The sequence below is a fragment of the Hesperophylax consimilis genome, chromosome 18 (genome assembly GCF_061612785.1).
Source record: "Hesperophylax consimilis isolate HC1 chromosome 18, BYU_Hcon_1.0, whole genome shotgun sequence".
NCBI classification, from domain to species: Eukaryota; Metazoa; Arthropoda; class Insecta; order Trichoptera; family Limnephilidae; genus Hesperophylax; species Hesperophylax consimilis.
The window spans coordinates 22515086-22587174 of NC_142853.1; the positions used below are offsets into that span (position 1 = coordinate 22515086).

The 72089-nt window shown below is 35.6% G+C and overlaps 4 protein-coding genes across 4 annotated transcripts in view; 2 read left to right on the forward strand and 2 right to left on the reverse strand.

The window, feature by feature from the left end:
* The window catches only part of Gnmt (Glycine N-methyltransferase), a 9513-nt gene extending 9505 nt beyond the window's left edge, over nt 1-8 (reverse strand). The window contains exon 1 of the mRNA XM_089642697.1: nt 1-8. This exon is cut by the window's left edge and continues 276 nt beyond it. The gene's annotated coding sequence lies outside the window, so the exon portion shown is untranslated.
* A 3389-nt stretch (nt 9-3397) lies between these two features.
* Nucleotides 3398-14183, forward strand: LOC149415524 (glycine N-methyltransferase-like). The gene is made up of 6 exons (XM_089642700.1): nt 3398-3582; nt 7983-8513; nt 10322-10449; nt 11175-11431; nt 11962-12089; nt 13920-14183. The coding sequence occupies exons 2-6, from the start codon at nt 8314-8316 to the stop codon at nt 14083-14085; spliced, it is 879 nt and encodes a 292-aa protein (XP_089498826.1). The 5' UTR covers nt 3398-3582; nt 7983-8313; the 3' UTR covers nt 14086-14183.
* Nucleotides 14184-15077: 894 nt separating this feature from the next.
* Nucleotides 15078-44369, reverse strand: LOC149415525 (uncharacterized). The gene is made up of 15 exons (XM_089642698.1): nt 43781-44369; nt 42181-42382; nt 37394-37584; nt 36676-36893; nt 35099-35242; nt 32235-32341; nt 31991-32109; nt 25021-25212; nt 24580-24748; nt 22009-22138; nt 21394-21525; nt 20525-20566; nt 20056-20237; nt 19223-19643; nt 15078-15855 (listed from the first exon to the last, which is right to left on the reverse strand). Exons 1-15 carry the CDS (start codon nt 44189-44191, stop codon nt 15090-15092), a joined length of 3426 nt encoding a protein of 1141 aa, XP_089498824.1. The 5' UTR covers nt 44192-44369; the 3' UTR covers nt 15078-15089.
* Nucleotides 44370-45426: 1057 nt separating this feature from the next.
* On the forward strand, nt 45427-50799 carry LOC149415526 (protein FAM177B). Its single transcript, XM_089642445.1, has 2 exons — nt 45427-45750; nt 46751-50799. Exons 1-2 carry the CDS (start codon nt 45553-45555, stop codon nt 47030-47032), a joined length of 480 nt encoding a protein of 159 aa, XP_089498571.1. The 5' UTR covers nt 45427-45552; the 3' UTR covers nt 47033-50799.
* Nucleotides 50800-72089: the final 21290 nt, after the last annotated feature.

The following is a 72089-nucleotide window of genomic DNA, read 5'->3' on the forward strand; positions in this document are numbered from 1 at the left end:
GAAGATGGATGGAGAAGAACCACCTTAAATATGCATGGAATTACATCAGCCTTGTCTACAAAAAATGTATGTTTTTTTTTGATAATATGTAATATTATATATGATAATAAAATATGAAGCAATGATTAAGACTAATATTTCTGAGAAAGTCAGTGGTGGCGAGTAACGTCAAAAAACTATCTAGTTTCACGTTTTAAAAAACCTTTTATGATAACGTTATGAGTTAAAAATCGATCTTCTTTAAAGAAATAATTTATTATTATGTTACGCTATGTTGTGTTGTTTATAGAATTGATAGTCGCGTAACAACTATGAAGTTAATATTTTACTGTGGAATTACCTTGTGCAATTGACTTATTTATATGGGTGATTGTAATTGCCATCGTGTATTCGCAAGGCGTAACTATTTGTGTCGGTAAAACCGATAATTAATTACTCACGTATTCTGAGAAAAACGCATAATTTAAATGAAATGTAACACTATTAACGCAAAACAAAACAAAAACTGCAACTCTGTTTTGGGTAATAAAAACTAGATTTGAACACCGTCGTGTTGATATTATGATGACTTGATCGGATTTTTCAATAATGTATGGTATCTATGATCATTTTCAGAAGAGTATCTTTAAATACATACTTGTGTAGTTTTTTCACTCTGAATGAACGGCGAATGCTCATCGCTAGCAATAACAGCACCAACCGAGGATATGTACCCAAATCTATCGAAGTGAGTTCACACCCCAACGTTCCTCTGCTTCATCTTCTTCCTTTTCCACACTACCGTCAGCCTCACAATGTAACCCATTGGGAATGGCAAAATGGCACTGGCTCCGGACAGCTGGAAACAGTTGGGACTCTTAACTCTTATATGGCTTGTGAACTTGCGACAGTGAATACACCATAACTGTTTCAATTCTGATTACATACACCTAGAATTCCATAATTCTAGATAATAGAAACAACGGAATCGGTCATGAGTTATTAGTGGTGAGAAATCAAGCGCGCAACGCGTATCGCCAACATTGCACATCTACGCACAGAGAACGGTGTCCCGTCTTGGTGTCACCAATCGCACCATTGTCATGAAACGCATAACTTTCATTGAATAGCCGCTTTGATAGTCTGTGCAATTTGGTCGTGGTTCGGTGACAGACAGCCCGCTTCCAAGCAATATCTCCATTTCATTTCTATTATCTGTGGAAATTTACGTTGAACTGTCACAAATAGTAATAAAAATTACTTATATCATTGATGTCGCTACTCAAAATTCCTGTAATATTCAAAAAACTGTTAGTGAAAAAAATAAGAAAATACACAGATTTAGGAAATGAGATAAAAAGAATTTGGCATTCTCAGACTATAAAAATATTACCATTTGTTATTTCGGCTACTGACATTATACCTAGCTCTCTCATTCAAAATTTAGGCTTATTAGATCTGTCAAGGAATTTATATATAAAAATGCAAAAATCACTCATTTTAAATACATGTAGAATTACGAAAGATTTTTTAAATATTTATGTTGAGGGATCAGTAGGATTTATAGGCCCTGTTAGGAGTTCTACCGAGCCGAACCCTCTGATATGAAAATATCTGGAGTCGTTGAATTATTTTCCCATTTGATCTCTGGTGATTTGACGTGTTATTCTTGTATTGTTTTGTATTTATTATGCTTATATAATGCACTTGCACAATGTGGATTGACTAGATGATCATTTTTGGAAAAGTATGTGGAAGGTTTAGTTTTTCCTGTGGGGAAGATTTAACCCGGACATAAAGTCGAAAGATAATATATTACTATCATAATATATATGATAATATATTTTGCTCTTCTGCAAAAGTGATTTCCTTTAATTTTTAAAATCATGATTCGACACTCTTTAACAGTTACCGCAAATCATATATTTGAATAAAAAAAGGTACATAATATTTTATCTGAAAAGTCTTACAAACGAAATAATAGTTTTGATTGTGTGATTTGTGAAGTATGACGAACAAGGCTAAAGCCATTTCAAGCAACATTTCGACTCTGAATGTCGGTCCTTCACCGGTCGTCACTGGTTCAATCGTGTGAATGTGTTTTTTGAAGAGTGCCGGAGTTTTGGGTCAGAGCGATAAACAAGTTCACTAACGAAGAAAAGCAAAGCCAGTCATAGGAATCCCATGACAACGCTCATACTACTTGCGATATTTCTATTAAATTATTATGATTTCTCTTGTTACCGATGCTACGGAAACGTGACAGTGATTGATAAAATTGTGTGTTTAATCATCAATCAACAATCAATTTAATAATACGCGTAATCAATCAATCAATAATCAATTTAATACGCATAAACATTATTGAATGTTTACGCGTATTAAATTGAATGTTGATTGCAACAATCAATTTAATACGCGTAATCATTCAATCAATAATATATTTAATACGCGTAATCATTCAATCAATAATATATTTAATACGCGTAATCAATCAATCAATCGATAATCAATTTAATAAGCATAAACATTCAATCAACAATCATTTCAATATGCGTAATCAATCAATCAATACTTACGTAATGATTGAATAATTACGCGTAATTATTCAATCAATAATCAATTTAATACGGGTGATTATTGAATTAATATTCAATTTAGTACGAGAAATAAATCAATCAATAATAAATTTATCTAAACAATCAATTAATAATCATAAATAGAAACATTCGATAGTCAAATTAATACCTAATCAATCATTGAGTAATAAATTAATAGGAGTATCCAATTAATAATGGAGTTATTATGAAATTAACAATACACAAATAAATACGTACAATCAACATTTAGAATTGGACATCGATGTATCTAGTGATGGAATTTTAAATATTGTGAAAACTTACAAAAATCAAGTTTAAGGGTAAACGTGTCATACATTATAATCTACGCATGGCGATAATTTAGTTATTTTAGGAAAATACACTATTTACAAGTTTTGCTTTTTAATGCGTCCGTATTGAACGATTCAACCCAATATTGTATTTGTATGCCTTTCTTGAAAGAATTGAGTTTTTTTACGGACAAAATTATTCATTCGTATTCATAATACCTATATACGGGCGCAAACAAATAATTTGCATTATTATTTTAAAGCATAACTTGTAAAAATTTAACTTTAATACAATAATAAAATGAACGCATAGATTGTAATGTAAGTTTCGTTTGACCTTAAAGACGCACGAAATTAAGTTACGATACGAAGGTTTTGTAAAGGACAAAAATGAAATAAGTTAATTTATTGATCAAGTTAATCAATGATTTACGGAATGGGGTTACTAGCAGGCGTCGTTGGTTCAATTATTTTGTTCAAGTTCTTTATCATTGCACAACCAACATTTTTCCCGCTTTTAATGATAGAAGTAGGAGTTTTAATCATGTTTTGAGGTTATGTATAACTCTGGAATGTTTGTCTTTCATAAAAAAACGTAATGCAACCACGCATCGTTGAATATATATTACCTCATTTATCATTTTTCCTTGAAATTCATCTGTGAAAAGGTATATCGCAAGATCAAGTTCAGAAACGAATTGAGCGGAGTTCAAGTAAGTTCCTGCATATACATTTTAGATAATTAACTGGGACGTCATTATCTTATCAGTGTCATTAATTCAAAACAATTATTATACATACGCTTATTATGACGAAAACAAGATGCTTGTTTTCGAGAAATTAAATTAATTTTCTTCTAAAAAACATCATTTATTTGATTAGTCCTTCTGCCACCATGACCTTAGCATGATAAAGCATTATTTATTCCCGTGATGACGAAAGGGACAAGAAATATTATAATAAAGTTAAATTATCATCTCTTATCAATTTATATGTTAAATATCCCACGGTAAAAATATGAATTATGTAGGTAGGTACTGACAAAACATGTTTTTTTTATTGTGGAAATCTTGTCTTTACGGAAAGTCAGTAGGTTTTCTTGAGGGCTCAGTTTTTCAGAGAAGTCGTTCGTTTAGCGGAAGATTTCAGAGTAGTAGAGGTTGAGGATTTGTGATTGTTAATTACTTATACTGTTTTCTTGTTATATACATAACCCCTTACTAATAAACGTGTTTAAATTTATTACACAACTGATAAACAACCATATCTGCTTGGAAAACGGTTGTCTATTAGTTGTGTAAAATTTTAAATGAATACAGGGTATATATAATCTAAATACAGGGTTTTCCAATAAGAGGTGTTATTTTGATATTCAATCGTAAAAGATCAATGGTTTCGTTGCTTGTGTGGCACGTAGCGCCGTCTTGTTGAAAGTAAACGTTGTCCAGATCAATATCATCCAATTCCGGCCACAAAAAAATCATTAATCATCTCACGATAGCGCAATCCATTCACCGTAACTATTGCTCCAGCCTCATTTTAGAAAAAGTATGGTCCAATGACTCCGCCGGACCATAAACCGCACCAAACAGCTACACGTTGAGGATAAAGAGGCTTTTCAACAATAACTCTTGGGTTATCCGAGCCCCAGATGCGACAATTTGCTTGTTGACGAAGCCACCGAGGTGGAAATGGGCCTCATCACTCAAGATGATTTGCATTTGATTCACTCAAGTGAATTTTAATAATTTCAATGCGTTGTTGAAGCGTGTATCGTTCCATTTGTATTAATGGCGTAGTTTCTACTTGTCAAATGTTAAAAAATGACATCTCCAAAAGTAACATCTACCGAAATAACGGGCTATTCAAAATAACACATCTTATTGGAAAATCCTGTAGTATACATATAATAAAGTCGATCTCCGCGTCTGTCTGTTTGTGCGCTTGGTTCTTCTAAGCTACATAACGGATTTTGATAGAAATTTCTCTATCATTTAGAGAATTTCTTCCGGAACGTTTATATAAATAATAAACAGTATTATATTTATAGAAAGTGTTGTAAAGTCGATGTTTTGAAATCGAGTCATTACAAAAATATTTTCAGGCTCTTACATTGCTAACGCAGGCTAAACCTTTTAAAATATATTCAAAATAATGCACTACGGAATTGTATATCTTAAAGAGTCCAATAGAAAATTCCACGATGGTATATATATCTATCTTTTAGGGATAACCCCCCAGCAACGCCTAATGGACGTCAGCTAGTATAAATATTATCACTTTTTTGGAATGGATGAATTTTATTTTCAGTTAGCAACACAACGTGAACAAATAGCATACGACTACATCCCATTATTTGATTTGAATTCCGCCAAAGAGTCCCAAATGCCCCCAATTATCCGAAGTCAGTGAGACCATGACATCCCCTATTGGGGTACGTTGTGAGGGGATGCAGATCGCCAACATGCCTTAAGCCATTTCAAGGTGATCTTTCACTAGGGTGACACTATCACTTTAGTATAAATTTGCTATTTAATTGTTTATTATCACAAATATGCACGTTATTAGTCGTAAATCTCTAGTTTAAGCCGTAGTCGTAAGTCGTATTATAGCGGTATTGTGTAAATACTCACTCGGTCATAAAAATATGTATACATAGTTTTAAGTCATTAGTTAAGGCGATGCACTACGTAGTAATTTAAAATCATGTGTTTTTGGTTTGAAAATTTGGTCGTCTAGAAATGTTTCAGATGCTTTAATTAAATACTGCGAGTAGAATACATCTTGGCCTTTGAAATAATCGAATATTTTTTAGATAAGTCTTTTTATAAGCCCAGAAAAAAATAATTTATAGGCCTATAAAAACTGCTTTAAAGTTCAAAATCTCCTACTTACGAACCAATTTTTTGTTATGTTTTTATTGTATAGTGTGGCAAATTAAGTTATTTATAAAATGATCGAAAAACATTTAAATATTTGTGCCTGAACATCCACAAAATAATATAAAGGGCACTTTTTGGCCATGTTTTTTCTTGCATAAATCAAAACAGGTGGATGGTGTGAAGCGGGAATTTAAGCCTTATCGCCATTTACGTAAGGTGTGTTATTGATAGCGGCTCGATTCAAAATATTACACGACGTAGTGCATCGCCTTAAAAGTCTTAGTTGTAAATCACTCGACATTAATCTTAGTTATAAGCCACTAGTTATAAGTATCTAGCTATGAAACTTAGTTATAAGCTAAAAGGAATTAGTTATAAGTCTAAGTATGGGAATAAATTAATAATTGTTAAGCGCCCTCGAGGTGATTTTCTCACGAAAATGGCGAAAATAATCCAATCATTTATTTATTTCTTTATTTACTACCTACCATTCTTCATTATTAATTTTATTATGAATATGGTTTTTTTTTGCTTTTTCCGTACAAATAATTTTAGTCAAAATTCATTATAATTTGTATTTATTTCTTTTTCCTTATAATCAAACAATGCCTGTATTTATCAACGTAATATGTCAAATCATCACATCCACCTGGCGTATATTTATATACCTACCCACCAGGGGCGGATCTAAGACTCAAAAGGCAGCCAGCAAACGTTTTCAAGGGGCCCTTGGCAGAGGCAAAAATATCCAACAAAACTTTTTGTTTTAAATCGAAAGGTATAGGCGTAGATAAATCACTCACTAGATCGATATCTTCGGGTATTTTGTGTAAAACAAATTGGTCCTAAACAAATCATAGATATGCCAATATATAGACAGTACCTACAATTCTCATTCGGAGCCTACTTACACCAATGAAAAACTCTGAAAGTTTATTCCACAGACTTTCAGAGTTTTCTTTTGGTGGATATAGTTAGGCAACAATAAAACGTCACAATATTCACGGTTCCAATTTTCGATCGGAGTTATATAGTGCTTGCAAATGGACTGTGTCGTCGTCACGCATTTTGTTATACACGCATTGCATGTTATGTAATTCATCAATGTTGGGTATTCTAGAAAATATCCTATCGGCAGCCAAGTTTATGGGCCGGTGCTCGTGCCCGCTAGATCTATTGCTAGCCACTATTTAATTGAATACATTCTTGGATACGGAGTTAGTTTTTTGCATCAAAGATAGATATAAATATAGATAGTTTTGGTCAGAATCTTTATGAATTATATTTAGTCTGTAAGAGAGATATTTTATGTATTTGAAAATTTGTATAGAAAGATATAGATTTTAATAGAAAGCAATGTGGCCACTGACTTAGTGCCTTTTAGTTCTAGCACATTTAGCACACGCTCTGTCACTTTCACACTCGCCTGACATCGTATATCAACTTCCCTTTTTAATTTAATAATGATGGTTAAACACAGTTCCGCAAATTATGAAATCTAGGCAGAGAATCGTCAGACTTTTCAGAGGAAAACCCCCTTACAAAAATGTAACCAATAGTAAGTTAATGAAATTCTAAAAGGAACTAAATACACGTAAAAGTAAGTAGGTATTACCGAACTCTACCTGCCAGACTTCTAGCTAAGTGTCCTACCCAACGGGATATTGACCACCTTTAAGGCGATGCACTACGTCGTGTAATATTTTGAATCGAACCGCTATCAATAACACACCTTACGTAGATGGCGATAAGGCTTAAATTCCCGCTTCACACCATCCACCTGTTTTGATTTATGCAAGAAAAAAACATGGCCAAAAAGTTCCTTTTATTTTATTTTGTGGATGTTCAGGCGCAAATATTTAAATGTTTTTCGATCATTTTATAAATAACTTAATTTGCCACATTATACAATAAAACCATAACAGAAAATGGGTTCGTAAGTAGGAGATTTTGAACTTTAAAGCAGTTTTCATAGGCCTATACATTATTTTTTTCTGGGCTTATAAAAAGACTTATCTAAAAAATACTCGATTATTTCAAAGGTTAGGATGTATTCTACTCGCAGTATTTAATTAAAGCATCTGAAATATTTCTAGGCGACCAAATTTTCAAACCAAAAACATATGATTTTAAATTAGTACGTAGTGCATCGCCTTAAAATAAGTTTGAAGAGTAAGGTGGTTAAATGAAAAAAAATTAAAAAAATAACTATACCTATACGTCGTACGCAGGTTTCAGTGCGTTTATCAGCATCACAATATTATGAATAAACTTGTTATTTATTTTTTGAAATTACCATCAATTAACATAAATTACATTAAATCATTTGTCACGGTGATATTATCATTTACTGATTGAGTCTTACGTAATTTTACATCATCTCAACGTCTTAACATTTAATAATTACTGAATTAACCGAACTAACAAAGTCAATATAAAAAAGGATATCGTTTGGGTATATATAATGAAAAAAGTAAAAATATCGCTCAAACGTGATTCGGAATTCGAAGCGTGCAGTAGAAATAGTGTACAGTGCCTTAATAGTTAAGTTAAGTGATTGAGATGACTGACACAGAGAATGAAGTAAGTAACGGCACAGCTTCTGGAGCGGCAGATCAATATGCTGATGGAAAGGCAGCCAAGATCTGGAACACTGTCGTTGGAGATAAAGATACCAGAATTCAGCGTTATAAGGACTTCATGTTGAAACATCTGAAAGAAAAGGGCTGCCACAGGATTCTTGATAGTGCTGCTGGCACGGGGTGAGTCATTTTAAGTACATATTTCATATTATATGAAGGTTGTCTGTGTAGCTCTTTTAAGTACCAGTGGTGTACAGTCCGTAAAGGCTGAAAAGCTGTACCTACCCAAACTAGTAGTTCTGTGAACAGTACAACTTGCGTCCAAAAAGTATCTTTCTAATGTTCTCATATTTATTAAATCATAACCAAAAATTTCCTATGAAATCATAAGATTTGTAAGTAGTTAAACCTACTTAAATTTTATGTAACATTTTTTTCTTTTTGAAATAAATAATTACACACTTTATCCAAAGAAGCGTCCAATATCTCAATGACAATTAGGATGGGTTGTTTCACAGATTTTGAACAATTCATCAAATTTTAAAGTTGATTTTGAAGTTCTGTGAAGGTTCTATTCGAGTTCTGTTATTATTTTAGTTTTGTTAAACAATTGGCAAATATTGATATAATAACCGAACTTGAATAGAACCTTCACAAAACTTGATAATCAAATTTCAACGTTCATTTTCGGGTTCTGTGAAAGTCCTATTCACCTTCAATTATTACACCATTATAGGCTAGTTGCTTGACAGAACTGAAATAATAACAAAACTTGAACAAATCTTTCATAGAACTTTTTTAAAATTTTCTTCATGCAGGAGGTGGGTATCATAAGAAAAAAAAGCAAATAAGTAAGTCAAAATAATCACGACTATTTCATATTTAAAAAAAACCTTTCTGAACCATTAAAACGGCCACCATCTTGAACCGGAAACGGAAGGTCCAAACAAATTTACAGGCAAATGAAATGCAAAACGTTTGAGTTAAAACAGGACTTCTCTACACTCAGTCAACAAAACAAACTCAAAACGATATTTAAAAAATAAACAAATTTCATTTCAATTTGGAAATAAACTTGTACGCTCATTTATTCAGTTGGCTGCAACATTGGATATTTTCAAATACAAAATTCACAATTATTATTATTATTATTCAGGGCCTTAAAGAGTCGGCGATGTGTGAATGTGGTGTGGTGCAGACTACCGAACATGTGGTCAACGAATGCCTGCTCCATTCATTCCCCGGCGGGATTGATGAGGTCCACATGGCGACGCCTGAGGCCCTAAAATGGCTCGCAGATCTAGATGTCCCCCTCTGACCCCCCACCATACGAAAGAAGAAGAACAATTATTATTCATAACTGAACTTCATGGATTAATACATTAGTTAATGTGTAATCACTTTGTATTAACCACTTATTTTAAAGATATAGCTTACTAGTTTTAGGCATAGACATAGCATTGACGGCCGGCATAGTCCAGTGGTAACGCATTGGACTGCCATTCCGAAGGTCGCGGGTTCGAACCCGGCGTGCGCAAATAAATTTTATTTGATTAATTTGTGTTATTTCACAATTAATTAATTAAAATAATATATAGTATATTTGCGGCACGTTCCAGAGTGGAAGATACTACCAGTATCGCCCTGGTGTAAGACCACCATTCAGAATTGAAACGTTGCTCCAAATGGCTTTAGCCGTGTTTAGTGACTAGATCTGAATAGCCAGGTACTTCCCCACCTTCCTCTTTCCCTTCCTCACTTACCTTCAGCCTCACAACATCCCCCGATTGGGGATGCCATAGTCTCACTGGCTCCAGACGGGAGCAGTTGGGACTCTTGTGAGGTATTCACTATAAAAAAAAAAAAAAAAAAAAAAAAAAAAAGTAACCACAAGTAGAAATCAGTATTGAAAAATTCCATGGTTCATAAATAAATATTAGTAGATTTATGTTCATTCATATATAGCAATTCACATCCTTGATTTTCAGAGTTGATTCCATAATGCTATTGGAGGAAGGGTTTGATGTCACTTCTGTGGATGCTTCAGGTCTGATGTTACAACACGCGTTCAAGACGAGATGGGACCGAAGAAAGGAACCACAATTTGATAAATGGGGTAGACACAGAATGTAACATAAATGTACAATTTTTAAGATATTTCAAAAAAGAAAGACAAACATTCCTGGGTTACAAATAACCTGATATTAGAAAAAATTCTATGACCGGAAAATTTGGTTGTGTAATGACGGAGGAATTAGCTATTAGACGAATTTAAATCACGACGCTTGGGTATGGCAACCCGGCGCATTTGGCAAATCAGCTCGTCTAAATATACAAATACATTTTTTTTCAATAATTGAAAAATCACTTTGCGTCATCATTTAAAAAAAACTTTATAAAAACCACTATTTAATCAAAAAGGATTGACATGTTTCAAAACCGATGGTTTCTTCATCAGGTAAATTATATTCGTTATACATTTATGTAGCTCAGTCTGTCTGTGCAGAAAGATAAACAATAGCGTGTGTTGCTTTACGTCCAACAGATGGCACTGTTTTAAAAAAAAACATGTTTTTACCTGTCACAGGTGACATCTAAATAATATAGGTATGTAAAAACACACGCATATTCCAATCCAACATTGTGTCAAAATTTCAAAGCAATCAATGAAGATTTTGCTATTAGAACAATGTTTTCTGGTGGAAAAATTCAAATAATATTTTAGATAATTACCCAAATTTTGGTGCTCGCAACCAAATATTAGGCCATCAAATTACCACTGTTTTATTGCTTACTTAAATACAAACAAGGCAAAAAAAATCATAAGTCAATATTTCTTAGTTATCCAGGAAGCAAACTGGATAACGCTTTACGACGATATCGAGCCCCTTTTGGATGAAGGATTCGACGCAGTCTTCTGCCTGGGAAACTCCTTCGCCCATCTCTTGGACACGTATGGAGACCATAGGGAGCAGCGTCAGGCATTTGCCAACTTCAATAAATGTATCAAGCCAGGAGGTCTCCTCATCATAGACCACAGGAACTTCGATTCCATTACTGAAAGTGGCTCCTCTCCAAATATAAGCCTTTATTACACAGTATGTATAATTATTGAACATAGTTAATAAACCTTACTTAGAATCGATTTGTTTTCGAAATTTCTAATAGAATGTTCTTGGGCTTTAGTGGGGGAATTAGATATTGATTGTTACTTTACATTGAGTTATATGCATTTGCACAGCGTACATAAAGCATCAGTCTTCAAAAATAAGCTGTTTATTAGACATGGTCGATATTACTGCCTCCGTTACTCTGTTCCGGTGACTTAGCCCATGAACTGTTTTGCCATTTCGGTACCTTCGTAACACATGTTATTACTGTCTCCGTTACTCTGTTCCGGTGACTTAGCCCATGAACTGTTTTGCCATTTCGGTACCTTCGTAACACATGTTATTACTGTCTCCGTTACTCTGTTCCGGTGACTTAGCCCATGAACTGTTTTGCCATTTCAGTACCTTCGTAACACATGTTATTACTGTCTCCGTTACTCTGTTCCGGTGACTTAGCCCATGAACTGTTTTGCCATTTCGGTACCTTCGTAACACATGTGCTTTATATCTGTTTTCAGAATAATTTGAAAATTAAAACATCTCTACTAATAGTAGACGGAGTGAAGCAAAAAGTGACTTTAGACTACCGTATCTTTGAAGGTGAAGCCAATGAAAATAGCGACGAATCCGCCAAGAAAACCGCTGGGTAAATAAATTAGATTAAAATTTATAAAAAATCATCAAAGAATGAATGCATATATTCCAGGGGGATTTGGTATCCTCCAATGGCTCCGGACTTTAGCCATTCGCCACCAGTCCTCAGGCCTCCCCAACCTACATCCTGCTACAATCCTTTTCCATAGGGATACGCAAGTATCCGACACTTATTTGTGTACCCACATCACAAGCAACTTGTCACACACATTCCATAAACGTCGCCACCAATCATTTATGAATTCTCAAATTGTCAAAACTTTCATAACCTAACTCACAGGCAAACAGTTGTTATGGCTGTCATTCTTTGTCGGCTGTTTTGTTCCTAGCATTGATTTAAAGCACAAGCATTGTTACAAAATGTCTGACAGGAGTTACGCCGTGTTTAAAGTCTCGACGACGTGAGTCGGGACGACCTCACCCGGCGGGTTGTGGAAGACTGGCGTCGCTGATGAGTTTAGAAAATGTTGGCACTGTGTGCAAACCTCTGTGCAGATGTATGGCAGTATTTTTGCCGAGATACTTGAATCGCCGAGTTTCAGATATTTTATTATAAAATATTTTGGTTCATCATACAAAAGACTAAGAGGCCAACACCTCACATAATCACAAACCCAGAACAAATCAAATAGGCAAGCTAAATGTACATAAGTGTAATGCTACCTTATAGAAGTTACTGAAAAAAACCCTGCCCAAACCATGAGTTGTTCCGTAAAAGTCGTTGAAAACCCTCTATCCAAAACTTAGGACCGGTTGTTTCGGAAAATTTGAACAATTCATCAAATTTCAACGTTAATTTGTGAGTTCTGTGAAAGTCCTATTCAAGTTCTGATATTATATCATTATAGGCTAGTTGCTTGACAGAACTGAAATAATAACAGAACTAGAAAATATCTTTCACAGAACTCGCAAATTAACGTTGAAATTTGAATAATTGTTCAAATTCTCCGAAACAACCCGTCCTTAGTCACCTTCAGCACAACATCTCCTAGTGAGGAGGACTAAGAACATATTGTATTTTTCTTTTAAATTTATATTTCATATTTACCTTCAAAATCAAAAAAAGTAAAAATTACAAAGTAATTAAATACTTGCCCAGTGGAAGAAAGCCGAAAGACACTGAAATTGTCAGCAGTGCATTTCAATAGTGCACGGGATGAGTTATATATCTGCACTGCTCCAACACATGATTTGCCATTATGAGCTTGCTCTGTCTCGCTCATCTCACCATTTCAGCAGGGTGAACTGTCTCGATGCTGTAAAGTTTTGTGCACAACGAATTATGCACAACTCATTTGCGCTTGCGCGGGAGACTTGTACTAAAAGATAGCTCAAATAATGTCCTGGCGGCAATTTTGATTGGAGCGTAATTTTGTATATCAATGACGATGTTGTTGTAAGCTATATGAAGACTGAAGACAAGACAGTGCAATGCACAAATGCACGTACCATAGAACCGTCTCTGGAAGAAAGGCCCTCCTCGACCTGCCTCTGGGTTATCATTTTATGTGTTCTGTCATTTTTTCACATGTTCAGTTCCATGATAACTCAACACAACGACAATTCAACACATCTTTAAAAAGTTATATAAAGTCGTTGAAAGCGACGAAAAAAAACTAACCTAACCTTTCACGACTTTTTATAGGTGAGTTGAATTGTCACTGTGTTGAGTTGCCGGTTGCTGTCCAACCCATCTTAAACTTTAGGACATAAAGAATCTTAGGATGGTCTCATGCTCAATTAGATTTTTGAGTTTGTGATTAATTTATATTTAAAATTCTTAAACCTCATTTTCTAATATATATGTAATACATTATTTCAGTACATTTACAATGTCTTACTACCCCCACGAAGTCAACAACTTCAAAAGGATGCTTTATGAGGCTTTTGGAGAAGAAGCAGACATCAAGACATATGCAGATTTCAAAGAACTGAAGGATGTAGCAAACCCCACAATCTATATACATGTTGTACAAAAACCTCTTTAAATAGACAACTTTTATGAGATAAGATGAAATAAGACAGATGATGGAATTATTTTATTTTTATTAAAAAAATAATAGTTACACAAAAAGAATTTACCAATTATAAATTGAATAAGCTTGAAACATGTTAAAACCGAATTAGTGCAGTACAATATCACTAATCCGCCACCCCATAAACTGGGCAAGTGTTCAATTAGAAAAAGTGACAAAATATGCTAAAAATGAAAACAGGTATTTAGTAAATACAACCAAACACCCATATCACGCGAAGACTCCATTTTGTAATGAACGAACGAAAGAACGACACAAACAAAAAGTTGCTAGAATACACCGAACTAGGTCTAACAGAAATGTCCTAAATAACGATAATAAATCTTGTTGACTGGCAAAATGGATGGCCAGTGTACAAAGGTTGGCGCTCGAGTCTAGGCACGCGGTGTACTGTTTAATTTGACGTACAAATTATACAGCTTGATTTAGTGCTTTCAACTAGTAAAACTAACGGCAGATTATAATAGTAGTTGTGGGATAATCAAGCGGCGGATTACCAAGGGAGTACTGCACTTGAAAGTGTCAACTGTCTATTTGATATTACTGAAAAGGTTAGTTACATCAAGCAAAGTTTAATAACATAACAATTGTAAGGTGCAATGATACAATGACAGTATATATTATAATCAAAATGATTGTTTAAAAACTACACCATGGTTCCAAATTATCTTACTATGATTTAAAAGATCAATTATAAATAATGTAAATAGATTTTAAAGTATTCAGAAATGACACATTAATCTAGTTGCGGAACACTTAAAATTTTCCCTTTTATCATAAGTCACTACATAAAATTATGTAGTGACTCATGATAAAAATGATTAGTATTAAATAGAAGATACAACTAAGAACATAATAATGAAGTTTATAGATACAGTAAAACCCTGTTACAAAGTTCTGGCATTAAGAGGTTTGTTTTAGAGAGTTTCACCGTACGAGACTTTATTACTTAAATCTTAAAATCCGCTGGCTCCAATGTCTTCAGCATCGATACCCAGCATAGCCAGATCTTCCTGTTCGTGGTGTCCTTTGGAACTAAGGGCGTTATTGGAAGGTTGTTGAGACATGGTGTCATACAGTCCTGTTTGAGGGTACATCCCACCTGAATAGTCCCATCCCATCATCCCCATGTGTCCCGATTGAGGCATTCCCATCATGTTCATCCCGGGCGGAGGGGGGCCCATGGGTCCCATGCTATTAGGACCCATAGGTCCCATGTTATTAGGACCCATCGGTCCCATGTTGTTAGGACCCATCGGTCCCATGTTATTAGGACCGCTCATTGGCCCCATAGGTCCCATAGGCCCCATGGGTCCCATTGGTCCCATAGGTCCCATATTGGGTCCCATCGGCCCCATTGATCCCATGTTGGGGCCCATCGGTCCCATGTTATTAGGTCCCATCTGCCCCATGTTGGGTCCCATCTGCCCCATGCCATAATTTTGCTGCATCATTTGCGGATAACCCTGACCCATTGAAGGGGGTGGTATATTGGTGAGGTGGCTCATATCAGAATCCATGGGACTGTGACTGTTGCTATTGGTTTGGGTCTGCTCCCTCTTGGGTGGATTTCCCGATGGAAATATGATGTCCAGAGCATCCTGGAAGTCCTTGTGGAGGGATTCGTTCTTGGAAGCAGATTGCGGGGCAGCCTTGATGTCTGCTTTAGCTGCTATGACAGGCGGAGGTGGATCAGGGGTGATGGTCGGTGCCTTCTGGATCCTGAAAGACAACAAAACATTAATGACAAGAAGAATGAGATGATAAGCAATATTAAATGGAAATAAATAATTTTGTATTGTATGTCCGTCAAAATATGTAGCAAATAGTTAAGATGATAAAAATCACCAGACGATAGTTACATCAAACAAATTAATATCGCTGCGTCCAAAGCAAAGCCTGAAAAATAATTCAATTTATAGTTTTCGACGGAATTGACAATGTATTAACCAAATATATGTAGCTTCTAATGCCGGGAAATTTTATGTGTGGTTGGTCTAAAGAATTTATGCAAAGAATTATTTCTGAAAAGAACTAAGTAAAATATTGCAAAAATCAAATGTAAATTCATAGTTAAGGTTAAACGCGACGCTCCTTATATTCTACGAGTTCATAGATGGCGTTAATTAATTTATTTTATTAAAATATGCTATTTACAAGGTATTGCTTTACATTATTTATACAAATTATTTGTTTGCGCATGTACATACTCAATATGTTAATATAAATAAATAGTTTTGTCTGTAAAAAAACTCAATTCTATATCGAGAAAGGCATACAAATACAATAATGGATTGGGTTCCATGATAACTCAACACAGTGACAATTCAACACACTTTTAAAAGGTGATATAAAGTCATTAGAAACGATGAAAAAAAATAAAAAATTTTAACCTAACCTAACATACTTAACCCAGTTTATAATGTTTTTTTGTTATTTGTTTTTGGGGTATTATGCCGTGTTGCGCTAACTCCTTCTTTAGCCATAAAGAAGGAGTTAGCGCAACACGGCATAATACCCCAAAAACAAATAACAAAAATACTTTTGGCCGTGAAAATCTTAAATCAGTTTATAATGTTTTTGTTTCATCACTTTCCATGACTTTATATAACTTTTTAAAGATGTGATGATTTATCCGGTCACCAATGGATTGAATCATCGGTATAAGGCCGATGGACAAGGAGAAGGCATTTCTTGTGTTTTCTTTATTCTATAGCTCTTAACGTGTGAATAAAGAAACTGCTGGAATTGTAAATGGGCTAATAAATCTAAAAGGTTGAAAAAATATAATTGTTAACATACTTAAAGCATTGAATGAGTAACGCTGATTAGTTCTAAATCATTGCAAGCATGAGGAGCTTTACTTGTCAATAGAATCTTCTTAAGATTTTCAATGGTAAATTTTCTAATGCATGAAAAATAGTGATTTAGTCATGTAGAATGAAGAGGTGCTCTACATGAGAACATGACAAATATGACATGAAAAACATAAATGCATAATAAAAACGACAAAGACATAAAAACATAATACACACAGAGGGAGATATGGCATGGAAGTGTGCTGACTGTCTCCGAGCCGAGCCGAAGACCAAAGTGGCGGAACCAACAAAAGTTATGCATTTGGTGTGCAGGTTGAAATAATAGCAAGGTGCCAATTGCAGTAGTGTGGGTGAACAATGTTGGAGTCACTTGCTTGCGCACAGTTTCATACTAATATCAAGGTGCCAATTGCAGTAGTGTGGGTGAACAATGTTGGAGTCACTTGCTTGCGCACAGTTTCATACTAATATCAAGGTGCCAATTGCAGTAGTGTGGGTGAACAATGTTGGAGTCACTTGCTTGCGCACAGTTTCATACTACATAATATCAAGGTGCCAATTGCAGTAGTGTGGGTGAACAATGTTAAAGTCACTTGCTAGCGCACAGTTTCATACTAATATCAAGGTGCCAATTGCAGTAATGTGGGTGAACAATGTTGGAGTCACTTGCTTGCGCACAGTTTCATACTAATAACAAGGTGCCAATTGCAGTAGTGTGGGTGAACAATGTTGGAGTCACTTGCTTGCGCACAGTTTCATACTAATAACAAGGTGCCAATTGCAGTAGTGTGGGTGAACAATGTTGTAGTCACTTGCTTGCGCACAGTTTCATACTAAAGGTGGAAACACATTATGAAAACCCGACGCGACCCGATGAAACGCGATGCGTGTTGAGTCGAATCAAATGTATTGTTTTCTATAGACCAGAATCACACTATGAACATCTGACGCGACGCCATGCGCGCACACGCCACCCGATCCAGACGTGCCAGGTCGGTGTGTTGCCCATGGTGGGGGAAAACACGCCACCCGACGCGGCCTGCGCAATGCGCAGTATGTTTCTAGACAACACCCGACGCCACGCGTCAGTCGTTCGAGAACTGTCACAGAGCATATACGGAATTTATGCCAATTTAATATTATTTAGCGAAATGACCGACGAACAATTAATTGAGTTGGTAAAATGATATCCTGTTCTATATGACATAATATAATGTCAAATCCAATTTCCACTCAATATAGAAATTACGATAATTCACTATCAGTTCAATATGAAGTTCCACAAGTACTCATAGACTCTGAACAATCGCAGGAAGAAAATTTAAATTTGAAAGAATTTTATAACAATGTTGGTCACAATGATATTCTATAGTTATAATAATTGTTTTTTTTCTATTAGGTACTTACCTAAGACAAATAGCAAGTCTTTCTTTACTGCTAATGGCTTTGCGAAATGTCGTGTCTTTCTTGTGTATGTCACTTTGAATAAATTTGTGTATTTCTTCAAATTGTGTTTTAGTAACCCGAAAATAACTATGAAATCTTTCATTATCTTGAAGTAAGTCTGGATACAGAGTATGATATTCACCACACATACTTCTTTTTTGATTTATTTCATGAACCCAGTAACGCCTAGTTATTGTCTTTTTCTTGAGTCGTTTAAGTATCATATATGTACCCATAATTTGCATCAAATGTTCTTCAAAGTCTTCATCTGACTCGTTATTCATTAAATCCATAGTACAAAACCATTCACTTCCACTGCTGTTAGCTAACTGTATTCAGAAATTGCTAGTATGTCGTGGCGTCGCGTGTTGGTTACGTGCACGGTGCATAACGGGTGTCGAGACGTGGCATCGCGTCGCGTTTTAATAATGTGTTTCCTCCTTTATAACAAGGTGCCAATTGCAGTAGTGTGGGTGAACAATGTTGGAGTCACTTGCTTGCGCACAGTTTCATACTAATATCAAGGTGCCAATTGCAGTAGTGTGGGTGAACAATGTTGGAATCACTTGCTTGCGCACAGTTTCATACTAATATCAAGGTGCCAATTGCAGTAGTGTGGGTGAACAATGTTGGAGTCACTTGCTTGCGCACAGTTTCATACTAATATCAAGGTGCCTATTGCAGTAGTGTGGGTGAACAATGTTGGAGTCACTTGCTTGGGCACAGTTTCATACTAATAACAAGCATTCAAAAATAGGTATGTGGTGTGAAAAATCACAAAACTGTGTGACATAAATTGAATGTAATGAATTTAAAGAACTTACTTGTGAATAGTTTGCGGGTAAGCTGATAGCGGTGGTACTCTGTTACTGGCTGGGAGCTCACTGATGACGGGAGGGGGAAGGGGCCCGGCGAGGCTGGTGGGCAGGGCCAGGCCGGGGGCGGGCAGGGCCAGGCCGGGGGCGGGCAGGGCCAGGCCGGGGGCGGGCAGAGCCAGGCCGGGGGAAGGCAGAGCCAGGCCGGGGTCGGGCAGAGCCAGGCCGGGGGCGGGCAGGTTGGAGTCAGACGGGGTCTTCAGCTTGGCAACCAGGGCAGACCTGACCTTCATCTTCATTTCCTCGATCTGAGCGTTGATCTCGTCACGTTTCTTCTTTGCAGCCTCAACGCACTTTTGAGGGTCCACCGGTTTGGCTTCGTCTGATTTGACGGGCTTGTTGGAGAGCGATTTGAAGAGCGGCATTTTACCTGATGGTAAAATGTTTATAATAAGCACCTTTTTATTCAATAAGAAGGAACCACACTCAATATCGTAATTTAATACCATAAACCTCAATATCGTAATTTAATACCATAAGACTCAATATCGAAATTCAATGCCATAAAACTCAATATCATAAAACTTTACCCCATATTATTTTTGACAATAGTCACATGTATGCAAAGGTTTGAACGACTATCCCCAATTGTGTAATCTATGTAATTCTATACGATCCTGCACAATATTACTACTAGCGGCAGTTAAAATACGGCAACCATATTTTGAAATTCGCCTGTATTATGGTTGCAGGGGATTCTGTAATTATTAAAATTAATTCATTTATGAAGTAACGAAGAGGTTGATAAAAATATGGTTTTAATATTATAATGGTGTAATTACCGATGAATGGCATCTTCTTGGAATCAGACGCGGAAGTTCCCTGCTTCCTCAACTTTTCGGCAACCTGTTTATCAAACCTCTCCTCATTCTGGTCCTGTTTCTCTCTTCGGCCCGGGTAAGGCTTGAAGTCCTGGTGGCGCTTGCCGGACTCCGCCTCACGGTCATAATCACGTTCGCGATTGCTGCAATAAACACCATATTGGACAAGATAAGAACAACATTTGTACTATCTACTTCTGCCTTCATCCATAGAACATCAAACCTGTGCCACAAAAGGTTTCATGTTTCCAATGCAGAAATATGCTCTATACCCCAGCAGTCGAGAGATTGTTCCTGATCCTATTGCGACCAATCTCTCAGCGGTGCCACTACATCGTCAATGATGTCAAATTAATAAAATAGGAACTATAAATGATTATTATTGTGTGTGGAATAGTAAGGAATCTAGGAGTGAAAACTTTTAAGTTACCTTCGGCTATCTTTGGATTTTTTTTCATCTCGAGTGTCCTTCCTGAAAGACAACAAAAGTTTTATTTAACAACACAAAAAGTAATAGAAATTATTAAAGATTAGAGGACGGGTTTTACTGATCGTCACGGTAAGTATGAACTTATATAATGTTCCTAACGACATTCATAATACATAAACCGTTTGACATACTATGTTTCGCAGGCGGCCAAAAGAGGAACAAACTATATATCATAAATATGTACATAAATGTTTTGTATCCACAAAATGTAGCTACACAAGTGACGACACCAACTGCGAAGTGTATGAAGCTTTGGGAAGGTTTTGATTTTTTTTTTTTTTTTTTTTTTATAGTGAATACCTCACAAGAGTCCCAACTGCTCCCGTCTGGAGCCAGTGAGACTATGGCATCCCCAATTGGAGGATGTTGTGAGGCTGAAGGTAAGTGGGGAAGGGAAAGAGGAAGGTGGGGAAGTACCTGGCTATTCAGATCTAGTCACTAAACACGGCTTAAGCCATTTGGAGCAACGTTTCAATTCTGAATGGTGGTCTTACACCAGGGCGATACTGGTAGTATCTTCCACTCTGGAACGTGCCGCAAATATACTATATATTATTTTAATTAATTAATTGTGAAATAACACAAATTAATCAAATAAAATTTATTTGCGCACGCCGGGTTCGAACAAGCGACCTTCGGAATGGCAGTCCAATGCGTTACCACTGGACTATGCCGGCCGTCATTGAACTCAAAGTCAAATGAATTGATTATTACACTACAGAGAATGCTTTAGTTAAAATGTAACATTAAAATAAATTAATGAAAAACAAGAATAGAAGAATCAAAGTATGAATACAACAGCAAGTTACATTTGGTACAGCAGTGATTCAGAGCAGCGGGAGTCCCCCTGAACGGTGAGCACCACGCGAGCCTCCCTTTCCCGGGATACCACCCGCCCATCCACCTTCTGTTCCACCTTTTCCCCCGCACGGGTCTTCACCCTGCAAATTGTCATTAATTTAAACACAGCAACCATACAATTTTCTACCCAAATTCCAACCATTCAAAAGCTTTTAGTAGAGCACACAGACAGATTTTCAGCTTTATAGTAAATTTTTCTCGATAACGGGAACTCTTGGAAAGAACTGCTCTTGGCTAAAAAAAACTTAATTTATTCTTGATGTATTAATTTATTGCGTGTGGATGAAATTACTGATGTGTATTTGTTGTTGAGTTTTGTAAAAAAAAGCCCAGTCTGAGAACCTTTACCAAGGTGTTCACGTATAGTTATGATGCGTGTGTTCATCATGTTACTGTCGAATATGTGATATTTGAAGGTGCATTAAAACACAGATACATTGTAAGGAAATATGCCACATGATGGGATAGATAGCGTTTAAAAGGCTAAAAGAAAAACACAAGAAGTCTTTTTCACGCACTTGTTACTATCACTGTCAGCGAGAAAATGGGCAAAGTTAACTGACCTGTTCTTGAGTTTCTCCAGAATTTTCTTGTCCTGGTCGGTCAGGGTGTCCTGCTTGAGAGACATCCACTGCGACAGCATGCGATCATCGGCTGCCAGGTCCCGGGGCGCTTCTTTGCCTCCTTCCACTTCTGTAATTATATGAATAAATAAGATAAGCCCTCAAATCGGCCATTTTCTATTTTTTACTTTTGCCACATTAAATAATGGTCTCCACCACCGATTCTCCGCCCATCATTTATTTTCATTATCGAGGCTTCTGACTCACATAAAGTTGTGATTTGTGTTCATTATCGAGGCTTCTGATTCACATAAAGTTGTAATTTATTTTCATTATCGAGGCTTCTGACTCACATAAAGTTGTAATTTATTTTCATTATCGAGGCTTCTGACTCACATAAAGTTGTCATTTGTTTTCATTATCGAGGCTTCTGACTCACATAAAGTTGTCATTTTTTGCTTCATCTGATTCTCCGCCCATCATTTATTTTCATTTATCAAGGCTTCTGACTCACATAAAGTTGTCAATAATTTTCATTATCGAGGCTTCTGACTCACATAAAGTTGTCATTTGTTTTCATTATCGAGGCTTCTGACTCACATAAAGTTGTCATTTTTTGCTTCATCTGATTCTCCGCCCATCATTTATTTTCATTTATCAAGGCTTCTGACTCACATAAAGTTGTCAATAATTTTCATTATCGAGGCTTCTGACTCACATAAAGTTGTCAATAATTTTCATTATCGAGGCTTCTGACTCACAGAAAGTTGTCTTTTTATGCTTCATCTGTTTTAAAATTACAAAATTAATATATACAGTAGAACCCGTTAATTCGAACCCCGATAATTCGAAAAAACTAATTTTCGCCAAAAAAATTTCCTCAGAAAAATTTTTTCATACAAAATTTTTTTTAATTCGAAATTTGTTAATTCGTAATTCGAAATTTATTTTTGTCCGCGCACGAAAATTTGTTCATGTAATTCGAAAAAATTTGATTTTTGCAAAAATAAGTCATAATATTTCGTAAATCTGAATCTAAAAGTCAGCCGTGGCGGTAAAATGCCGAAAAATGTATTTTTACGTGGTTATACATCGTCCTAATTAGTATTATTATTTTGTAAATCTGAATCGATTTACACTGGAATGTTGTATTTTTTCAAATTTATTTCGAATATCCGAGTTTGAAGGGCCGAGAAAATACGTTTTACGCGGATATGTGTCGTAGTTTTACGAGTTTACACCAAATATCTGTATTTAAAGGGTTTGCCGCGACGAAAGTTCGATTTACGCGTAAATGTATCGTATATTTACGAATTTATTTCGAATATTTGAATTTAAATGGCCCGCTGCGACGGAAATCGGCCGCGAAATCTCGATTTACGCGTAAATATATCGTATTTTTACGAATTTATTTCGAATATCTGAATTTTAAAGGGCCCGCCGCGACGGAAATCGGACGCGAAATTTCAATTTACGCGGAAATATATCGTATTTTTAGTAACTTTACTTCGAATATCCGAGTTAAAAAATACGGCGCGACGGAAATCGGTCGAAAAATTTCTTACGAATTTACATCAAATATCTTAATTTAAAGGGTCGGCCGCGACGGAAATCGGCCGCGCATTCTCGATTTACACGGAAATATATCGTATTTATTTCGAATATCTACATTTAAAGAGCCGGCCACGAATTCTCGTTTAATGCGGAAATATATCGTATTTTTACGAATATCTCAATTTAAAGGGTAGGCCGCGACCGAAATCGGCAGCGAAATCTCGATTTACGCGTAAATATATAGCATTTTTACGAATTTATTGCGAATATCTGAATTTAAAGGGCCTGCCGCTACGGTAATCGGCCGCGAAAAAAAAGAAATAATTGGTATTAATACGAATTTACAACTAAAATACCACCCGGATTTGAAGAGGCGGCCGAGAAAATCGATTTTCGGCGTTTTTTTTTTTTTTTTTTTTTTTAAATTTCGAATTACGTGGGAATTCGTTAATTCGAAATTTGATTTTTGATGTCCCGTGGATTTCGAATTATCGAGGTACTACTGTATACCTATATTATATATCGTCATTATAATGTAAGAATTCAATTTAAAATATTTTCCAATTTACATGATCTAACAAATTTCATGATTCTTGATATGGCATAGATCTCAGTTGAAGCTATCAAATTTTGAACTTCCGATGGGTTTGAGGTCGTCAATATTGTAGTCACTCTCTGTTGTTTATATTTAATGCACTTTGTTATGTGTTGGACATCCCCGCCCATCATTATTATGGATATTAAAGTTAATTATTACACATTGGAAGACCATTTGTGTTGGAAGAACACAGAAGTTACGAAGGTTGTCGTGATAGCTCAGATGGTTAGGGGATAGGGCAATAGTCCGAATAGCCCAATAAACCTAGTTACGGTGTTAATATTTTATTGCCTTTACTACACATGATTTTATGAATAATATTGTTTCTATCAGTTGTTCTTCAATATTGAGGGTAGAATTCAAAAATACACAATATTCCACAGATGACAAATTAAATAAACTTATTTGCTTTTATGTACCTTTATCGGGTTTTTTCGCCTTTTTAGGTTCTTCCCGGCTCCGGTTGGAGGAAGAGGAACTGGTGCTGGACTCGCTGGACGAGCGCCTCTTCCTCCTGTTTTTCTTTTTATCCTTCTTCTTTTTATCTTTTTTATCGTTCAATTTTTCTTCGGGAGCATTCTTATCGATCTGAAATTTAAGAGAAAAATAAGATTCATATGCAGATATTCGTGGGACTATGGCACTTCCAGAATTACCTAGCTCTTCAGATCTGGTCACTAAACAAGGCTAAAGCCATTTAAAGAATGTATCGAAAATTAATGATGATCTTTTACTATGACGATACAGAGGGTATCAAATACTGTTCAACCGGCTGCAAACATACTATATTTATATTATTTAAAATGAATTAAATGTGCAAGAACTGAAAGTTAAATTTCAAGAGGAGGAAGTGATTTAACCTGCGGACTGCTGCCTTTCTTCTTCTTGGTATGGAAGCCGTCGGCCTGGAAAGAGATGGTGTGCGGGGAGTACAGCGGCTTCGGCTGCTCCGTGGGGGCCGGGGGTTCCGCCGTCTTATGCACCTTCTCAAAGTTCTTTTGCCGGTCCGAGATCCAGTCCATCTCCCAGTGGGGGTTCAGCTCCGTGAAGTTCTGAAACAGCAATTGACATATAGAAAATGTCATACTTCAACAATTGGAAAACAAAAAAATATGGGTAGGGAGTAAATGCAGGTATTGAAGAGACCCTTTTTTTAGGGATGAAGAGCATAAACATGATATGAGTCGTGTAATTTCTATACCCGCTATATCAACTTTCATTGATTTGGAGAAAACTGCAAAAAAACTGTCACATCTCTAGCGTACATAAGTAATTGCATTACAATTTTTTATATAATGAATTGGAGTAATAAAATTTCTATAAGCATTTATTTTCTATATATTTTTAGCAATAATTAAGTAAATTCGATAAATAAAATGGATAAAGCGGATTTTGATACTCACTTCGTGATATAGAGGCTTTTGAAAGTCAACTGAGCCGACATGGCGGGTTTAGAAACACACGCGTAGATCATTTTGACTGACGAGCGTGGCGTCAGAGCGGCGGCCATATTGTATTTTGGCAAAATAACTGCTTGTGATTGGTTGAATCCGATATAACGCGTTTTGATAGTAACTTTCTGTATGATATAGCGGATTTGGTTTCTCACTCGCAGTTTTAACATGGTTTTTGGTCGTGATAAGGAGGGTTTTAAAACTGAATTTTAGGCTCCTCTTGTTGCTCGCAAAAATGTGAACAAGATGTCATACTCAGATCATTTTGTCAAAAAATCGGATATAGCGGGTATAGAAATTATAGGATTCATATGATTGATGAGTATAAGAACGAGTTATAAAACAATCCATTCTCGTACAAATGCTCAGCACGCTTTAAGAGAAAGCGCAGACTTTTTCATAGAAAACTTAAATTTGAATTTGAAACCAAAATACTAACCAAACTGAATAATTATTTTTTAATCAAAAGGTATTGCAAATTTCTAGTACGGATATGAGCTACATTATTTATATGTAATTTAAATTATGAAATACGGGTCATTAAAGAATTCAATTTTCATGATTGGCAACTTTGACAACATTTTGTGAGTTAATGGTAATTATTAAAAAAAAAATTTTTGTCAACTTACCTACTATGTAAATATATCTAAAAAAAATAATACATCACTAAAAAAGTTTATGTATTACAAATGTGTTCAAACATAAATCGGTGTTTGTAATTTAAATTTAAACCCATCAAAATGCTTTCTTAATAATTTATATTTTTTACTATATTTAATTTTATGGTGAACGGGTACGTCATCAAAATGACAATTCAACACACATCCAAAAAGTGATATGTATAAAGTCATGAAAAGTGATGAAACATAAACTAGGTTAAATAGGTTACATAGGTAACTATTAAACCTAGTTTTTGTTTCATCATTTTTAATGACTATATCACTTTGAATTTTCATTTGATGAAATATCATGGAACCATAGGGTTTTCACTACCGTTCAGAGAATTTCTTCCGGAAGGTTTACATATATGATACTTGCATACTACTTAAAGAAAGTACAGAAAAGTCGGTTTTATAATCAAGATGTAAAAAAATATATCTGGCGCTACATTGTTAACGCTGGCTAAACCTCATAAGATATATCAAAATAATGTACTACAGCATTATATATCTTAACCTTTTGAACGCGTTAATTTGCTCCGTTTTATCTATACCCGTACGCAGTATGTACATATTTTCAAATACCTATGCACGCAATTAATTGTCATATTATAGCATTCTGGCATGATTTATTGGACTATATAGACAGAACAGATTATTCTCCACAATATGAAAACAAATCCTCGTGTGTCAACACTCTTAGATGTTTATAAAAACAAAAACATAAAATTTCATACAAAGACGTAACGTATCTTTTGAATGTGGTCCCGCCATTCACTCGGCGTGTGTGTACTTAGGCCACTGCGTTGATAGACACAAGTGGGACACCATAAACACTTATCATTTTTAGTTTTGAAAAGTTGTGAATGACATACTAGTACTAACGCCATCCGTTGACAAAAATGTAAACTAAAGGACTAAAAGGCGCGAAGAGGTGCACTTGATTATCGATCTTTTTTTATGAAATACAATTTTATTTTTGAGAAATTCTTGTAGATGTCAGCATCGTGATAGTTCTACGAATGTCCAAGAAATACATTTATGAAAAAAGAGCGCTGGAATATCGGCCGTCAAAATTTCCGTATCAACTGTTGATACAGCCGCGTGTGAGTATAGCCTTTTTTTATTTATTTATTTGTTAAGACATACACAGTACAATAAGATACAGTTAGATATTTTTAGTTATTACATAGTTGTAGTACCTATTACGTATGTGCATAAAATATCATTACGTAATTTCGCCTGAGATTGTTATAAAAGGAAGGAAGTGTTTTGCCGTAACAACAGTTGATGCGGCCGCGTGCAAAGTGTTAAAAAAGCCTAGAGAAAAGTCCACGATGATATATGTCTATCTCCTAAGGATAACCTCCAGCAACCCCGGGAACACGTCGGCTAGTATTCATATAACATAAACACACAAAATATACTAATACCGTGCAATGTTTTACGGTATGAATCGTTTAAAGCAACCCAATTTATGTGGTTTTTACTCGATCGATTGCTGTCGGCGGCCGTTTATGACATTAGTTGTCGTCAGACCAGGGGAGTATAACTCCGAGAAAAGAGTGGGTCAGAAAAAAAGACACGGTAATCTCTATGGCTGACGTGCGACGTATATTTTCCACAAACCAGTGCGCACTTCATGCATGTTTATAGGCCGCTGTCATTGGCCGATTTTAGGCTAGTGAATGGGATTGGCTTTGAATGAGAATTATATTGTCTATGGTTACGCCGTTTTTATAGTTTCTAGTTTCTATCCTAGTCGATGGTGAGTATGTCGTGTAGTGACGTATATTTTTCAGGAACAGACTTTTATCTATGGCAAACTTTAGGACCCATGGGCTCAGTACGAAAAACCCGAAGATATTGATCTAGTGAGTGGTTCATTTATGCGTCAGACATTCGAGCATAGTGGAAGGCGCTTGCGGTTATCTTTTTGCTTTCTAGTTTTTGAGCGATTCAATATTAAAAATGAAACATCCGGTGAAAAGTGCATAAATTTATATGGAAAATATGTATACTTTTTAGAATACATTTAAGTATGAATGCAGTTTTTTTTCTATGTTCCCGCATTCATAGTTTATTGCAATAGGTCCCTTCAAGAACGATAGATAGGGCGGTTTCACTCAGTAGTGGGCCTTTTTTGACTTCTGATATATTGGCATACAGAGCTCCGTGCCAAAAAGGCCCCTATCTCTTTCATATTTTTTGTTTTGAGAATGGGGGCAAAGTTTTAAAATGTGTTAACTTTAAAACATCTATATTGCTCATTAGTATGAAGTAAATTAGAATATAATTCAACAGTACTACAAAGTTGTAGGTCACCGTACTACAAAGTCCATTCTCAAGCCTTAGAAAAGGTACAAAATAAATTTATTCGGTACTTACATCAATTTTAAAATGAATATTTCCATCGAATTTATAAATTATAATAACTTACGTACCGAAAACAGACTTCTCAAACTATCGGATAGAAGAGTTCTAACTGATATATTATTTTTGGTAAAGGTTACGAATTCCGCTTCACGGTAAATATGGAATGTTTACTTTGAATTAATACTTGAATTTAGTTATATTATTACTAAAAGTTACTATAAATGTTGGGGAACCTTTAATAACGCCTGCTCGCGTCCCCTTTAGAGTTATATCCCAGTTTTCAAGTAGTTTGTTTCTAGGTTTGTATAGACTGGTTTGTGATTTAATTCTAATACGATATTATGAATATAATCCAACTCTTGATATGAACATAGTCGCCGTCGGCTGCGACTATAACGGCGCCGCATACTAATTGACATATCGTGTAAGTGACTTAATAAACGAAATTAAAATTAAAAGAGCGTATTTTTCCATCTCCCCCGACATAATAAATCATGTTTTGAATTAATAAAGCTAAATCCATTTATTTGAAAGTGAAATATTGCGTATTAAGAGTGAAGCGGAATAAGAGAAAAATAATTTATTTTTATTCAAAATTATCAAATCTCTTATTGACAGCCATGAATTATTGGAATTAATTTATATGAATGTACCTGCCAGACAAACTCGAAGCAAAGACACATTTAAATGTAACAATAACCTCAATACTAACTACTCTATGTATTCACCAATTCCAAGAATTCATCACCTTGCAAACAAATACTGTGAACTTATTGATATATTTGGTGTTAATAACTTTGTGAGTTTCAAAAGGCAACTAATTTCAGACCTATTTGCTAGTTATTAACTTGTATTATTTATTAGCTTTAAAAAAAAGTCTTGTCTTCATACCTTCCAACGTTTAACTCACATACTCCTTAGTTTATTTGTTTTTTTTTTTTGGACGCATATTAATTACTGTATGCATGTACGGTCATACTTGATATGTATATTATACTTTGATTTACTTTACCATTTCAAGTACTATTATTTAAATTCAATATTAATTACGGCGTTGGTATTTTGCCATCACTTATTAGTTTTTTTCTCTATATCTATAGAGATCGATAGTATCTACAACAGACATTATTTTTCTTATTTTTTTAAACATTTGTTTTATAATACATATCAGTATATTACATAAATTTATTTTCTAATTACCTTATGAGTAAATAATATTTAGCTATTTTATCCACGTACATGTAACACTTACATACATATACCGTCAATTTACTGTGTAAAAGCCCGATAGGGCGTTAATAAATAATAAATAAATAAATAATGAATTTATAATTTTATTTTTATTTTTTTTTTTTTATTCCAGATCTCGGGGAGGGTGGTGCAATCCCACGAGCTCCATATTGTACATAGAATATATATAAAGTAAATATAAAAAATATTGTAAGATAATACATACAAAATAAACGAAAACAAAAGGCAATAATAATAATAATAGTAATACAAAAAACATAATGAGATTAATGTTTTTTAAAAAGAAAAAAAAATATTTAAAAAATATTTATACATATTTTTTTTTTATCTATGACATCAGGATTTGGCTCCATCGCTTGTAAATAGGTCCCTGCCAGAAGTGCAGTGCTGCCATCACAAGACCGTTTTCGCTCGTGGCTAGTCGCGTTCGAAAGCTGGTGATCCGTTTTTTCATTAGTGCTCGGAATCCGGGAGCACGCCCTTCTACAAACATCTCAGTGGCACTGCAGTACCAGGACAGCCCAAAAAGTATTCGGTAGGAATTGTTGTACTGTACTTCCATTCTTTTTAGAGATGCTTTGTTGAAGTTGGTCCACAGCTCCGAGGTATATAGGCTCGTGCAGTATGTGTTAAAAAGTTGCCTTTTTGCTTTTGGGCTACACTTGTTAAATCGTCGAGAAATCATATTTGCTCTGATGCACAGTGATCTTCTCTGTGTAATAATAATTTTTGTTGGAAAAATATGTAATTCAGGTTTGTTTTAAAAATTATCTGTAAGTGAATATGGTTGCAATGTGTGGTTGTAATTAATCTTTACGAAAGATCTGTTTTAGTAGCGGCCAGTTAATAAGTGCTCCTCTGCGCGCCGAACAACCAACAAAATTTCTATCATGACTAATCACAATATGAAACTAAGTTCGGTTATAACCATCTCATAAAGATCTCATGCCTATGCTACTTTGTTTGGATATTCTGTGAACATTCGAAAGTGTAGGTACGTACAATTATTTCATAATATAATCATATCACAAACAGTGTCCGAAATTTTTCCACCACCTTGGAAGGTGCGGTTTATTCAGTAGCATGGAAAATGCTATTGTTGTCGATATTGTGTTTTCAATTTAACACCTACTCTTTTTCAGCCAATTTCCGCTTACACCTTTCCTTCGTACAAAATACAATATGTCATTATGAGAGTTGTTGTCAACAGTGGCGGATCTTCTAAGAAGGTAATTTGGTCAATGACCTCCCAAAAATTTGTTGCAATAGTATTAACATTAAAAAAATATATGTAACAAACTGCCCGATAATTAATTAGGTTTAATATTCATGCAGATTCATATGTTTTTTCGATTCGTTCCAGTGCCATCTAGCATCTAAATGAGAAGCTAGTATGTACCTACCGTGGGACACTTTAAATTTTGTCCCAAACCAACCTCCTTTCTTTCACTTTGCTATGGAGACAAAGGAGGTAAACACTATCATGTCTGACGTATGCTTAGTATCATACAAAATTTATATTAAGGGGTATTCGGGCAAGACCATGGTGAGATAGAAATATCTACAACCTAGGATTACATATTAAGGTATTAGAGGGAGATGTGAAAAAATGTCAGTCGAAAGTTTTTTGTGCAATAAACAATGGCCATCTTGAACTGAAATATTAGTTTGCGAAATAATTGTTGACTTCATTTGCATGGAATAATTTAAAATGTCAAATTCTTTGCATACCATATAGAAAGAAATCGCAAACAATTAATTGAATCATCACAAACGTATTCCAATACACTCTATAAAAAGTGCTACAAAGTTATGAAAAGTGATGAAACAATCTTATCACAACAATCTCTCTTATCTTATCTCAACACTCTCTCTTTTTGTTTCATCACTTTTCATAGTTTTATAGCACTTTTTATAGGTCCCAGATAGAAGCCCCCAGATCTGGGGGTTTTGAATTTTAAAGGGACAAAGGGAGTTTTTTGGAAAAAAGTAGGAAATCTAGGAAATTTTGTGGCCATACTTTGGTGAACCTCCACATATTTCGACCAGCGGCCGCCACTGGTTTCATTGTACATGACAATTTAACTTACCGCATAGTTTTGAGAGTGAATCAAGGACTTCAGATGGGCTGACGCGCAGTGAAGGTCTCCGATCCACTGATCGCAGAGCTTGCAGTACCAGGCAGTCGATGGCACAAAGAATTGCAGTCCTGTCCACAATAAAACATAATATTAAACACTAGACAGAGAGAGACAGCAGAGTGAGCACTTTACATACAAAACATTTAAAAACAATTTCAGTTAGGTACTTCTGATGTGATTGAATAGTTCTTACCTTTGATTGGAGTTCTCTTGGAAGATACCCCGGGGTAGCTGGGCATACCCTCATTCTGATTGGTCACCACATCGTGCCATGGTGCCTCTAGGTGAGCCAATGCATTACTGAAAGTCCACACATTTCATAATTATTACTACGTCGTAGTTCTGTGAACAATAATAGCTTGCTCTCTCTAACTATTTTAGCAGTACTTAATCAGGATTAATTATTAATGTTGTTTTAGGACATTAAGATAACCTAGCAACTGTTGCGCATTTGTTTCTGTTCATTTCGTTCTATATAAATGTGGCCTCTCCACTAGCTTCAAAAACAAGAACAAACTTGCCTTGGATGAGAACACTTGGAACGTTTTTTGGTATGAATAAATGTATATTGCATGTTCCAGAATTGAAATTAGAATCATTCAAAAGTAGTTTTATTTCAAAAACAAAATTAGAATTTTGACGTGAGAACCAAGAGAGAGCCATCTGGTCCTTAAAACGGTTCGGGAAAGTGGTGGTTGCCCTCGCCTTTTCATCTTGCCACATTTTTGTTTGAATAGTTTACAAAATGGGGCCTTCTCGCAAGCGTAAACGTGGCACCTTAACTTTATTAAAAAAAAATAGAAATTTTACAAAAATGCGATAGCAGTGTTCGTTTTTACGAAAAAACTGTTTTAATTTTTAGAATATTATGTAGTAGCTGTACCCCGCCACGTGTTGCTGTGGCTCAGTCTGTCTGTGGAGATAAATAAACAATAGCGCATGTTGCTTTTCTGTCTAACAGATGGCGTTTTTTTATTTTTTTAACGTATTTTTACCTCTCAAGGTGACGTCTATAGAATATAGGTATATAAAAACATAGAAGTATTCAAATGCAACGTTGTGTCAAAATTACAAAGCAATCGGTGACTAACTTTTTGAGATTTAAGATTTTTAACAAACGAACATTTACATTTTTATTTATGTAGAAGATAGATGTATGAACTATCATCCGCCGCTTTCACTAATTGGACACTCTCCCGGTTTCAAGGGTGGCGAAATAGTGAGAGAGAGAGAGTGTACAATGATTGAACAGACTGAGATTATTTATTTATATAGAAGATAGATGTATGAACTATCATCCTCCGCTTTCACTAATTGGACACTCTCCCGGTTTCAAGGGTGGCGAAATAGTGAGAGAGAGAGAGTGTACAATGATTGAACAGACTGAGATTATTTATTTATATAGAAGATAGATGTATGAACTATCATCCTCCGCTTTCACTAATTGGACACTCTCCCGGTTTCAAGGGTGGCGAAATAGTGAGAGAGAGAGAGTGTACAATGATTGAACAGACTGAGATTATTTATTTATATAGAAGATAGATGTATGAACTATCATCCGCCGCTTTCACTAATTGGACACTCTCCCGGTTTCAAGGGTGGCGAAATAGTGAGAGAGAGAGAGAGTGTACAATGATTGAACAGACTGAGATTATTAGAAGATAGATGTATGAACTATCTATCATCCGCCGCTTTCACTAATTGGACACTCTCCCGGTTTCAAGGGTGGCGAAATAGTGAGAGAGAGTGTACAATGATTGAACAGACTGAGATTATTAGAAGATAGATGTATGAACTATCATCCGCCGCTTTCACTAATTGGACACTCTCCCGGTTTCAAGGGTGGCGAAATAGTGAGAGAGAGAGAGAGTGTACAATGATTGAACAGACTGAGATTATTAGAAGATAGATGTATGAACTATCATCCGCCGCTTTCACTAATTGGACACTCTCCCGGTTTCAAGGGTGGCGAAATAGTGAGAGAGAGAGTGTACAATGATTGAACAGACTGAGATTATTTATTTATATAGAAGATAGATGTATGAACTATCATCCGCCGCTTTCACTAATTGGACACTCTCCCGGTTTCAAGGGTGGCGAAATAGTGAGAGAGAGAGTGTACAATGATTGAACAGACTGAGATTATTTATTTATATAGAAGATAGATGTATGAACTATCATCCGCCGCTTTCACTAATTGGACACTCTCCCGGTTTCAAGGGTGGCGAAATAGTGAGAGAGAGAGTGTACAATGATTGAACAGACTGAGATTATTTATTTATATAGAAGATAGATGTATGAACTATCATCCTCCTCTTTCACTAATTGGACACTCTCCCGGTTTCAAGGGTGGCGAAATAGTGAGAGAGAGAGAGAGAGAGTGTACAATGATTGAACAGACTGAGATTATTAGAAGATAGATGTATGAACTATCATCCGCCGCTTTCACTAATTGGACACTCTCCCGGTTTCAAGGGTGGCGAAATAGTGAGAGAGAGAGAGTGTACAATGATTGAACAGACTGAGATTATTAGAAGATAGATGTATGAACTATCATCCGCCGCTTTCACTAATTGGACACTCTCCCGGTTTCAAGGGTGGCGAAATAGTGAGAGAGAGAGAGTGTACAATGATTGAACAGACTGAGATTATTTATTTATATAGAAGATAGATGTATGAACTATCATCCGCCGCTTTCACTAATTGGACACTCTCCCGGTTTCAAGGGTGGCGAAATAGTGAGAGAGAGAGTGTACAATGATTGAACAGACTGAGATTATTTATTTATATAGAAGATAGATGTATGAACTATCATCCGCCGCTTTCACTAATTGGACACTCTCCCGGTTTCAAGGGTGGCGAAATAGTGAGAGAGAGAGAGAGTGTACAATGATTGAACAGACTGAGATTATTAGAAGATAGATGTATGAACTATCATCCGCCGCTTTCACTAATTGGACACTCTCCCGGTTTCAAGGGTGGCGAAATAGTGAGAGAGAGAGAGAGAGAGAGAGAGAGAGTGTACAATGATTGAACAGACTGAGATTATTAGCTCACCAATGATGTCCAGGAGAATGCAGATGTTTCAGGTACTCCTTAGCAGTGGCAGGGAACTCATTGCAGACCCGGCACCAGTGCATCTCCGGGTCGTAGAACACATAATTGAACTTCTTGTCACCCAGTTTGGTGCGAGACTTGGATCTGAAAAGCCATACGACACGTTAGAACTTACAAATGAGAGAATCGTACAAACAAACAAAACAATTAAAGGTGTCTTGACTCACTATCAAACAGAGTATGCAGATTCTGAAAAACTTATTTATAAAAATTATAAGAAGTGCTAACATATATCATATTTTTCTAATACATACATAATACAACCGATGTATAAAATAAGCATTTTACAATAATTTTAACAGCTATTTACATAATACTAAATGCTCATTTTATGATTTATCCGTTTAGTAATTGATCGGAGAATAATTTGGGTAGACAAACATTTTATTTATTTAAAATTCGATACAATTCATAAAATTAAATACATTGCATTTGATAAAAAAAATAATACAAATAACACTTTATATTATCTATTTAGTTTTCACAGCACACGAAAATTTCTTCTGGGTAGAGTTGTTTCTGGATGATTTCACTAGAAATAAATATTTCATTGCACTCCATCTCCTTGTATACTTCACCATATTGTATATGTTTATTACATTTCACCAGGATATGCCATAAAATAAAATTATACAGTTGATTACAAATTATTACGCACCAAATTCAAATCACGATGTTGAATGTAAGAATGTCAAAACCTAGAAATAAGAAATGATGTCTCTTTGTAATTGAGATGCAATACTTTGTAATAAAATCCCCATAAACCGGGATAAGACAATGCTAAATAAGATGTAAGTTTGAGACTGATAATAAATCATCCATAATTATTATCACTTGAAGGTAACATATCTATTATTATTATAAACATGATGTTCTATGTATTAGAGTAGCTGTTTTTTTCTTGAGACCAGATTTGATGAATTCCCGTTTTCTTCTAGACAGTGTGTTTAAATAGATATATAGGTCTCTAGAAACTATAAAAATAATCTAATATTTGTGTTTTAAAAAATTACCAAAATATTAAGTGCATCAATAAATATTAGTACTGCCATCGCAATAGGACATCAATACAGAACAAAATGTCAAAACTTTTAAGAAAAAGCGGTTAAATTGGGATGTAAGGCAAGATACTTTTGATGTACATAAAATACTTGAATTACCTTTAACCTTTAATAATGTTTATTTTGGTTTCTTGTAAAAATATTGACAAAACTATTGCCACCTCAGTACCGGTATAATATCGCAGGGTAATTACTATAACTAGGTAACTCCGTAATCAGCTTTTTCGAGTTACAAACAAAACCATAAATTTATTTCTTCACCGGGTACTACGTGTTTGTGACACACATGGATGAGGAAATAAAGTAATGATTTTGTGTGTAACCAGAAAACACTGATTTCTGAGTTACATAGTTCTAGTATTTACCTTGCAATATGATGGTTGCTATGCATTATTCTAGAGATTAAGTACTATAGGATTATTGGTGAAGAGTTCATAAGGAAGTAAAAGTGCGTACCTAGATTTCCGCTTGTTTCGAGTCGAAGAGTGCTTATCGCTGTCCGCAGACGAGGATCTTGAAGACGGCGGAGACTGAGTCGGGGTTCTTGGCAAGCCCGGTTTCCGACTCTTAGACTTGGGCTCCAGGATTTCCCCCGAAGTGGGGTTCTCTCCGATTATTCCGTTCAACATATCTATCACATTGTTGATTGTCTTCATCTTGTTCTGGATCTCAATCTGAAATAAACAGATTCGCGCGATGGTAAGTAAAAGATAATTTTCGATACAATTTACTTAAGGGGTAAAGCATAATATACATAAGTTAAACATTCATGGAAATTTGTGATAAAGTGAATGAAGCCTTCATCTTTCAATTATTTAAAACAGTTTTCATTTTTCAGCTGATTGACAACCATGTATCCTGCAAAAATCTCACTTCCTAAAGTGTTTCCCATCTGACAACCTAAAAATGTTGTGTATAATATTATATTTCAATGATATGCAGAACTTAAAATAACCATATTAAATGTTCGTTTACTTATTTTAACCATTAAGAGCACGGGCGGTGAAAACAGAAAATATAAGTTGTGCGAATACATACATTTTCAAATGGGAATTTTTCTGACATCACAACCCACATCTCTAAGTGTTGAAAGTATGGCATATAAAATGATTTGATTTCTTCACTGATGAGTAGGTGATGGAAATGAGTGCAATAAAATAAAAACATGAATAACCTGTAATTTAGCATTTTCCTTCAGGAATCTCTGACTGTCGGGACTCGGAGATCTCCTTGAGTCTCCGCGAAGCTCAATCCTCTGCTGTTTCAGGGATTCCAACTCCCTCTTCAGGACTGTTGCCTTCTTGAAATACTCTTCCTTTTGCTTGGCCAGAGTCGCTCGCTGGTTACGCATTTCCGACGCGATAGCTATCACAAAACAATCAACTTGAATAATTATATAGAACTCTAAAACCGGATAATAGGTGATAATATTACATACAGAAAATAAAAGAAGTGTAATCCAGCTACACATCGTTGTCCTTTTCGGTTGAGAATGTAAATAACCTTATTTGGTGGTGAGAATGAGTCTGGTTTGGGCCGGTTACTCACCACATATTGACAGATACATCAAACAAAGATATAATCAAATAAGAGTAATGATTCACCCCTATCCAATCTGAAATAAAGTGTTGAAAGTTTTAGTAGTGCTATAAATATGAATCCATTGTAAGTGCAGTTATAAATATTGGTAACTTTCAATTCGGCATGATGTATCTATGAAATATTACTTGATTTAACAGCAGAGGTGTAGCGGGGTATTTATGTTATAATATCAATTCACAGAATTATGAATCTCAAGAACCTAAGTTATAATTTTTTCCCTCCTTATTTACAGGTAAAATTTTATTATGTTGAAATATTTGCTCTTATATTTTTTCAAAATTGTTTTCACTATCAGGTCCTGTACTGAATCAATTTACCCTTGAAAAATGTCCTCTACAACCCGGATTGCGTATTTCCTTTTGCGCATTCAATAGGAGACAGTACGGCAGTATTGAACACCAACGGGTTTGTTACACTAATTCTCTTTCTAAACTCTAGTACTGCCTCCTACTGAACACTGAAAAGGAAATACGCACCCAGGTGAACTTCATGGTGGTACTGAAACAGAATTAAATAAAAACACCAGCTGCAGTGCGTGTTTGTAAGCGGTTTGGCGTTTTCAGATATTCCAAAACCGCTGCGTTTAATCGCAGATTTACTTAATCAACCCATCCTATCCAAAGTCATTTTTACTGAAAATGACAACAGCAACAGTATTCTTTTTGGTGCGAATTTGTCCTGTATATATTGATGTAGTAAAAATGACATCACTTTTTATTTAATACAAATTTATTTTTTAATATAAAATAATATAAATAAAAATAAAAAAATACTGCAAGATGGCAATTCATTTTACTATTTACGTAAAAATAAACATTTTGTCGATGGGCATACAATATGGCGGCCAGGTGGTTAGGCCTTCTAAGACAGCCGCTCTAAATTGTGGCAGCTCGCAGGGAATGGGTTAATTAAGCATAATTTTTTAATATTTGTGCCAAAAACTATAGACTCAACATATTTTAAAAGAATTCTCAAAAGTAGTTAAGAAATCATTAATTAACCCTTCAGGCCTCTGGCGTATCCTGTCAGATGCTTATATTATTTCCGCTTTGCAATAAAATCAAAATAAATGGAACATTTCCGAATGTATCATGATGATGTAAAACGCTTTAATATTTTATTATTAGAAATAAACATAATTTATGAAATATAAAACTTTTGCTTAAAAACATTAAAAAAGTTTTATAAATAGCTCACCTTACGATTTTTCTAACTAAAATAACTGATAACGAAAAAAAATTAAAATGCAAACATATTATATTAGACAAATGTATTATAAACGTTATTGCCGCCTCACGTTTTTGCTGTTTCATAAATTTTATTCAAATTGCAGTCTGAAATTTGATTCATAGAAGTGTAAATTTTAATTATTCTGTGGTGTTTTCTCTTTCTAACACCGTTTAGATCATATTTCTTACCATGGCAATAAGAGACATACAACGATTTCTATGAGACGTATATGAGTTGTTCCCAAACGCAAACAAATTAGCGTGAGGGGTTAACAATGATCATAAATGCTTGTATGTAGAGTTTTATAATAAGCAGAGTATTAAAATAAATTACAGAGTAAGATTTTTAGTAATTTATAATAACTATTTATTTCACACTTTAACCTCTCAGAAAAGGACTTTTATTTACTTTGTGTCCCTTTGCGAACTGTCAAAACGCGGAAATTTTTGTGTTATTCACGAGTTTTGTTAAAAGCTCCATAACTCACGTTTTGGGAAACGTAGCCTCATTCTAAAAAATGTTTTGGAAAGATTATGAAATTCACTATCGTATTGTTTTGTTATACGTAAATATTTGCGTTTCTAAATATACATTTTCTGAAAACGTCAAAAATATGTAAAAATCGCTGACCATTATTTCAAAGCTGTGAAAAATGTACTTTTTTCTGAGTATCATAAAGAAATAACACTTTATATATTGAAGAAATATAATTAAAAACTATTGGTCACCTCAAAATATTAACCGTCCAAACTAAAATATTTTTAATAAATTATTTAAAAACGCAATAAATTACGAAAGAACAAGCTGACAGATTCAATCGACTCAGAAAATGCACCTCTAGATTCCATAGATATTTTTGAATGCAGACGCGTAGCGTTATTCATTATCGATACTCTGTTTTTTAAATCATGGCAATCCGTATACTAGTGATGGAAATAAATCGATTTTTGTAAAATCTCGCGCGCTTACGTGAAAAGACGTACTAATGTCTTGACCGCTATTATCATATTTACGTCTTTTGACGTTCTAATGTTCCGAGTGGTTAATAGTCATTTGTGTCATCGTCGTGGTCTGTGGAAGCGACCAGAGCAAAATCGGACTAGAGGTGGACAGGATGGATAGCGCTGAGGACTGGAGACCAATGGCAAAGAACCGGAGCCAGCGGAGAACATTTGTGCAGAAAGCCAAATCCTTATAATTTCATAAAATACTCGGTAGCAACAAAAACTATTAAAATTGAAGGGTTCCACGCATTGATGTATTATACTAGATTAGCCCTGTCTAGTTAAATTCATTTTAAAAATAACGCCACCTAGCGTACGTCACAAATATGGAGATGAACTTAACAACCCAACTCTGTTTAAACTCCTTGTACAAGCGTTCAAACTCGTAATCGAAGCCACGGAGAATTTGTTGTCAGAGGTGTTGTAATATGGACATAATTCAAATTTAAATATTTGGAACTGGGTTATTTTTGTGATTGAAAAAATGAACTTGCCCAGCATAGCTGAGAAGCAAAATAGTTTACTCTTGACCAACAAAAGGTAAAACGCATTTGATTTCGCATTGCGACACAATGCGTGGGCCTTTTCATAAATGTGGACGTGAACCAAACGAAAATTGTGTTGGGGTTATTTTTAAATGAATATGCCGTGTCTAGTCTAATTTAGTCTATGGTTCCACGGCTTTGCACTACACCAATGCATCAGAATAAAAAAGGAAACATTACCAGATGAGAATGTTACAAATATTTAAAACCGTTTCGACGAGTAATTGCATAGTAATATATTTACCTTCACCGGTACCATCTCAGCAAAGATAACATTCGACCAGAGAAGTTTCAATTGAGACATAATAAAATAGTAATGAGCTCAAATATCAAACTCATTGTGCACTACACTCAATGCTAAAAAAAACACAGTACATTTTTGCCAAATACATACCTTAAAAAAATATGCTGCATTTTTTAAATACAGAACATAAATTTTAAGTTCAACACATCTTACTTCATCCGTCAGTTATTTTTCGACACTGAATGCATTCATACATTCAGGACGGGTTGTTTCGGAGAATTTGAACAATTCATCAAATTTCAACGTTCATTTTCGGGTTCTGTGAAAGACTTATTCAAGTTCTGTTTTTATATCATTGTAGGCTAGTTGCTTGACAAAACTGAAATAAAAACAGAACTTGAAAATGAACGTTGAAATTTGATGAATTGTTCAGATTCTCCGAAACAACCCGTCCTCAGTGTCCAAAATTTTATCACGAAGAGTCCTGAGGAATGTGAGAGTTTTGTTACCGTTCTTAGAAAATCTATTTGCTTCCTTTGACGGGGGTGTATTTTTTTAAATGTAACTAGTACAATAGATAGTTATTTACATAGCTTCGCCGAGTTTTATCACAGTTTGAACTCGTTGAGCAAGAGAAGAATACAGAACAAATAATAATATGTACAGAAGTTTGGTATATTTTTTACTAAAATAGGTATTCTAAAGCTTCATAGCTCATGATGGAAATGACGGTGAAAGTAGCTGCGCGGATTCAAATTTTACACAAAGCTGTGCAAATTTGAGGATGCCAAAGTTCACTGTTTTTAGCTGATTCAGATAAATAGAGGTTTATAGTTAAGATTGTGAGCATTGTGTGTTTTACCATACGGATTGCAATGTCAGCAAGGTGAATATTATGTCGGCGAAAGAACAATTGTTAAGAAATACAATAACATTTTTTAAGACCCCTTACCATAAAAAACAGCTAAAAAAATCTTACTGTATTTGACACGAAAAGTGTGGTATGTTCTGAAAAATGTAATCACAACGTAAAATAAAAAAAATCATTTTTCTATACAATACATGAATCACAATAATTTTGATTGCAGTTCATTTTTTTGTTGAGTAGAGAATGCGTAAACGCAAATGTTAATAACGCACTGTGATAACAAAATTATTTGTAGCCATGAATGAATGGCAAAGACAATGCTAAGTTACGTGTTTGGCGTGCACGTAGAAACGAAGGTTGTCAGAGTGTATTTTTTAAGTTTGCGCAATGGAAGATCGCATCGTTCTGTTCATAAGTGACATAACATGAAAATAAACAACATAATATTTATGTGGAAACGTTTCTCACCTTCCCGCTTGACCTTGTCTTCCTGGGTGTTGAGGACGGGGGGCGTAGGGGCCCAGTTGGACTGCTGTAGGGTGGGGGCGGGGGGCGGGGCTGGGACAACCATTTCTGGTACCGGTTCCTGCCTTGGCGCCTCCAGGAAGTTGTTGTATTGGGCCTGCGGAAATTGAGCGTACGGTGGCGGGACTGGGTACGATTGGGGGACCTGGAAAAATAAATCACAAATAGTGGATTTACAGAAAACACGGATATTTTAGATATTTTTGTACCTCCACCATCCTTAATTGTTGTTTCGGAGGATTGAAACTTCTTCCCCAGGGACTGGAGTCAACCGCGCTAACATGGGTAGAACTGACATTTATTTAGCATATTAACTGCTGTAATGTTCTCCAATTTCAGAAAAATGCGTATATGTCAGCGTGATTATGCATGATTGCCACCAAAAGTTGATGAACTACATTGTCATCGACAACGACTCTATCAGCCGAGTTTCAGTTAGATCGGATGTTGCAAAGAGGATTAATTTCCACTTCAAAGATTTGTATTAATTCATTCACAAAAATAAAATCCAAATTCAAATAAATGCATATATGTATATTTATATAATATAAATATATGACAAAATTAATATATTTGGTGAAACATAAACTTATGACAGATTCAAATTAACACACTTCGGGCGAAAACAAGGGTCCCTATATCTTTGGAAATAATACATATGTTTTAATTTTTTTGTTTTACATAGTACTCACCACACCCGAACTATAAAATTATTGTCTGAAATTAAAACCTACTTTTGTAATACAACTCCATGAACTAATAATAAAGTTAATGTCAGTGTTTGACCATTTAGTGCTGTTTTATTTGTATAAAAAGTATGTATTTTATTTCATCACAATTTTTTTTCTTTCATTTTGCAAAAATCTTTACAAGAAAAAACTTCCGCATCTCCGGTGTGATAAGTGTAAGGATGTATTTACCGTTTTACAGGTTTAAATATAGTTCCACTTTGATAAAATATTCTTCCACACAAAAGACAAGAATTTAAAGATGGGGATAGTAACCCTTACAGAGAGATTGACTTAATATATTTATGTAAAATTATCGGACAAGCACTGCCTTTCTTGCCATTCAAGTAGGACCGGCATAAAAGGTAGAACAACCCTTCCCACCGGGAGTGTGTTAAAATATTACTTTACAGTTCACCGGTAGTGCAAAAGTGTTTAATAAGTTTTTATTCACAAACATGTAAATGTAATGTGAATAAAACAAAGGAGAACACATCAATATATATTATTATGAATGCAACTGAAAATAATGAGGTAGGTTACATGTAATATACAACTTGTATAATCAATAAAGATTCTGTTTAGCAGATAAACAATAGGTAAACTTTTGGTTACGCATTTGTAAAATATCCAAACACACAGTGCCAACATAGTATGGAAAGAAATAATTCTGTAAGTTGATATTATAACACTGAGCTAATTGATTTGCATCATGAAGATTGTTTTGTTTCTTTGATGTGGGGTTTGACAAATGTGAGTGTTTAAAATATTATTGCACAATTAAAAACTTACTTTAAAGAAGTAAATTCTCATACCTCATTTGTGTAAGATGGTGGTGGAGGAGCAGTTACAAAGTTTGGAGGCGGATTGTAAGAAGTCTCCCAGCTATCAAAATCCATCCTGTCATCTCTTTTGATGACTCTATCAGGCCTTTCAACCTTGTTGAAGCTAGGGCTGTAGTCATTCCGTTTTCTTCTTCTCCCTTCTCTATCGCTCCTCTCCGATCTATTGTAATTTTCTCGTTCTCTCCTATTTGGAGAAAACCTTTCGCCTTCTCTGCTATTGTTTCTCCTCCCAAATTCTGGAGATGTCCTCCGATGATAGCGAGACTTCTGCGGGTACTCTGTCTCTCTGTTATCGTTCTGTTCAGCGGCCACCAGAAACCCGAATTTATCGTAGTGTCGCTTCGGATTCTCGATAGGGATTTGAGGGTTAGTGAATGACATGTTTGGTTGGTTACAATTGAAGAACTAAAGCACACAACAAAGTGCCATCTGTAACGGCTAAATTATTATGACGGTTTTGATTTAACAACAATATGCACTCCTTTACCCTGTAAATTAATATTAATACAATTTACAAGCTGTTTGACATCACAAAAGCAGCGACAATGGAAAGTCGTCAGCCATTTTTTAAAATGGCGTTTTAATTTGGCATTTGGCAGTTGCCAGCTTGGGAAAAAATATTTTGAGTTGTGTGTTTTGATAGATTGGAATTAAGCGCAATTTTTAGTCAATATTGGCATTTATTTGGTGACATCATAATGATGATAACCGATGTTCAAGGGGGTGACAGATTATGCTATAAGTTCAAAGCATTTTATATAACTCCATATTGCTCGTAACATAATCCCATACAGACCTGTCACACCTTAAAAGATGATGATGTGTAAGCATGGCGACGATATGCGCCGCGATGTGCTAGTCAGGCTATATTTGAAAATTATGCGATATATGCCATAGGCACGAGAGGGGGTTGAAGTGACAGATCCCATACAAAGAAATGATATTCAGCGGCAGTTTCCCAATCAATCTGACCTCCTCTCACGAGGAAGATTAAAGCGTAGTTTTCCCCAACAAATAACACGTACATGCCAGGCCCAAAGTATGTAGCCTAATGTGTCATAATGTGCCAAGATAATGTGTCATAATAGCCATAATGTGCCAAGGCTTAAAGGGGGTGACAGATTACGTCATACGCATCAAAGCGTCTTATATAACCCATATCGCTCTTCATACAATCTCGTACAGACCTGTCACATAAGACAGATTGTGACAGATGATTGTTATAAGTATGGGCGTGGCGACAATGACGCGCTGTGATCTGCTAGCTCTCCTGCTGTAGGAGGAGATGGGGTCAGATCAATTTGCGGAGCCCCGTGAACACGCGGCTATCATCTGTCAAGGTGGCAGATCCCATACAAATAAATGAATTTCCGCGGCAGTTCCCCAGTTTATCTGACCCCTTCTCCTGAGGAAGATTATAGCGTAGTGTGACATCTCAACTGACAATACGTATGAGCCACTGCCAAGTTATGCGTTATGCATATAGCGTAATGCGTCTAAGGCTTAACTCATAAATAAACCACTCACGCTTAACACTTTATAAAATATGACGATAAATTAACTTGTTGTAGGACGTCACTATTCCCCCCCATAGAAAATGGGTTTTGTGATTGCGATCTGACGTTTCGTAAAAATAATAATAATAGAGACAGACCAAGACGGAGAGTGCACCACTGTTACCATAATATTAATACATTTTTAACGTCTGTTTGCGTTAACGGTTTGTTTAATATATAACATATATGTATCATAACATCATGGAGAATCCGTTGCAAGATATGTCACAAGAGGGAACATCCCAGGAAAATCAGAATTATAACATAGAAATTCGCACTCCCAAAAAAGTCCTTCATTTTTGTGACGGAGTCATTGAGGAATTTAGTGGTGACGAATCTGATTCAGATGAACCTGCCACGACTGAAACTGAAATAATCGACACGGTATTTCATTTAAATAATCTTTTTTCTCTATTTATTACGACTTCCATAAATGGTTCACATTTCAATAAATTAACATAGATGGTACCAACTTGGTTTTATTTAGAATAAAGAGAATTATAATTCGGAGTTAACTTAACTTCGGAGTTGACTTAATATGATAAAAACAATGGTAAACTTATCGAATTCCGCTGCATGCAAAGCCCTTTAAAAAACAACAACACTTGATTTCAACTTGAATATCTAATGGAAACAACTATTTAAGTAAGGGTTTTAAGTAAACAAGCACAAAATAACTTTTCAGGTTGTTAGTTTGAGTTATTTTAATAATTTATGCGTATTGCCTAACCTTCAAACTTAACTTTTATAGATAATGGCACTTTTGCATCTTATGTATAAAATTAGGTGAAATGATTTATATATTTGTAAATTATGTAACATAATTTTTTTTTTTAATAAACATAAAAAAATCTTTTATCATCTCCCATGAAAAAAAACATTATTTCTTGTAGTAATTACGTTGAAACCAAGTGCTATTTATAATTTTAATTAAGCTTGCAGCGGAATTCGACAAGTTTATCAAATGATTAAGTAGTCATTAATAAAAGCATTAATTGGTATTACAATTTTCGTTTGATCAGACATTTAACTAGTTTTGCTGAGGTTATTTTACCAAGCCCACAAAACCATTTTGTTTTTTGGTAAATTAATTAAATTAAAAAACTATTTCAATAGTAGGTGTTCCGAAGTTGACAAGTTGACACAATCTCGTTGACACTGGTGCACAGTTGGCAGATACAACAAAGAAATTTTTGAGATTTGCTTAACAGCTCAGCTGTGGAATGATATAGACTTTTGTGCTTCTTCCCTCCTTCAATACGCGTTTCTTCATGACCAAGATTCAAATCCATTCCCCACAGCATCTCCGAAGATGACATGAACGCCATGGAGTTAACACACATTAAAATAATTCATATTATTTTTCTCTGATTCTATATTTCAGACGACCTTAGAATGGGTACCCTGGATGAAGCACTACATGTGGACCGGAGGCAACAAGGCCGTAGAATACTGCGACTACATGGGAGAAGGACTAGCCAACTTCCTTGGTATCACAACACCCAAATACCAGCTGGAAATTAATGAACACGAGAGACTTGAAGCGGAGAGAGAAAAAATGGCAGCAGAAACCGCCGGATGGATGACAAGCAATGGTACAAATGGAGTCACGCCATTGGTCGTCTCCCAGCCAATGGCGATTGGTGATGACCCTGCTCCAGTTTGAATATTATATGATTTTCATAAATGCACAGAAAAGAAACAATTTTCAACAATGATCTATTATTCAAATATTTTTTCCTCGCTTCTCTCAATTTGCTTGAATTATTGTCTATTTAAACATCTCTATGGCCTTACATACAGGTCGGCAAAATAATGTAGTAAAACTTAAGGATCCTGCGATTTTTTTTAATGTTTTGAGTGGCATCACTAAGACAGCTCGTCGGAAAATGAATGTAGGTTTAAAAAAGCACAATGGACCAATGCATTTTTTTTACTTTAACCAAATGGTTTTGAGCGATCGATGGTATGTTCCGAAAGGAGATGATCTACAACAATTTTATATTAAAACCATTTTTATTATTTTATGCTTTGCAGGGAAGATAATTAGGAAAAAGTGATTTTTCATATTTATGAATTTTATATATCTAAATAACCATTTCTTTTAGGATTTTAAATCAAAAAATTCATATAATTAGTTATAATGTAACATTAACCTGTGGAACACCAGACCCCTTTTGAGGGAAATCAATAATGGAATCAAAAATGAGCTCTAAAGTGCATCAAGTGCAAGCGATTCTGTTAAAAAATTTTATGCACTTTCTCATGGCATACAGATTTAAATCGCATACCAAAATATTTCAGCTAAGGCGAAATTCCAATGCCAGCAGCGCATGAACGGTTTGTCGCGGGTAAAAGTTTCTTGTCACTGTTTTCCAGAGGTTAATAAAATAAATCAAAATTATTAATAAGTTTAAAGAACAATTGAGTTTATTGTCGACAGCAATCTATTTATGTATGTAACATCTCTGCGTAAGTCATCCTGCAATGCCATTCGATCGCTGTAATAAATCTTCACTGGTTGGAGTAGTAAAGGATTTTTTCAATTTATCTGAACAGTTCTACAGGGAAGATTTTTCTTTTGATAATTAAAATTTGTTAACAATGAACTCGAATGTGAAGAAATTTGAATGAGAAGAACAAAATTCAAAGACAATGTTAGTTGTTTGGTGTTGCCATAGTAATGAAAAATTTTAGTATCATTTGAAAAAATATTTTTCTGCATTATTTTGCCGGACTGTACCATTAGTATAAGATTATTGTCAATGACGTTACAATACATCTAGACTTTGCCTCACAAGATCAAGATCAAATGTGGCAAGTAAGAAACACTCTATGTTACCAATAAATTCTTAATTCAAACATTTTTCAAGTATGACAAAGATAGATATTCAAAGAATATGTACGTATGAATGAAATAAACGATTGCGGGTGGCATTTTCGTACTTGCGTCGAATACTACATTCTACACACTGAGATAACAAGATATGCTTACTCACTTATACTATAAGATGAACACGGAATAAAATGCTTAGTTGTTACCGTAATGTCAGTTCCAGTTTATTTGTCCAGTTCCTACCTATCCCTAACCATCACCTTGCTGGAAGAGTATTTCAAATTTGGAACAATGGCAAGAAAACAGTGCAAATTCGTGTGCATTTGTTTTGAAAAAACAAAAGAATTATTGAACTACTGGAAGCGGACATACAGAGCGTCTATATATATTGTTACGTCATTGATTATTGATATTTTATTTAACTCTATTTTTTTATTTATCAACTTAATTAGGATATCGATGTTTTAAATAATTATGTTACATATTTTAAAACTTTTAATTTTTAAATTTAAATATGGTTTTTTATCGTCTGCATTTTATCTACATTGTGTGAAATCAATTCTTGGCTACATATTGTAACTTGTCTGCAGGTACTGTGCAAATTTTACATTGTGTTAAGCAGCGTTTGTACTAAAGTGTGTGACATATTACTTAAATACCAGATTGCTAACTTTTTGTGGCTGTCTTTAGCTAGAAAAACACAATGGACTGCATTTACAATCTGAACAGGGCTTAACAATGACTGGCAAAATAGTGAAGTATGTAATTGAGTTCGGGTGGAATCTGAAATAATATGAATCTACTTAATATATCCATGAAAATTATTGGTATAATTTTTGTTATCATTCCGCCCTTGAAATAAATACATGAATTATTACTTAAGGATAAGCGTTTATAGCCGCTCAAGCAATTTTTGGCATATTATGGCAAGTTAGCAAAAACATTTTGAGCGATTGCTTATCAAAATATGGAATAAAAGTCGAAATCTAGGTGGATTCATTGGCTTTAAACCGCACTAAGCAGTTCATTTGTTTCCATATTAATATTTTGAGTTGACATCACGTTTGGGTCCCACCGAGGCGTAGTGTATTCAATTCCTCGGCTGGCTAAGTCCCCCATCACAACACTAGCAACATTTTCAATAATAATTCATCTTAAAATTTTAAAGCATAAAAAATTTGTTTTTTCGCAAATTAATTAAATTAGCGCCATCTATGATTATAACGCATGTTCTGTTTCCCTTTAAAGTGAACCTGATTTGTACATTACTTCTGCCAGATAATCATTAAAAAGCTGTAATGTGATGCTGGTTTGTACAACATCCAAAGAGTGTTGAGTGAGAGTTGAATGCATTTTATTTTGGTCTGAGATCTAACAGATTTTTAGGGACACATTCGTCAAATAAATCTTGAATGATTCCGGTATGATTCAATGACGGAATAAATTCATTGGCGATGCACTACGTAGTAATGCAAAATCATGTGTTTTTGGTTTGAAAATTTGGTTGCCTAGAAATGTTTCAGATACTTTAATTAAATACTGCGAGTAGAATACATCTTGGCCTTTAAAATTATCGAGTAATTTTTAGATAAGTCTTTTTATAAGCCCAGAAAAAAATAATATATAAGGCCTATGAAAACTGCTTTAAAGTTCAAAATGTCCTACTTACGAACCCATTTTCGGTTATGATTTTATTGTATAATGTGTCAAATTAAGTTATTTATAAAATGATAGGAAAAAAAAAAATTTTATGCCTGAACATCGACAAAATAAAATAAAAGGCACTTTTTGGCCATGTTTTTTTCTTGCATAAATCAAAACAGGCGGATGGTGTTAAGCGGGAATTTAAACTTTATCGCCATCTACGTAAGAGGTGTTATTGATAGTGGCTAAATTTAAAATATTACACGACGTAGTGCATCGCCTTAATTTGATTTTTTTCCAGTCACTTCAGTCATGCTAGAAGTATTATATATTTTACTGTGGATTATTTAGTATTGAAGAATATCTACACAATACAATCGTATTTTTGTAAATTATCCGTGAATTGTCTTCTTTACATAATGGCAGTATTTTTTAAATAAGTTATTATGATAAATTTTTTTAAATGTATTTAAATTCTTTTTGTGAATTGTTGAATTTTATTTGGATTATATTACTTGTTAATTATAATTAATTTATTTTCTTTTTAAATGCATAATATTATGCGCCAATAATTTGTGTTTCCAGCGCTAGGCGCATATTATCTATTATGTATTAGATTTAAACATGACGATAAAATGAATCAGATTATTCATTCCATAAGTGAGAAATGTAGTAAAGTGGATAAGTAACTAACTAACTAACTAACTAACCATCACGCCGTTTCCCCGCAGGGGTAGGCAGAGAGGACGGACCGCCAAACAACTCGGTCTTGGCACACACTCCTTGCCTCATTCACATTCATACATCGTCTCATACATACTCTTCTATTGTTCTGACTCTTGACATGGCCCGACTCAAGTATCTGATTCACTTGGTCGTGCCATGTCTTCCTCGGGCGTCCCCGACTTCTGCTACCATTCACATTTGCATCGTATATTCTCCTTACACTCCTTTCTTCGCTCATTCGCTCTACATGCCCAAACCATCTAAGCGTCCCTTTCTTGATCTTACTCATTACGCTTACATCAGCCTTGCACTCTTTGCGGATATCCACATTCCTCACACGATCATACATGGTTTTACCACACATACGCCTCAGGGATCTCATTTCAACAGCATTCAATCTACTTTCATCCTTTCTTTGCCAGTTCCATGCCTCACTTCCATACATCAGGGTAGGTACCAGCACTCCATTGTGGACTGCTAACTTCGCTTCTTTGGACAATTTTTTGTTAGCGCCAACTGCGTTCAGTCCTCCATTAATGGAGTTACCTGCATTTACTCTTCTTTCAATATCTCTGTCAGCCTTCCCATCTCTCGTAAACATGCTTCCTAAATACACAAATTCATCCACCTGCTCCAAGTATTCCTCATTGACAGCTATATTGCACACTGTTTTCGTACTTTCTCTTTCAAACACCATTACTTTAGACTTACTTACATTCATCATTAACTCATTCTTCACGCATACTTCGTTCATCCTAGACACGAGAGACTGCAGATCATCCATACTATTAGCAATCAGCACCGCATCATCAGCATACAACAGGCAACATACTTTAAGATTACTCAAATTTGCGCCCAATCCCACCTCTTTCAATTCTTGCATACAATTATCCATGTATAGATTGAATAACCACGGTGACATTACGCAGCCTTGTTTAACACCTTTCGTGATATCAAACCACCCCGTAAAACCACCGTTCACCCCAACACATGCAACGCTTCCCTCATATAGAGACGCAATTGCCTGAGTCAGATTCGCATTCACTCCATACTTGGACAACACCTTCCATAGCTTTTTCCTGTCGAAGTGGATAAGTAGGTATGATAAATTGTGTTAGTGGCCATTATTATATGTATATGATGTCTAATTCGTCCATAGATAATAGAAGCAAGGGAAATGGGCCATTGGTATGGAACCTCACGCACAACGCTTGTCACCAACATCATTCCCCCATACTACTGTAAATTGCATCTACGCAGGGCAGCTTTGTTTCTACCTGTACACTAAATGCGTAACTATCATTGACCTCGCCACTTTGATGGTCGATACAGTTTGATCGTAGCTCCGTGACTGTCGGTACGCTCCGTTGCCATACCTCCAATTGTTTTTATTATCTGTGTATTCGCCACTACCAACTAGATTGATTAATAATTTATCATAGAATAATGAAAAGTATTCTATGCACTTAATATTTTAATTCTAACAAAATAACAGCATAGTATTTTTATTAATTACTATTATCTTTGTCATTTTGTATACATTTTTAAGCAAAGGAAGTTCGCTAAAGCCTTTTACAGCTTAATGTTGCATATTTTGATGAAATATATTTCATCCATGTAATGATTGTATTTATTGTACATTTTGTAAGCTTTTATAATCCTCTGAATTAATAAAGCCATTTTGTATCATAATTATGATCTTTTATTTTAACATTTTATTAACTCCACACGGGGAGCCCCGAGGAAAATGATTTCTTTCAGAGCCTATGTCGTTTTTAGGGATGCTGTGTGGCAGAACGTTTTAGGAGAGGAAGGAGTGAGCACGGATCTTGAAGAGATTCATATTGTAGGATGGAGGTAGCATAGAGGCCGGCAGAACATTCCACAGTCGAGCTGTTGAACTCAATAACGAGTCGTAGAAAGACCCGATATCATGTGATAAATGTTAATCATGTACAAATGCTGGACGCGTATTTGGAGTGTTTCCCGACTATACACTGGTGCTGAAGGAATCAATGATGCTAGTTCCTTGAAACAGTATTCTTTCCTGACGGCTGTGCTCTAAATTTTGCAATCTGGGCAAATAGTCCCTTTCTGTCAAGGGCAGGGGTGGCTCTGAGCCAAACAGCGCCTAGCGCAAAATAAATTTAGGCACCGCTTGTCAAAGCCAGTAGACGTCTTGGTTGTGATCACTGTAATCAATAATTTTCGGATGATTTGTATTTTTGTGTATCGTTGTTTTTATGAAAAATAATCTCAAGAGTGCAGTGGCAATTTGGCTTCCGGAGAAGACTGCTTCAATTATGCCTGCATAGGGCCGGCCCTGGTCGAGGGTTGAGTATTGATGTACTAGACACCTACGCCAGTGACATCGACTGCAAAATGCCGGTTTCCTCTCGGGGGTACCTTGGGTAAGGATTTGCAATGAAACACAACTTCGCGAATGTCGTCGGACAACTGAATGGTTGGGCCAGTTGTTTGCGTATTTATTGGGTTCGAATTCAACAATTTCTACACGTGTTAATGTGGAGCAATTATTCTTATATCTAAACAGAAATATTATAAGGCGTCATAGCGCCGAGAATTAATTACTTAGGTCCCACAGTTTCATTGTGCGAGTAATTCATCCTTGAACTGGCGATATGACACGTGTGCGGTGATTAAAAATCTTATCATCGTGCGAGATAAACCTCAAAGGAGTCGGCATCGTAAAATGTGTGATATCAGAATCTTCATTTTCTTAATTATTAGGTACATCCATCTGCTGTCCGGTACAATTGATGATAATCATATTTTGGGTATTCATGATATTGATAATGGTTGGGTATTGATGATAAAATATATGGTCTTTCTTTTTATTTGATCCACTAAAATCTTGAACCCTTACCAAGCATTACACAACAATACTAAGATCAGAACAAAGGATGATAGTACCAAAAATTAATACATCGTTTGGACAACTTTTCCATGTATTATTTTCCATATATTCAGTATTAAGACAAATTATTTGTTTGCGCCCTCATATACGCAATATGAATAAGAATAAATAGTTTTGTCCATATAAAAACTCAATTCTATCGAGAAAGGCATACAAATACAATATTGGATTGAATCATCGGTAAAATATTGTATTTGTGTGCCTTTCTCGAAAGAATTAAGTCTTTAAACGAACAAAACTATTGATTCATATTCATATTGCGTATATACGGGCGCAAACAAATGATTTGTCTTAATATTGTAAAGCAATACCTTGCAAAAGCGTATTTAAACAAAATTAATTAATTAACGCCATCTGTGAACACGTAGAATACAACGAGCGTTGCGTTTAACCTTAATTGGTAGAACCTACAGACAAGATATGACAGCTTTGTGGCACTACCCTAAATTTGTACAAATGTAAAAAAGCAGCAATGAAGTAAGGTTAAAACAGACCCTCTTCAAAAGCAAATTACCAAATGGCTGATAGAATGTGGCAGAACGAAATCGGAAAGTTTCCTAAATTAAATTATTGTATGACTGAAGAGAGACCCTTGAAAGAAAGATGAAAGTGAAATCATTCCTAATTTATCCCTATTATTGTATATTATGTATGTATTTATAATTTTAGTTTTTGTATTACGATATATGTACGACATTGTATTATTGTTTTTATATGTTCTTATTCATATTACCAGCATAATACAGGCATTTGCCTAGTTTTGGGTATTATTAATAATAAATAAATAATATTTTTTTTGAAATTGGAAACCTCAGGATAGTATTATTAAAAATAATTATTTTGTCTTTCTACTCTTTCTATACAAAACTTTATTTGAGTGGCAAATAGATCTATCATAACTATAAAATTACAATTGTCTGAATAACAACTCGACAAATAAATGAGTATAATTATTATTGAAATGATATCTATGATGCAATTAAATCATTATTGGAAGAAGATCGCACTATCTGTCGACAAAACATAAAAGCGGAGAAAAATCGAGGATACATTTACTCGTGCCACCTACCGGAAAAATAGCGAATCGTTTTTAGTTCACAGTTTTTGGGGTAGGGTACTTAAAAAAATCAAACAAAAGTTATGCAACTGCCCAACAGATGGCGTTAGTAATTTATTAAGACCGAAAAAATCACAAAAAGAAACATCTCAAAAAGCACAAACGCGGTGAGTGATTGTTAGGTAGACCGAGGCCCTATGAGAAAAATATACAACGCGGTAGATAAGTAGCGTCCAAATTTTGTCAACCAGCAAATTTATACACGAAATTTCCCATTAAGGTGCTGCCACACGCAAAGCTCACATCAACAGATAATATAAAGCACAATAGCGCTCGCCATACAATCCCATACAGACCCGACACACGTAAAAAGATAACGCGCTATAAGTGTGGTTCTGAACTTCGCTAACCGAATTTATTTTACGTAACCGCTCCCGACGCGATATTTGAAAAGTTATGCGTCCCCCTCTCCGCCGTAAAAAGGAGAGGGGGTCATTTTAATTGCGGAGCTACCGACTAAGTTCCGTGTTCCCTTTGACAGCCATGAAATAAGCAGCCTAATAATGCATTTCTTATTTATTATGTTAGCTCATATCGTCATGTGTGCTAGTAAATTTAGAAACATAAAAAAAACTTTATTTGGCAAACATACTTAACATATATTTAAAATATAAATATAATCAATATTTGAATTTGAAGTAAACAAATTTTCGCCCTTTCAAAATTAATCATATTTTAACTCAGTATGTTTATATGGTAATATCATTCGGTTTTTTGATAAAGTTGGACGGCCTGATACCTACATAGAGAAGCTTCTAGTTTGTTCGTTTGTTGATTGTTTTCCTGGGTAATCTGGTTTGCTCTCGTCAGCTCTCGTGCTCTCTTCTCGTTCCCTGCCCTGGTGTTGGTCCTTGCCGCCTTTGCCTTCGACATTTTTGGAAATCGACTTGAGCTTATTTTACAATAATTTATTATATGTCGCTTTCGTCGATCGGCGTGCGAACTGCGAATTTCCTGATTCGACGGAGAGGTTATGTCAGGTTATGTGAAAATGCGCTATTTACGCGCAGATTGTTTAAAATCTAAAAAGTTTATAAATAGCATTTATAATTATATAGTTGGCGGCATCATCATCTGAGGATGAGCTGTCCAACAGATCCAGCAATAGGCGACAAGTATCATCCATTTCGAAAACGTGCTCAAGCTGTCAGTAAGTAAAGTTGTCACTTTGACAGATGAAATTATGTTCCTCGGCCGCTCTCGAATTCAACTGACCCCCTCTCCTACCATAGGAAGAAATATTTGATAGCGTCGTGTGTTGGTAGAAAAGATGATGCGCTGTACATTAACTTTTGATGTGAGCTTTGCGTGTGGCAGCAGCCTTATTATTATTGAAATGATATCTATGATGCAATTAAATCATTATTGGAAGAAGATCGCACCATCTGTCGACAAAACATAAAAGCGGAGAAAAATCGAGGATACATTTACTCGTGCCATCTACCGGAAAAATAGCGAATCGTTTTCAGTTCACGGTTTTTGGGGTAGGGTACTCAAAAAATTAAGCAAAAGTTATGCAACTGCCCAACAGATGGCGTTAGTAATGTATTAAGTCCGAAAAAATCACAAAAAGAAACATCTCAAAAAGCACAAACGCGGAGAGTGATTGTTAGGTAGACCGAGGCCCTATGAGAAAAATATACAACGCGGTAGATAAGTAGCGTCCGAATTTTGTCAACCAGAAAATTTATACACGAAATTTCCTATTAGTATCTATCTATGGATGCAGGGCCGGCCCTGGATTAAGCGGCGCCTGGCGCGAGTACAATTTTGACGCCCCTTGTCAAAACCAGTAAACGGATGGGTAGGCAATTAGAGTATTAAATAATGTTCGGATGATTTATATTTTTGTGTAGAGCTGTTTTTATGGCAAATATTCTCAAGGGCGATGTGTGCGGACTGGGTGTTAGATATTATCAACGACTTGGTGCCTTGGCAATTCGATGCCCGAAGCGGACTGCTCCAATTGCGCCCGTGTAGGGCCGGCCCTGTATGGATACCTTTTTGTGGAAGATATTTTTAAATATTTAAAATGCGTATGCAGGTATCTACAGGTAAATCATTTTAAAGATACCCTTGCTTTTGTATTGGTGTACTGCATAAATAAAAAAATAATTCAATAATAATATTATTTTGGTTTGTTTTAGAAAACTGAAGAATGAAACCAATAAATTAAAAAAATAATGTTTTAAAATTGAATTGCGAGCCTAAATTTAAAAGAAATTGATACACGTCGTTAGGCACCTGGTATCTTTGAGCTGTTGCGGGGTAAGGGGGGACTGTGGGCAGGGCTGGCCCTGGGGAAAAGGCGCCTGGTGCGAGTAAAATTTTGACGCCCCGGAAAACATGTAGGCGCCTAGATAGGTGATCACTGTAAGCAATAATATTCGGATGATTCGTATATTTGTGTAGGACCATTTTTGTGAAAAATAATCGCAGAGATGATGTGTAACGACTGTTAAGTGTTAGGTTAGGTAAGGTTATCAGCGCCTTGACTATCCGGAGCCCGGAGTACATTGCTCCGAATGCGCCCGCGTGGGACGTGCTCTGACTGCGGGCGGTTGTTCGAAACTTGTTCTAAAAACTTTTTTGAAGCTTTCGATAGATATATAACATCGGTATGCACAATACATTCAAATGTGTCCCCTTTAAAATGATTTGCGTCTATATACCTACAACGTACAACGTACAACGTACAACCTACAAGATATATCTGCCTATCATAATTTATTCTGTTTTGTATTTCGTGAATCACGAAACTGTAATATAGCGAGAGCAAAAATTAATATAGATAACTTGTTTCGTATAAACCCAGCTTTTTATAGCTCTTTTTGATTCTTCGTTCAAGCCAATATTTCGCACTCGCAAATTATTATTCGTACGAATTTGTAGGTAAAAATGTCAATGACGATGTCCGATTCACAAACCTTGACGTATTTCATCGCCTGAGCCGAATTTGACCTAAGAATAAAATAACTTAGCCATTCGCCGTTTTTTCTCATTAGCCTTGATTTTTCCTAATGGTGCTTGAGCAGAGGGTCGCACCTTTGCGGGCGCAATTGGAGCATAATACCTGACAGTCCCAACACAACGCCCTTGAGCTAATTTTTATTAGATCGGCTTTACACAATAATACAAATCATCTGAAAACTATTGATTACAGTGATCATCTAGGCCCTAGGCGTCTACTGGTTTTGACAAAGGGCGCAAATATTTTATTCAGGCGTCGTTTGGCGCAGGGCCGGCCCTGCATGAGCAGCACAAAAAACATAGCCAGATTCTGCATTTCGTTATAATCGTTAATAATGTAAAGTTTCCATATAAGCAACTGTGCAAGATTATAACATTGTTTATACAAAATAATTTATTATAATTTCTTGAAACTCCTAAACCGACCAAAATGGTGGTAGGTGGTAGGTACCTACCTCCCATCTGCCTGGCTGAACAACTCAAGGCCTTTTAGCCTTTAGCGCTGCTCATGTAGAATGCAGAAGGAGGCCGTAGGTAAGTGATAAGTGTTACCATATCAAAGCAACCTTCGCATAGAATATTTAGGACGAAGTAGAGCTGGGATCGCTTGATGCAACCCTGCGGTACCTTCCTAGGTAAGGAAGGAAATGTAGGTAGGTACCAAGTACTTACTTATAGAGGAGTAGCGCAACATTATTTCTATCAACCCTCCTTATGCTTATATTAGGGGGTTGATAGGCAAAATACTTACTTAATCGAAGTTAATAGATTAATTATTAAATTAAGGCGATGCATTTCTTAAAATTAGAACGAAATCACGAAACGCTTAAAAATTCACCCCACACACATAACCAAAAGCATATTTTGTTAAGAATAGAAACAAATATCTTAAAAAATTCAGGCTAGAATCTAAAAAAAACGTAATTTGTTATATTTGTCAAATGCGGGAAGTTTAAATCGAATGCGTACTCTTACGTACTGTGCGCTCTTATACCTGCCACCGTACTTCACATGAGTGAAGATCTGTTATTGGATCAGTTTTTAAATATTACTAACGCGCCCCGCGAAAAATCATGGGATATTATAATTGTGGGATTTGTGAAGCTGAAAGTATTTTGTAGTAGGATTGCCTTTCAAAAGAAGAAATTTACCTTTCGAATGTCAGTACACTTGTCATATTCGTACTAATTGAACAAAAATATTAACAGCGCTTATGAGTCGATGAAGAGAATGATAAGAATCCTACCTTTTAAATAAATAATAATTATTAAGGGTAAACGTAACGTACGTTAACACTAGCAAACTGAAATTTCCTGAAAATCTTCATACAAAAGAGAATTTCCGTAAAAAAATCTTTCTGTGTTCAACATCATCAATAATGTCGAATTTTTCGAACTTGGCACTCCATCACACTCAAAAGTCACGAGCCGCCACTGGTAGATATATATTTTCTAGAGTTGTTTTACAATAGTTATCTACATATTCTATGTTCTCATTTCATGCCTACTTATATATCTTCATGATTGGAATTAATGATATTAATTAAGAGTTGTGCCCCAATTCAGCTAAGAATGTAAAATCTATAGATTCTAACTGGATTTGCTGCATTAAGAATCCGATACAGAATGGCTACAGAATTCTCGCGAGAATCAAATTGGTTGAAAAACATTCGAGGTAGGTAGGGTACCTACAGGCATTTTTGTTCTTCTTTAGTAGTTAACTATTGCAATGTAAAACCAAATGGATCGACTTCAACTTTGGTTCTATGTTCCATAGAATAGAAAACGGCGGGAACCCAGGATTAGCGACATAAAACCATTTTATGTGTTGCTTAACCTCTAAATTTTGCAATGGTAGGTAGGTACCGATTAGTTAGATTAGGTACTTTAAATTACAGCACCGCTCTTGGGAAAATATTTTTATGAGGGTGCATAAAAATGTACCTAAATGGTTCGCATAAGTCAATTAATTAGCAGGTAGGTACTTACCTACATATACAAAATTATTGCAAATTAGGTATCGTTATTATCGTTATATCGTACTATCTACTTAGGTAGGTACTGCGCAGAAAAAACTAGGTATTGTCAATTTATTAAGAATCACTTAAAATTATTGGTAATTCCGGATAAAAAAGGATTGCAGGCCTCATGAATGAATTAACAGGTGTCCTGATAAACTTGTAGTAAATTACGAATATATTAACATGATGTCGGGACTCGTAATGATGTATTAACAAGGCGATTTGCCTTAACAATAATATCAAGACGAAAATTAAAAATATTCGAATTTTTGTGAACACAATTTCCGACATCATTATTAAAAGTGAAACCATTTCATTCGTAAGGCCTGCAACTCATTTTTATCCAGAATTACCAATAATTTGAAGAGATTCTTAATAATTTAGAAACAGTAATTTTTCTCCTTACGGTAGGTATATTTGAGAGAGCTACGCATCAATCTATTTAAAAATAACGAGTTACCGACCTGTTACTTGGAGCTATTTATTTTCAATCTTGGGTCGATCGGTTTTCCATTCTCAGGTGTTGATACACGTCCATTCGCCCCGGGCCTCCTCCCCCCCGGGCAGGTACAAGTCACCCCTACCCACCCCACCTAGAGAGCAAGGGTAGGTACCCAACTACCTACCCCGGTCCCAAATTCGCATACGTAGGGTGTTAGCGCCAGATACGGGCAATTTAATATAATTTCCACGACTAGGGTTTGACGTGGGAGGTTTTGCCTCCCTGCCTACCCGTTTTGTAGTACCTAGATGCCCCCTTTCGTCCTCTGGGTTTTGCTATGGGTAGGTGCCTACCTCCGGCTCTAGGTCCCCTCGCATCCTTTACCCCCCTCATCTTCTCCCCCCGGCCGATCCTTGTAGAACTCCTTTGATCCCCACTCACGATTGTGAGGCATGCTTTAGATAAGACAAGTGATGTAGTTGGAACGCTTCAATTTCTTAATTATTTAACCTCGCAGGTATTGGATACGTAGGTAAGTACCTACTTTTAAAAATTACCCACTCACTAAACAAGTTTTGAAAATTTAATCACAAAAAACACAGCAAAGTTCCTACCTACAAATTTTCATTATTTAAATTTGAATTTGACTGACCACAGAAAAAAATCAACGGTGGTTTAAATTCCAAATGAGTGTTCGATAGTGAGTAGGTACCTACTGTAGGTACTTGCCAATGCAAACAATATTTTTCTTAATACCAAAAACGAAGTGGTAATACATATAATATACGCAAATGAAATAAATAAAACGAATGTTCTACACTCATACAATTTGTGAAAATCTGCCGGTAAAAGCGTAGATGTGTATTACTACTAACCTGCAAGCTTTTACTTTACGAGTTTTATTTTAATATAAAACGTACCAAGATACAGCCCTTTACCATCAAAACCCCAAAACAGTGAAAGGAGGACAGAGAAATCCTACAACCTACAACTACCCTCAGTTTACAAGAGCACATATATATGCATACAAATATACTAACCCTCTCCCATTTACCTGCCAATTTACGCGTCGAAACGGCCCAAGCGACGCCGGAGTTCGGGGCCAAAATGGCGGATGTCACAGACAAAGCCCGCGCTTTCCCGCCCGTTTGGAAGTGGACGCGGCGGACGGTTGTTGCGTATGGGGCTGAAGCGGCCAGGTCCGTAGATATATTGTGTGGCGGCTAGGCGCCCGGCCGCCAAGCACGGTGAGTAGGGTGTTCAAAAAAGTTGTACCCTTTCTTATTATTTTATTTATTTTCAAATAGTGTTTTTAGTGATGTAATCTTAATACGAGAATTTTATGAAGTTGATGTTGTCCGCATGGAGGAATATATTTACGAAAATTCATAAAATATTTATCAGAAAACTAGGTAGGTGACTAGTGACTACAAATTACATTTTATGACTTTGCATTGGAATCAGAATCTGGTGTTATAATGTTTTTTTCTAATGCATGTATGAAAAATCTAATTGGCCTTCAAAGATAATGGAAGGGGGCGGGCATCTGAAAAAATGCGGTTGATGTGTTTACAAAATGGTGTACCTTCTTTTTCATCAGAAAAACAAAAATGCCATGATCATAATATGAATGAAAATCATTCTCGTCACTGACTTGTAGCTATTGGTTTTTACCCATTTAGCCCGCATTCTGTCTATGTTATACTTGCCTGACATCGCAAATCGTCATCCCATTTAAATTTCATAATGGTGGTGAAACACAGTTCAGCGTACGAAGTTTTAGCAAATAATGGTCAAACTCTGGACCTTTTGATATATTCTTATATATACCTACCTACGTTCTTGCGTCCCTCCAGTATGTAATGTTAGATAGGTTAGTAGCTGATTGTCAGTGGCGTGCATTGCTTAGATGTAGTAAACCTATGTTATATTTCAAATACATTTTTGATATCTTTAAGTAGATGTATTTCATCAGAACTGTATTATTTTTTAATTTGGTTTTTTGAATGTCCTTATTTGATTGGTCAATGATATAAACATTATTAACACTATCAAGTGTGAACGTATGAAGACTGACAATTATTTTACAAGCAATAATTATTCGCCTGAAACACTCATCCACATTGAAAAATCTCCTGATAAAAGATACATGACGCCAACGGGACACGAACCCGTGTCCCTTCGATTTCCGGTCGACAGCTCTGACCACTGAGCTATGGCGGCTTATCTCTTATCCGCGAAACAATTCAATATATACCTACTAGTGTTTCAACAATTACTGCTTGCTACATTTTTTCACCTGAAAACAACCAACTTTATTTTATATGAGTATATTTCAATGTGGATGAGTTTTTCAGGCGAATAATTATTGCTTGTAAAACAATTGTTACCCTTTGTGCTATGCATACAAAATCTTGTCTTAAAACATTAGTTTGCCAGAAAAAATAATAATAGTATGAAGACTGGTTACAACGTAAATAAATAAAATTGCCCTGTTACCAAAGGTAGGCTGTGTGTAGTTTTCATTTTCTGGTATTAATTTATTGTGCATTAAGAAAATTTTGTTTTATTATCATTTGCTGATTGTTGTGGCTAACTTAATAAATGAGCCTACAACTTTTTACATAATTAAAAGAAATTTTCTATATTTAATTTGTGTTACTTTTAACTAGCTGAAGATCCAGGCGTGGCCGACCTTCTTCTTGAATAAAATTGCTAATTTGTAGACAAATCAAATCTACGCCGCCTGTCGGCTCGCTCGCCATAGGCCACATACACCTGTATATAAAGAGAACAATCTATCTTCTTATACAAGATTTCGCTTCTACGTTTTGTTGAGTTTTCTTACACTAACCCCACACAGGAGGCCCTGAAAATATTATTCCTCCGGGACCATGTAATTTTTGGAGGTGCTGTGTGGAGGGTCTTTTTTAAGGAAAGGGAGGAGAGGAAGTTCTGGAAAGATGTAGGTATGAGGATAGGTTAAGAATTTAGGGTTCAGTGTGTCCAGGAGTGACGCACATTTGAATATATCCCTCCCACTGCGGTGCAAGGCGATGGGTCGAGAGATCAGTTCGAGAGGTCAAAGGGTCTCTTTCAATCAGCCTCTCCCGATTTAGCACGCCATGCAGCAGGTGGGCAGGTGCATCCTGAACGTACCTCACCCGATGAACCAGTGCACTACTGCTAGATCACTAAACGTAGCGAACCAATTGGGGTAACCTATGGCAGAGGTGTTGGTTATCCCGCCTCTCAAATTTAATAGGGTATGCACAGTTTTCAGCCTTCATGGACTGCCACAAAAAGCCACTGCTATTTGGTCGACAACGTAGGGTTCTCCCCCAGGCTTCATGATTTTAGTTTCACTGCTAGCCAAGTTCACCATTAATGCATAATTAATTTTTCACTTATAATGGTATATTTCTTAAATGTTTTCAGCATGGACAATAGAAACAAGGCAGATAGGTGAATCAATGAATCATTATTTGTATGAAACCGCTCACAGATAACTGTTACCAACATCGTTCTCCTATAGTCAGTGCAGTTTTTTCGTGGCTGGGCGACAGTCAGTACGCTTCCATGCCACATATACCCTTTTGTTTATTTTATCTTGGTCATACACTACACTCCTTCTAGTTAGTAGGTGAAGGTAAATATGTAGAAAGTAGATATTCGCTAAAAAAAAAACTGTTAGGTTTTCTGTCTTATATAAACTTGTCGGTCACCCTGTGAGCTGGTACCAAAGCACATACATTCAAGCGCTCATAGGGGTGTCCGCCGCAGATCAATATGCATGGCGCGGCTCGAGGTGGTATGGGGGAGACTAAAGGGCTACGATTGGCCGCGGGCCGAGGGGCGTGGCGGCCTGCTCGCGTGTGTGCGGACGTGCGTGCGTGTGTGTAGCGCTAGGGATGGACAGCGCGTGACTAGAGCGATTGCTACTGTTTGATGTGAGGTGGGTAGGGTAGGTACTGTAGTTACCTAGATATATATTCAATTTTTCCTTGCTAGAGAGAAAAGTAAAACCACAGAAAAAAAATTAAGATAGAGATTCCTTCAAATAGTAGTTCACTGGACATCAATTTGTAAAGAATATTTTCTTTCATAATACCAAAATGCACTGAATAGTCCATGAATAAGATAGGTAGGTAGAGAAAATGATAAAAGTTATTTTAATGGGGTTAAAAATAATTTCAGTTTTTTTCGTATGAGCCTGATGTGAAGTTCAAATTAAGGCATTATAAAAACAATTTCTCTCCCCAAATAAAATTGATTTATCTTTACTACGGAACCGACTTATTGCGACAATTTCTTGTATTTCAAAGAACTTAAATAGGTAACTATGTAAATAAACACCCACATACCCATTCCTCCTATAATTCTATTTATTTATTTTATTTAAGTACCTACTTAGTAGTTATTTTAGGTCCTAGGTAGGTATATCTAGGATTCTAGGTACTTATAACTGTTACGAGGTATCTATTTTCAACATATTAGTCGTTCCATAAATAATATTAAGTAGGTACCTATATACAATTCAACTAAAATTCCAAGTGCACTATTAAATAGTTTTTAATTTATTAAGGTTGGAAATTTTTTTATAAAAGTCGTCCAGAACTTTTTTTAATGTAAAATGTGAGCAAGTACCTGCCTGTTTCATTAAGTTTATTACAAAAATGAAATAAACGTTAGGCATTTATTAAACAAGAATAACGAAGAAAATAATAATAAAACAGTGTTATAATAAAGTCAGTTAGCTGAACAAGGCCCGCAGAATAAACGTGTAAAAAAAGTTATGCCTTGGGTAGCTACCTAATGAATAGGGGAAGATATTTAATAGCCGACTCAGAGGTGAAGTTTTAAATTCAGAGCTTTTTTTACTCATTGTTTTACAGCGGGAAAATGTTTTAAACGGTCCGTAGCCAGTTGGGATAAGGTTGATGATTTCATGGAGTTATTTAGGTACCTTACCTATCCACGTATCTAAATAATGATAACCGGACAACTCAACACAACGACAACTCAACACAATGACAATTCAATACACATTTAAAAAGTGTTATTATAAAGTCAGGAAAAGTGTTGAAACAAAAACTAGATTGAATAGGTCACGTAGTTTAAGCGGGTTTATAGGTTAGTTTTTATCGATTTTACTGACTTTATATAATTTTTTAAAGGTGTGTTTAACTGTCGTTGTGTTGAATTATCATAGAACCCTAAATAATACACTACATCTGATGTATACCTTTCTGATAACTATACATTAAAAAAATGGCTATCAGAAGTTTTGGATAGTTTAATATATTTATTTAAAAAGTTGGTACCTAATTATCAAAAAATAGTTCGTTTGGCAGGTGGTTAAGTTAGGTATATGCTATGAGTGAGGTAGGAGGTAGGTAGCTAAGTGACTAAAACACACTGTTTTAGTGTATTCATTATTTTCTATGCAACGAATAAAAAATATGCATAATATACTACGATCCGCAGTGGTGTGGCACAAATAACACTGACCCTGGCAAACTGTTGTCAAAGTTCTCCATTCATATTTTCTTTGAAAATATTTCGAAGAGATGCGTAAAAAAATATGAACAGACTAAATTTTAGATTTTTTAGTTTGTAGGCATGTAAATAATAATCAAATTTATGGTCTATCTACCACGTTAAATCGAAGTAAAACCAAAGCTTAAAAAGCTAGATAATTTAGTAAATTGGTTTTCTGACATTAAGAAATAGATTTATTTAAATAGATAGGTAGGTACTTACAAGTTATTTTATTAAAATACATGAATAATCTTGTGCCTATGCATCAGAATGTTTTATATTAGGTACCTACCTACCCACTCGAAATGATTTGTATGTCTTTTAAAAAATATAAATAATTAGATTTCAAAAGATAAAAAAATAAAAATGAAGTTGGTTAATTAATATTAATTGGCATTTATTAATTATTCAATATCCGAGAATCCTACCTATTAAAATGAATGTGTTTTCGTAAATGGAAAGGTACAATAATATATGGTCTCCGATAATAAGTACAATGATTGTTACGACAGGTAAATGCTAAAAAAACACACGAACAGGCATTTTATACCCCGTGTTCGTGTCATACGTTCACTATTATTCCATAATTTCCGACAGACGTTCATTCCGTTCTTAATTAGGTAATTATTTTGTGGTCCTAATTCGAATGAACCCATTGTGACTGGTAGTCGCTACTCCACTGTGTGACATAGAACATAGTTTTCTCCTTCTTTTACATATAATTTGTGATATCACCGAAACGGTTATGTTTACTTTATCCAAAGGGAATAAAACGCGCGTCGCATAACGCGGCAGTAAAGTTGCCGAGTGTTAATAACGCTTTATTCGCTTTTACGATTGTGTTCACGGGTGAATGAAAACGAAATATGACCGTATTTTACTATGCAAGAATGCTTCGAGTGTGAGAAAAATGTCATTCTACGCATATGCTGCGAAATAAAAGTATATGTTTGTGTAGATGATGTAGGTACACCAGCGGTGTCTTTAATTTTCCGTCACAACGGGTTTCCAATAAAACTTTCTGTGTTCTTTGGTGTGTTCTTTCTGTGGTATGGTGTTATCATTCTGCCACTGTCGTTATTCTTTGGTCATTATTGTGTTATAGTTCTGCCACTGCCGATGTTAATTGGCCATTAGTCATTATGGTGTTATAGTTCTACCACTGCCGATGTTCATTGTCCATCATCATCATCATCATCATCAATTTTGGCTCTACAACCCCTGGTGGGTCTTGGCCTCCTCAAGAGTCTTCCTCCACTCATCTCGGTCCCGCGCCAGCTCTCTCCAGTTTCGAAGCTCCAAGGCAGACAAATCTTTGAGGACGTTGTCGCTCCATCTTAACCTTGGCCTTCCCAGGCTCCTTCTCCCTATCGGTCTTGAGCTCAGCAGGGACTTTGGTTCTTGATGCTCGGTCATTCTCTCCACATGACCTAGCCACCGAAGTCTTCCCAGTTTTATGAACTTTGTGACGTTTAGCTCCTTAAACAGAGTGTAGAGCTCATTGTTCATTGGCCATTAGTCATTATGGTGTTATAGTTCTGCCACTTCCGATGTTCATCGGCCACTAGTTATAATGGTGTTATTGTTTTACCACTTCCGATGTTCATTGGCCATTAGTCACTATAGTGTTATAGTTATGCCATTGCCGATGTTCATTTGCCATTATGGTGGTACAGTCTTGCAAATCTTTATTAATGTGCGTCGCGTCCTTTAGAATAAAGGAAGTGTCTGGCTATTCAGATCTGGTCCCCAAACACGGCCAAAGCAATTTCAAGCAACGTTTCAATTCTGAATGGTGGTCTTATACCAGGGGGATACTGAGAGTATCTTCCACTCTGGAACGTGCCGCAAATATATATAAGTATCTACTATATATTATTTTAAATGAGTATCTAATATGTGAAATAACACAAATTAATCAAATAAAATTTACTTGCGTACGCCGGGTTTTTAACCCGCGTCAAACTGTGTTTAATAGGTTTCACGACAACTCAGGAAAATGGCAACTCAAAACACTTTTAAAAAGTGATACAAATAACCTAACGTGACTTCGTTTTTTTCATAACGTTTCATGACTGTAAATCACTTTTCAAAACTGTGTTGAATTATAAATGCTCTGAGTTGCCCGATTCCCGTTTAAAATAAAAGCGTAACAAAGATATCATTTTCATTAAACATGTATTTAATTCTTAATTAAACGATAAACGCTGTTTAAATTTTTACGGACGTTGGGGGAGGAGAGAAATTCTGTGAAAAGGGTTGTAATTTGTCCAACGATTGTCACAAATGAAATAATAAGCAACTACGAGTAGGTATGTGCACATTAAGGCTATCAAATAATTATAATGTTAGTAATAAGTTGTGTTCTTATTGGTGGATAGGTAGCTACCTCTTACGTGCATAAGTGATTGTCGTAGGCAGCCTCACTACAGCCACGTGTAATGCAATTGGAGCCGTGAACTGAATATCATTTCCACGTGTCTCCTGGAATATTTCCCACTCGGAACGTTGTTCGGCGCTCACTTATATTTACAAGTCTTGCCATAAATTCACGTAAAGGAACTGTAGACGGTTCGACTATAATTTATTACTGGTAAAGAGTAGACGTTTTGAAGCCACTACACGCTTAACACTTAAGCAAATACCTGTAAGTGTGTTTCGAATACAATATAATTTCTTCTATAATATTTGTAAAATAACTTTGTGGCAATTGTATTGTTATTGTTTTTTTTTTTCATTTCAAAGTAAATTAGTTTTGGATACAATTTGAATGATATTTCAATCGCCTTGTCTATAGATGCAGGGATGTAGGGATGTATGCTATGGACGTAGGGATGTAGGCTAGGGATTTAGGGATGTAGGCTATGTATGTAAGTTAGGGATCTAGGGATGTAGGTAAGGGATGTAGGCTAGGGATGTAGGGATGTATGCTAGGGACGTAGGGATGTAGGCTAGGGATTTAGGAATGTAGGCTATGTATGTAAGTTAGGGATGTAGGCATGTAGGTAAGGGATGTAGGCTAAGGATGTAGGCTAAGGATGTAGGCTAGGGATATAGGTATGTAGAGATGTAGGCTAGGGATGTAGGGATGTAGGGATGTATGCTAGGGACGTAGGGATGTAGGCTAGGGATTTAGGAATGTAGGCTATGTATGTAAGTTAGGGATGTAGGGATGTAGGGATGTAGGGATGTAGGTAAGGGATGTAGGCTAGGGATGTAGGGATGTATGCTAGGGACGTAGGGATGTAAGCAAGGGATGTAGGGATGTAGGCTAGGGATGTATGCTAGGGATGTAGGGATGTAGGTAAGGGATGTAGGCTAGAGATTTAGGGATGTAGGCTATGTATGTAAGTTAGGGATGTAGGGATGTAGGTAAGGGATGTAGGCTTAGGATGTAGGCTAAGGATGTAGGCTAGGGATATAGGTATGTAGAGATGTAGGCTAGGGATGTAGGTTAGGGATGTAGGGATGTAGGGATGTCGGGATGTAGGGATGTCGGGATGTAGGGATGTCGGGATGTAGGGATGTCGGGATGTAGGGATGTGGGGATGTAGGTTAGGGATGTAGGGATGTAGGGATGTCGGGATGTAGGGATGTCGGTATGTAGGGATGTAGGAATGTCGGGATGTAGGGATGTCGGTATGTAGGGATGTAGGTTAGGGATGTAGGGATGTAGGGATGTCGGGATGTAGGGATGTCGGGTTGTAGGGATGCCCCTGCGTTGTGGCGGGTGAAGTTTACAGATTGAAGATTTCATAATCTGCATAATTAACACTGTTATGTGTATTTAAATCATTGAAAAAAAGATCATTCTTATAAATCCAAAAGAAACAAGACACAGACAAAAGACAACAATAAGTGGGAGGTATGGGGTGGATTTTTTTTTTGAATCACTGTCTATTAAATATGTTCCCATTGTAAACTTCATCTCATTACCCTCTTCCCTAAGTTTTTTTAAACTTTTAGTTTGTATTCATTTGAACATTGTATGATGATTTTGAAACCTGTTACAAGAATAAAAATACTTTCATCGGTACATAATAGTAATCTCTCTTCGTTTTTTTTAGATATATAGGATCCATCAGCTACCAGTTACCGTTACCACGGAGAAAATTTACTGATAAAAAATATAGCTAATTCATTAAGAATGTCTTCAAATTATTCGTCATCGGTATAAAGACGAGATTACAGGACCTATCTGTAGTATCTGGCGTGCGCTTGGTTCTTTCAACTATTATTATTCAATTATTATTACTAAAGATAGGTTTGTCGGAATTTTTTTTCGTTGTTGTTAAAACTAGTAAATATAAATTATGATGACAAGGAAGCGGTTGAGGTACCGGAAATTAAAAAAAAGAATAATTCTTAAAAAAATTCAACTAGACCGTTTTAGGTTCACAAATGCATTGGCGTAACTACTGAGATAACTGTACCTGCCCAGTAATAAATCGTCATCAATCGCCTTCCAAAATCTTCCATAAAAGCACGCACACCCAAACAAAGCACTTGAACAACAAACACAAACATACGCGAGACCCTTTGTCCGTTCTGTCCTAGCCCATTCCCTCTCTCCCCGCTAGGGCTATTCCACTAGGGTCAGCGGTCAGGGCGGGTCAGCAGGGGTCATGAGGGGTCCGGCGTTTCGGGGTTCCAGTCTAAATGCTCGGGAGTGACCCCAGACCGCACGCCCGGCACAACAACGCGTTTATTTAGCGGGAATTAAATTAAGCAGAAGTGAGCGAATGCCCTTAAATGGGGGTTTTCGTGATTTTGAACCTTTTTGTGTACGATTGATAGGTTTTTGTCGATTTAGGTGCTTTTTGTGTAGATTTTTAAGGTTTTCTTGATTAATGAGCTTTCATGCGTGGTGGGTTTGGTGGTTTTTTCTTGATCCATGTGCTTTACATGAAGATTTGGTGGGTTTTCTTTAATAATTAGCTTTTATTTAGATTTTGAAGGTTTTCTTAAGCTGTGTTTATATTTGTATGTTTTCTTTAATTTAAGGCTTTTCTTTAGATTTTGTATATTTATCTTCTATTAATGAGCTTTTTGTTTAGATTTAGTGGGTTTTCTTTTACCATGAGCTTTTTTTCAGATTTGGTGGGTGTTCTTGTGTAGTGGGCTTTTTGTTTAGATTGGGTCGGTTTTCAGGAATAATGTGCTTTTTGTTTGAATTTTTAGATTATCTTGAACAGTGAGCTTTTTCTTTAAATTGGTGGATTTTTTGAAATGATGAGCTTTTTGTTTAGAATTTTCAGGTTTTCTTGAATAATTAATTTTTTGTTTAGATTTTGCGGGTTTTCTTGAATAATGAGCTATTAGTAATGATTTGGTTGGTTTTCTTGAGTAATGTGCTTTTGGTTTAGATTTGGTGGGTTGTCTTGAATAATGAGCTAGGTATTTGTATGGATTTGGTGGGTTTTCTTGAATAATGAGATATTTGTGTAGATTTGGTGGGTTTTCTTGAATAATTAGATTTTGGTTTAGATTTGGTTGGTTTTCTTGAATAATAAGCTTTTGGTTAGATTTTGTAAGCATTCTTAAAAAATGTGCTTTTAAAAAAAACTGGTGGGTTTTCTTGGAAGAGTTTTTTTAAAGATTTTTTATCTTTTCTTAAAAAAATTTGGTGAGTATAAATATGTAAATATACCCTTTTACGATTGAAGTGCTTTTGTGTAAATTTGGTTGATTTTGTCGGTTTTTTGGAAGGTTTAATTGTTAATGGTATCTAAAATATATAGAGGTTTTAATTTAAGTTAATTATGCTTTAGAATCTCTTCTTTATTGTATAAGTCTAAACCAAATTAAGATGGTACCTTCAAATACGGAGGTATATCAGACAGTCTTCAGTCAACAAGTAAAAACAAATATCAGAACGGAAATACATTTTTAACTGTCTCTGTACATCGAAAAATAATGTGTTTCTTTAGTGTGATTTTTATGTTTTGACTAATTTTATATAAAATTTACTATCATAGTTATGTTTATTTATTATTATGTTGATATATCAACATAGTTATGTATATCAAACAAGAGTACACAAAACATAAGAAATAAGATTTATTTAATTTGTAAGTAATTCGGTGGTACCTAACTGGATGATTTAAAAATGTGTGTCCACAGAAAATATAAAACATTTTAAATCCCTCAGTCGTGTGTCGTGTGTCGAATTTAAAAAATGTATAATTGATTTGCAAAAACATAAGCGACGAAAAAGAGTATACGGCAAGCCTAACTATTAATGAAAGCAAAGCAAATTCGCAAACCTGACCGTTCTTTGCCCATTGTTATTATTTTATATATCAAACTGGCCGCTAACATCTGCCGGATTTATTATGATTGTTTTCAAAATGGAAAAAGATGGACGCCGAAAAGGGTTTGCAAAAAAATGGGTAAGTAGTTACCTATCTATCTCTACCGGATATTTCAGGTAGATTAGTAGGTAGGTAGGTGGTACCTAGGCATAAATTATGTTGATTTGATGTTGGT

Coding starts and splice junctions, on each gene's coding strand:
- LOC149415526 (XM_089642445.1), top strand. CDS start 45,553: ATGTATCATAACATCATGGAGAATCCGTTGCAAGATATGTCACAAGAG. Junction 45,751..46,750: donor AAACTGAAATAATCGACACG/GTATTTCATTTA, acceptor TCTATATTTCAG/ACGACCTTAGAATGGGTACC.
- LOC149415525 (XM_089642698.1), bottom strand. CDS start 44,191: ATGTCATTCACTAACCCTCAAATCCCTATCGAGAATCCGAAGCGACAC. Junction 35,243..36,675: donor CGAAACAAGCGGAAATCTAG/GTACGCACTTTT, acceptor ATGGCTTTTCAG/ATCCAAGTCTCGCACCAAAC. Junction 20,567..21,393: donor GAATCACTGCTGTACCAAAT/GTAACTTGCTGT, acceptor GTTGTCTTTCAG/GAAGGACACTCGAGATGAAA.
- LOC149415524 (XM_089642700.1), top strand. CDS start 8,314: ATGACTGACACAGAGAATGAAGTAAGTAACGGCACAGCTTCTGGAGCG. Junction 8,514..10,321: donor GATAGTGCTGCTGGCACGGG/GTGAGTCATTTT, acceptor CTTGATTTTCAG/AGTTGATTCCATAATGCTAT. Junction 11,432..11,961: donor ATATAAGCCTTTATTACACA/GTATGTATAATT, acceptor ATCTGTTTTCAG/AATAATTTGAAAATTAAAAC.